Source organism: Euprymna scolopes, chromosome 12 (assembly GCF_053919585.1).
Source record: "Euprymna scolopes isolate OS-2025 chromosome 12, ASM5391958v1, whole genome shotgun sequence".
In the NCBI taxonomy this organism is placed as follows: Eukaryota; Metazoa; Mollusca; class Cephalopoda; order Sepiida; family Sepiolidae; genus Euprymna; species Euprymna scolopes.
In genome coordinates, this window is record NC_136493.1 from 32,431,319 (window position 1) to 32,488,228 (window position 56,910).

General features: G+C 32.6%; 1 protein-coding gene across 1 annotated transcript; it reads left to right on the forward strand.

The window, feature by feature from the left end:
- The first annotated feature begins 5,905 nt into the window (after positions 1-5,905).
- Positions 5,906-55,642, forward strand: LOC145291245 (4-trimethylaminobutyraldehyde dehydrogenase-like). Its single transcript, XM_080136852.1, has 11 exons — positions 5,906-6,013; positions 28,100-28,277; positions 32,948-33,093; positions 36,417-36,546; positions 41,038-41,282; positions 43,066-43,173; positions 44,568-44,687; positions 47,441-47,629; positions 50,062-50,291; positions 52,431-52,651; positions 55,497-55,642. Exons 1-10 carry the CDS (start codon positions 6,005-6,007, stop codon positions 52,639-52,641), a joined length of 1,566 nt encoding a protein of 521 aa, XP_079992978.1. The 5' UTR covers positions 5,906-6,004; the 3' UTR covers positions 52,642-52,651; positions 55,497-55,642.
- The last annotated feature ends 1,268 nt before the right edge of the window (positions 55,643-56,910 follow it).

Here is a 56,910-nt window from a genome sequence, read left to right on the forward strand (position 1 = left end):
TTATATTTTAACTAGCGGAACCTGTGGAAATTCCACAGCGGACTCTTTCATATATAATATATTGATGTTGGCATTCTGTGGATGTTCAACATAAATGTAGACACCCTGATATCATTGTAGCTCTTTTGTTAAAACTGCAAAAGTATTTACCTAAGCAAGCAGGGACGCCCAGCGTAGCCCAGTCATAAAATACACTTGAATATGATATTTTGATTTATGCAGATTGCGTATTTATTATTATAGAGTCAATATTCTATCGATTTTATATACTATAAAATTCAAAATTTAAAAATATATCCATATGACTTGGGTGCGTCAGCTTGAATCGAAACCGAAACGCGTGAAGAGAAAAGAAAAAAAAGAAATATATATATCTTTTTAATTGGGTTTTGGACAGAAATTTGGCTACCAACGGGTCAAAATTCAACGATTTGACTTTTGAAAACTCTACCAAACTCCTCTGCCAATTTTGGGTCAACACATTTGAAATTTTAAATGTAGGTTACTTGAACATGTATCAAACTTTTTGATTTGAGCCCAAAAAATAAATGTTAAGAGGTCAAAATTTGGGTCAAAGTTTAAAAACAATTGACCTCTGTGGTCTCTACCAAATTACTCTCTAATTTACAATCTAATTACATCTAATTACAGTCTAAACATTTGAAATTTTAAATAAAGAGTATTCAGAGATAGGGCAAACTTTTCCATTAGTTTTGAGTCGAAAATTTGAGCTGCCAAGGGGTCAAAGTTCAAAAGATTTTACCTTTGTGGTGTCTAGCAAACTACATAACCAATTTTGAGTCTAAACATTTGAAATTTATACATAACGGATATTCAGACATGTGGCAAGCATTTTAATCAGTTTTTGGGTGAAAATTTGGCTGTCAAAAGGTTAAAGTTGAGAGAGTTGACCTTTGCAGATTCTATCAAATTCCTCCGCCAATTTTGGGTCTAAAGATTTTAAATTTTAGATGTAGGTAACTTGGGCATGGGTAAAACTTTGTATTTTGATTTGAGACCAAAATAATAAATGTTAAGAGGTCAAAATTGGGGTCAAAGTTTTAAAAAATTGACCTCTGCGGTTTCTACAAAATTACTCAGACAAATTTTGGTCTAAACATTTGAAATCTTACATAAAGTGTATTCACACGCATGGAAAGTTATGAGCAGTACATAAGGCCCGAGCAAAGCCGGGCCAAACTGCTAATATATATATTAAAGTGAAATTGTCTGTGTGTTTACAATTCCCTACCAAACTACTCCGTCAATTTTCAGTCTTCAGACTCGAGATTTAACATAAGGAGTATTGAGATTTGGGAAAATCTTTTTAATCAGTTTTTGGCCAGAAATTTGGCTATCAAGAAGTCAAAGTTCAACAATTTGAGCTTTGAAAACTACCAAACTCCTCTGCCAATTTTGGGCCTAAACAAATAAATGTTAAGAGGTCAAAATTGAGGTTAAAGTTTTTAAAAAATTAATCTCTGCGGTCTCTACCAAATTACTCAGCCAATTTTTGGTCTAAACATTTGAAATTTTACATAAAGGGTATTCAGACGTAGGGCAAGCTTTTCAATCGGTTTTTGGCCAAAAATTTGTCTGCCAAGGGGCCAACGTTCAAAAGATTTGACCGTTGTAGTCTCTAGCAAACTATTCAGAAAATTTTGGGTTTAAACATTTGAAATTTTACATAAAAGGGTATTCAGACATGCAGCAAGCTTTTTAATCAGTTTTGGGCGAAAATTTGGCTGCCAAGAGATCAAAGTTGAAAGAATTGACCTTTGAAGACTCTACCAACTCCTCCGGCAATTTTGGGTCTAAACACTTGAAATGTTAGATGTAGGTTACCTGACATGAGTCAAACTTTTTAATATATAAATATATATATATATATATATATATATATATATATATATATATATATATATATATATATGTATATATATATATATATATATATATATGTATATATATATATATATATATATATATATATATATATATATATATATATATACATAAACATATTATATATACATATGTACATAAAGTTATGAACAATACATAGGGCCTGAGCAAAACTGCAAGTATATATATATATATATATATATATATATATATATATATATATATATATAATTTGAGTTCCTTCAGCTATAATCGAAACCGAAACCAAAACTTATGCAGAATTTTTGGTAAAATTATTTATTACAAGAAATGGAAGTCCATAACAATTAAATGACAGTCACTCGGAATTGCTTTTGATGTAAGCATGACACAAAATAAATAACATACACGCTATTCTATTAATATATAGATTTATGCAGATTTTGTATTTATTATTATAAAGCCAATTCTCTATTGGTTATTATATTGTACCCAATATATAGTAGTGATTTTAAACCTTAAAAATGTATATATCACTTGGGTGCCATCAAACAAAATCCCTCCAGCATTATTTTTGCCATATAAGGTAAATCCATATGCATATCAAAACTTTAAAAATTAGTGTAATCAAACATAGAAATATATGCTTTTAGGGATTTATTATTTGGTGCTTTTAAGGCACTCCCTAATAAAATAATTTAACACAATTTTCCGAACAAACAACAAACCACTTCTTAAACTTAACAAGGAAAAGATTTATTTAGAAAGGCATTAAACTCGAAGGAGGAAAAGAAGGAAGGAAGGTTCGGAACTTCACTGCTTACTAGGTAGTTACAGCCGGTGGCTGTCGTCTGATACCTAGTAGGAGCAGAGAAGCGAAAGGTCTAGTCCCTTTGAAAGCTGGTGGAGTAAGAGAGAGTTTTTTCTTCTCAGGACCGGAAGCTGTCAGGTCCTTGGGGGTTAAAAATATTCATGCGCTACTCCTCTGATTGGCCAGTGTATGGCCACATCACTCAATCAGGGAGGAATATGTGCAAGAAGAAAGAGGTCTATTTGCGTCTGCTACATACTTGCCCATGCATAGAAGAGATACATTTATTCGACTTGCACCTACTGAGTTCTAAAACAGCTTTTAAAAAATACTTTTCACAGAAACGACATATTTTGCTTCTAAAAGATAAACATTTTTTCCCCACAAACAGTTTTTCTTCTTCAGCAAAGAACAAAACTTCTCAACGAAAGGTAAGAACATTTTTTCATAAAAAAAAAAAAAAAATGTCTGTAAACTGAATTGTCATTTTTTATTTGGTATTTCTGTTTTTTACAACATCTACTTTTTTCTCTGTCGGATTTCTGTCGAAGCAGGGGGGTGTAACAGTAACAAATAAAGATCTATTTTCTTTCGCGAATCAATGCTCGATTATTGAGCAATTCGGCCATACACTGACCAATCAGCTGACAGGGTGCATTGATTCATCTGTCTACAAAGAAACTGTTTTAGTCCCTTTGGAAGCCTCGCTCAGTTAGCGAGCAGAGAGAACCGGACACACATTGAAAACAGACACCTATCTCCCTCTTCTCTAGTCTTTGTTCACTGGACACTCCAGCATAGACGATTTTCACTAAAGATAGCTACTGGCCATTTTGGGACTCTACAAAGGACCACTGCCTGACATCACACACTTTCTATCCCTTCTTTCTCTCAAACAGACACAGTCCAACTTTCTGCTGCCCAATAAAATCCTTTCGTTGTTTTATAAAAGGTGTTGTTGTTTATTCCATGCTTTGTGTTTAACAAATCAATTATTTTATTAGGGATGCAAACAAGCATTACCGCTAAAGGACCTTTGTTTTGATAAGGTGCAGCAAACTAAATATTATGATATCTGTTCGATGTATAGTAAGAGATCAATAGAGATAAATATTTAATACAACAATGAGCACAAATTCAACCATGTTCAGCTATCAATTTGGCATAAAGCACTCATTCTTAGTCAATGGGCTATAACTTTTGCCCATTTTTAACGAATTAAAAAGTCTAATCTATAAATATTACCTCAGCAATATTTTATAAATATTAATATTAAATTTAAAATTATTATCTTAACAATAATTTTATAAATATTAATATTAAAATGTTACTTTAATCCATACTGGATCCAACTCTCTTCCTGATCTTTATCAATGATCTCCAAAATCACATTCTTAGATCATTTGTTGACATCCTTTGGGACAAGATCAAATCCGTTGCTTTATTTTCTCCCACCTCCATTAAGGCGACTTCCCCAACCCCCATTAGGGATGCTCTGCTTGTTTTCGGTTCCCCGGAAAACAGTGGGGGATCTAGCCACATAGAATAGTACAGGGGGGATCTTACTAACAACACATTAGTAGTTTTTTCCTTATTTTTGAAATGAACATTTTCATTAGTTTTTTCCCACTCCACGAACATTTTATGCCAATTAATTCAAGAACTCTTTCTAATGAAATCGCACTTTATTTTCTCACACATACACACACACACACACACACACACACACACACACACACACGCACACACAAAAAAATGCACACACAACATACAGAAATGAATATACAAATTGTACATAGTTAAATTTTACATTGAACGCTGGGGTTATTAGTTAGATTAGGATCCACAGAGTGATTGAGGTATTTTGATAAATGTTGCCAGTCAAGAGTAAGACTTCAAAGTCTCATCTGTTACATAGTCAAAAAGACCCTGTACCCTCCCCCTCCCAATTTCTTGTAGGGCCTTGTGCCTAATTTTGTTGAATTGAATTTTTTGTACGTTTTTTATGTTCAATTTTTTCTTTCTCAATAAAATATATAAACAAGATCAAAGTGTAGTATCTGTTCTTCAGATGCTGCAAGCTATGACTAGCTATGACTAGCTATGACTAGCAAAGACCAGATGTGGGGGCAACCCCACATGCCTGACCTTTAACCAGCTCCCATTTCCCACCTCTCGGGAGCTGGTCCCCTTTTTCCCTTCCCCCACCCTTCACTCCTCACATTAAAAATTGGCCTTGTGCCTAATTTGCTCGGTGGGGGAGTAAATAAATACCATCTGTTCTTCAGATGCTGCACTTCTATTTCTTGTTCTCTTTCGGTGGAGGAGAAATCCTTCATGACTGAGACAATTTTTATTTTTGTACCTTTTCTCCACGTTAAAAAACGACCCTGGTGTCTAACTCTGTCCCATGGGGAGGCATAGTAAATAGGTACAATCTATGGCAACACGGAAATGGTCAAGATCTCTCTAATTCTCTCTCCTCTGATCTTGGGCATGTGGTGCAATGGAGGAAAGGGTGGCTGGTTAATTTTAATTCATCTAAAACCAAGCTTCTTTCTTAACATCATCAACACTTTGACTCACATCAGGCCCCGATTAAAATGAACGGCACTTGCCTTGAGGACGCTCCATGTTTAGACAAGCTTCTTAGTCTAACCTTCATTCCTGATCTGAAATGGAGCACATACATCAAACCCGTCAATCTTTCACAAAAAACATTCGTCTAGCCTTATGAATAAATTCCCCCACTCTCTATCAGTGCTTAAACCTAAACGTGGACTCCATCAACAAAGCTTCTTTCCTGGAACTGGCCACCTGCGGAACTCTGTTCCGCTCCTGCTCTGCTTTTCAGTTGACAACAATATTATCGTCTTCAAGTTCAACGTAAACAAATTGAACCGTCCTCGTAAATAATCTAATCATACCAAATTTCCACCACAAACAATTACTACGCTACTGTTCAAAATGGCTACAATGCACACGTTAAAGCTTATCCTCCAGTGGCCTCCGGGCCTTGATTTGTGTTAACCCCTTAAATTTTTTTTTTTTTTTTTTTTTTAATTAGTGAGAATTTGATATGACAATTCGGTTCAATTAATAATTTAATGATAAAATGATGCAGTACTAATTAAATCTAGCTATCAAAATCCTATTATATAAAAAAAAGAGATTAAAAAAAAAAATGCGTTAAACAAAACTAGAAGTAAAGTACAACCGAGGCAACGTTGAGTACATACATCCCAGAAGGCAATAAATTTATTAGTAAGATAGAGTTATCTCCCGTGTTTAAACGAAAGCGTGCAAAACATGGAGAAGGTAACGTTAACATGATTTTTTTAATTTTTTTTTTTAATGTTTTATGTTTATTTGCAAATTACATTGGTTGTTCTTGTTGAACCAATGCTTTCTTATTTTTGGTTGGGATAACGAATCTTAAGTTTGGTACTTCTGCAGTTTATTAATCGTGCTATTTTTTGATAGGATTTTCTAGTTAAATTCAATTTTTATCATCTTTTTATTTGTTAAATTATTGTGGAAAAGTACAGAATAGTTAACAAAAAAGGTTAAGAATGGGTTTCTAAATAACAACGTTATTATTTTAGCACGGTTCGTAAACTGTGCAGAAAATGCCTTAAGGTTCTTCAACTTTATTACTATAAATGAGATTAGTGGTTAAGAAAACAACAACAGCAAAAAGAAAAAAAAATTTTGTAAAGGCAAATTAATTTTTTGTGTGCGACTATTATTTGTTGTCACAAATGGTGCCGAGATCGAAAATATTGTTTTCCTCGTGTTTTGAGAACACACGTGAAGCAATAATACTTGTGTCCCTAAACGTTAATGGCAAACGCTACTAGTGAGGGAGGACAAATCAATTTTAAGGAAATAGAGTTTGGAAAGGCTATTCAGAAGTATAGGCGACCCTAAATGCGACAGTACCGGTATCAGATGAAAACCTGCCATCGATGTGAAAATGTTCCTATTATCAAACCGGACATTTTGTTTTAGTTTAAAATAAATCTGTAAAATATATTTTTGAAAAGGAATAATAATAATAATAATAATAATAATAATAAAAAAAGTGTTTAAAAGTTTCACATATTTTTTTCACGCCAATTTGCTTATTTATTTAAACTAAAAGCACGAACTCCGGTTTGGTAATGGAAATGAGAACATTTTCACATCGAGGTAGGTTTTCACCTGACACCGATATGGTCGCACTTAGAGTCGCCTATACTTCTGAAACGCCGTTGGAAAATTATTCAAAAACAATTTATTTTGGTTACTTACTCATTTGTGATCTATTTGCGTAGTCGACAGATCGATTTTTTAAATATGTTGTTTTAAGCAAAAACAACAGTACTTACGTAATTGGTTTGTCGAAAATAGTAATATATCCAAAAATTACGAAAATTCATCGAGTAGAAAATTATTTATAGTTAAAAGTAATTTGGGTAAAACTTGCGGAGAATGCTCTGTTTTACGGTTGTTGCAAAATGAAACGGAAATTTAAATTTCGTTCCGTTTTACTCTTTTTTTTTTTTTTTTTTTTTTTTTTTTTTTTAATTGTGCCTCTCCGATCGAAAGAATAACATTCAACAATAGTACTTTTTATATCTAAAAAAAAATCTTTTTTATAAAAATGTACTTCTTGGGCGTTGAGTTCCATGGCAGCCAGCATATTTAATAGTCACTCCCTTAGAAAAGAACTATGCGTATGTAACATTTTTTATTTATTTATTTACTTACGTTGGCTCAACTTTTTTCATGAATATTAAAAAGAAAAGTAACTAACCCATTTATTAATAATTTCTCACTTTTACAAACATTTTTAACTTACATGCGCGGATAACTTTTTGGTAAATATTTACATTTAGGTTCACCTTCACAATTTTCTTTAAAATGACGACTTTTACTGGTTTTCAGAAAATCTCCGTGCGATAAATAAATCTACTTCTCTGCAACCGACATTGAACTCCCTTTTTTAATAGTATTTGTGGGTGGGTATGCTAACAACGAATATCAGTTAAATTTGGCCAATAAGCCCCCCCCCCAATGGTGTTCATTCCGAAAGCCGTTCTTAACATGAGGGGGGGGAATCTGAAAGCCGTTCTTAACATTTGTGGAGGTGGACCATAAAAATACCAATTTTTTATGAATCTGTAAAAGTGAAAGTGTCTGTCTGTTTGTCTTTCTGTCTGTGTACATTTCCCTATGCAATAACTCTGTCAATTTTCAGTCTACAGACTCGAAATTTGATATACAGGGTACTGAGATTTGGAAAAATCTTTGTAATCCATTTTAGGCCAGAAATTTTGCTGTTAAAGGGGCCAAAGTTCAACGATTTGATCTTTGAGAACTCTACCAAACTCCTCCGCCAATTTTTGGTATAAACAATTGAAATTTTAGATGTAGGTTCCTTGGATATGGATCTAACTTAATAACTTGATTTGAGCCCAAAACAATAAATGTTAAGGGGCCATAATAGGGGTTAAAGTTTTAAAAAATTGACCGCTTTTTTTTTTTTTCTTCTTTTTTTTATGCTCAAAATACACCTCCAAACACCCGGGCAACGCTGGGCTGAAATGCGAGTATTTAAAAAAAGCAACTAAACCATTTAATGATAATTTCTCACTTTTACAAATATTTTAAATTTATATTCGCGGTTGAACAACATTGTTGAATGGTGCAAAAACAAAGCGTTTTTGTAATGAACTTCAGGTTTGTTTTACTATACACATAGATTCGGAAAAGATGATCAAAAACAAAAATATAACAAATAAATGTTATCAAAGGCAAGATAAGTTACTTTTCTATCTAACTGGATAAGTTTTTTTTTTTTTTTTTTTTGTGTGTGTGTTTTTAATATTCATGAAAAGAGTAAAGCCAACGTAAGTAAATAAATAAATCACAGATGTTTGTAAAAGTGAGAAATTATCAATAAATGGTTTAGATACTGAGCCAACATATGCAAATAAATAAATAAAAAAATGTTATGTGCGCATGCGTTAGCTTTTTTCTAAGGGAGCGACTAATAAATAAATACGCCGGCCGCCATGGAATTCAACGCCAAAGGAGTACCAAATAAAATTTTATTAACAAAAATGAAATAATTTAGTTTTTAAACGAAAAAAGTCAATTTGGTATAATTTTTTTTTACATAAATCCAACTCACTGTTCACACTGGAAATGTCGACTTTTATGAGTTTTCGGGTATGCTTACAACGAATAAACACCCCCAACTTCCCCATGTTAAGAACGGCCTTCGGAATAGACACTCCCCAACCTCCCCATGTTAAGAACAGCTTTCGGAATAGACACCCCAACCTTGTCAGCATACCCGAAAACCTATAAAATTTGACATGTCGAATGTGAACGTGAGTTGGACGTAATGTTAAAACGTACCGAATTTAAGATGGAACGCAATTTAAATTTTCATTCCATTTTTACAATGACCGTAAAACGGCATTCTCTGCAAGTTTTACCGTAATTTGGTTTTGTTATTTAAAAATAAAACTACTTGATACATTTACTTGATTTTTGGAATACGATATTTTCTTTCCATGTGTACATCATACAGATTTTTTTTTTTATGCTTTCTGTCGAACTCTGGAATCTTCACGGAATTTCAAACAGAACCATTGACAGTCTTATGGAGATTGAGGGTTCAATCCTCATAGCAGGCAATACTTTTACGCTGCCATTGCTGGTGGAACGAGAGCATTTAATCTTCATGGATTAAAAAAAAAAAAGCAATGTTCGAAATTCTGTACAGATTCTTGAGTTTGACAAGGAACACCTAATGAAAGTCAGCGTTACATCGACTGAAATGTGAGAATAACATTCATTATGAGAACAATAGTCCATCTAATATGACTTATCAATCCTCATCTCAAAAAAATCAAACTTTTTTTTTTTAATTTATTTATTTTTTTTTAATGAAAATCGGTCCACACAAGGCATGGCGCCACTTGATGTAAGAAACTAAAAGAAAAAAAGGTCAACAACTGACGAACAATAAGTATAAAATGATTAGATTCTGACTCAGAAAATAGCAAATTTTCCCCCTTTGTCAGAAATATCGCTCATGGAATGTAAGAACTAAAGAACAAGATGAGGAAAGTGAGTTTCAAGACTTAATTAATTCCAGTTAGATCACGTGAAGTTTATGAGTTATGAATCTTCCTTTGTGTATAATACATGGTTTAAACATAACGCTACTGCTAAGACTAGAGTACAACAAGCACTCATTAAGTTCCAAACTATTAAATGCTTACTATAAATCTGGCCATAGTCATGGTAGGCCCATGCAACCTATTTTTGAAACTCTCGTTCACCCCAAACCAGACATATCGCCACTTGGATGTAAGGGACTATGACTTGAGATCATGCCTAGGAAAGATTAACAAGATGTTGATTTACTTTACATTTAAACTTCTGCATATCAGTACAGTTAGGGAAGCAGGTAGCAGAAAGGGAATTCCAAAGTCTAGCTGTCTGAGGGAAGAAACTATTAGAGTAGAAAGCTTTCTGACATTTAGGTACCTCAGCTGAAGGGGTGTGATTTTGTTGCTAAGCGGAAGCAATATGCTTTGTTTGGGAGTGAATAAAAGTTTTTAAAAATATATAGTTGATAAGCATGGTAATGAAAAAAAATTACAATTTGTCCAGTCTGTTAAATCCAAGGTAGCTGATCAGCGGCTTGGTTCCCACCAGTTTTGGCAAATAACAAAGAGGATCCTGAACAGAAGTGTGCGTTCTATCCCAACCATTATCAATGGACTAGAGGTTATCTCGTCAGCGTCAGACAAGGCCAAACTATTTGCAAAGAACTTTGCAGCTAATTCTACCCTATGCGACGAAGGCCATCAACTCCCCATATTTCCTCCTATAACACAGAACAAGCTAGGTAATATACAAATATCCGTGCATGAGGTCGCCAAGCTAATAAAAAACCTAGATTCCAGTAAAGCAACTGGCCCTGATGGCATCCCAATTATAGTGTTAAAAAAGCTTCAACCAGAACTTGCTCCCATACTTACGAAACTATTTAAGCGCTGCCTTAAGGAGAAGTGCTTTCCGACCCCCTGGAAGACCTCATCAGTTTGCCCTGTATTTAAGAATTCAGGTGATAAGTCATCTCCCTCTCAATACAGACCAATAAGTCTTCTCTGTGTTATGAGTAAGTTACTGGAATCAATATTAAATAGAGAAATAGTCAACCACCTCAGCAGAAACAACCTTCTTAGTGACACACAATATGGTTTCCGCTCTGCAAGATCTACCGCAGATGTGCTGACGGTTATATCCCACAGGATTAGTGAATCTCTTGACAAAGGCTTCCTTTCTAGGGCAATTGCTCTCGACATATCAAAGGCCTTTGACAAAGTATGGCATAAGGGTCTACTTCACAAGATTTCCAGCTACGGTATAACTGGAAATGTTTTCTCAATCATTAAATCATTTCTCTCCGATAGGCTCATAAGAGTAGTGGTAGATGGACAAAAATCGGAGGCCTGCAATATAAATGCTGGAGTCCCTCAGGGGTCAATCCTCGGCCCAACTCTCTTCCTGATCTACATCAATGACCTCCCTAAACACATACTTAAATCATTCGTTGACATCTATGCTGATGACACGACCATCTACGGCAACACATCAAAGGCTGTAAATGACGAAGTTCTCTCGGATTCTCTCTCCTCTGATCTCGAGCGCGTGGTTCAGTGGGGGAAGATGTGGCTAGTTACCTTTAATGCATCTAAAACCAAACTCCTATCCTTACATCATCAACGCTCTGATCCCCAGCTGGCATCAATTGTGATGGATGACTCTCGTCTTGGTGAGGCCCCGTGTTTTGACAAGCTTCTGGGTTTGACCTTTACTCCTGATCTGAAATGGAACACGTACATCAAGTCTGTTGCCAAGGTCGCAGGAAAGATGGTGGGATCCTTCTACCGCTCCAGAAGATATCTCACTACTGATTCAATTCTCTATCTATATAAAAGCCAAGTACGCCCAAGGATGGAATACTGTTGCCATATCTGGGCAGGAGCTGCCAAAAACAGCCTATCATGCCTTGACAGAGTACAAAATAGACTTCGTGGTTTAGTGGGGGATGCCCTTTTCTCTACCCTGCAACCCCTCTCCCACAGAAGAGACGTTGCGAGCCTATCCTTGTTTTATCGTTATTTTCATGGCAGTTGCTCGTCTGAACTCCAATCCCTGGTCCCCCCTCGCCAAACTTTCACGAAAATCACCCGTCTAGCTGAATCCACTGTGAAAAATTTCCCCCACTCTATATCTGTGCCTAAATCAAAACGCGGATTTCATGAGCAAAGCTTCTTTCTTAGAACTGCACGCCTGTGGAACTCTGTTCCGTCTGCCTGCTTCCCTCCGGACTACAACTTGGATGTCTTCAAGTCTAATGTTAACAAATTCCTAATGAACCGCTTCATAAAATCTCGTCACTAACGTAATGTACTTGCAATAACCCTTATCCCTGAGTGGCTTCCGGGCCTTGATAAGTGGTGATCACTGTGTAAAAAAAAAAAAAAAATAAATAAATAAATCAAGTCCATTTCATAAAAATAAACTGCATCTTGCTTAGTTAGCTTTGTTGACCCGCTATTACTAAATTACATATATGCAAATAGATTCCAAAACGTGTCTCTGAATTTATATAATCTGTCCTGTGTAATGATGTTAAGTTTTTTTAATGTGGTCAGTTTATAGGTGACACCAATTTTGCCCTGATTAAAATGAATCGTTTGCTCCTTGAGGAAGCCTTTTGTTTTGATAAGCTATTGGTGCAAACTAGAATTTGTGTGCGTTCACTACACAGGTTGTGGATGTTCATTTGTTGTTTTTGTCTGAATTCAGTGCTTGATTTCAATGCTGGCCGTACTGTCAATCCAACGTATTATTCTTCCACATAAATTTACAAGTCTGAGTTTTAAAACCAGTAACAATGTTTAATTTTGAGAAGTTAAAAATGATAGTCGACTTCTCTACCAAACGACTGACTTGCAATAGGAACAGTCTTTTTCAACTGAAGGCAAACCATCTGCTTAAAATCCTGACTGTAGTCCGATCCCTTTTTTCTTTTTTATAAGCTAGTCACCATTTATCAAGGCCTGAAGGCCACTCGAAGATAAGGATTAATGAGTATCAGGTAGTCAGTGAAAACTCTGTAGAGAGCAATAATGGCTGATATTAATATGAATTAAGTGCAAATCTAAAAAGATACAACCCTGTAGTATTTTTCTCGATTCCGATACAATTACTGATTCCGATTCTTTATAGATCTCTTATTTTTATATCCAATTACCATAAAATATGTTAAATGTGCAGATATTTTCTCAGACGTAAAAATACTCTTGTGGAATGGGAGGTGGGGGATGGGGGTGATCAATTGATTTTAGTTTTACTCGTAATTTAAAATCAATGTTTATTTTATTATTACTACCAGCAATGGAAGATTTTGCTTTAAACAAAATCAAATAAAAAAACAAAAAGAATCGTTTTGGTATCAGAAAATCGGCACAAATTTTTCCGATTCTAATACCCGTTAAATTTCCGATTCCCGAATCATCCCAGCACTATGCTGCAGATAGAGGGAAAGATAGAAGAGAGGGCAAAGAGGGTTACTTAGCTTAATTCAAAGTCAGGAGGTTAGGAGTATTGCTTTCAATCTTCAAAGGTGGTCAAAACGTTATATACAAGGTCCTATTATATAGGTTGTTGTGGAGTGGAGACTCTTGACTGAACTTTTACAAATCCACCTGAACATGAATGTCAGTTTAAGCCTAGAGATTTACTTGTCTCTGAAACTAGAAAGCGTCACCTACATGTTTTGCTTGAATATATATATGCATTATATATAAAGACCCTATGACAGTAGGTAAGTATTATGTTAACTAATATAAATATCGAAGTTTCACATTAAGTACATGTTGAGATGACCTGGCGGTGAACGGAGATAGACCCAGCGCATCCAGGGTAATTGATGCAAAGATTTGGAGGTCGGCTCTCAAGACAAAGCACACTGGAAGCAGGTATTAATGATTACATCAGAAATGATCATGTGCTCGAGGATTGGAATATGGTTTTGAGCAGTTTGCGGCAAGGAAGCAGATGGACAAAACAATATAGAAATCTAAGAGAAATTTCATCAAGAGCTGTCCATTTGTCAACTATTTCTTTAAAGGCTAATTAAGAAAATTAAGTGAGAAGGAATTAATTTTAGCTCTTCTTCTATAAGGAGTTAATTTTGGTCTCTCCCCTTGTGAACAACCTTTCTCGCACCAATAAAACCTTTAAAGCCACAATAAATCTCCTTGTGTTTCCATTAATGATGGGACGATCCCAATATTTTTGTTGATTCTAATACTATTAACTATTTTGATTCTTTATAAATCTCTAAATATGTAACTATAAAGTTAATAATTTTTCCCGATTACCGTAAAGACATGTTAAATGTGCAAATATTTTCTCAAACGTAAAAGCACATGGGAGGGGGGCGGAATCTATAAGTTTTAGTTTTACTGCTCATTTATAATCATTAAATCTTTGTTATTATTACTACAAGCAGTGGAAGATTTTGTTTAAAAAAATCAAATAAAAAAATAATTAAGGAATCGTTTTTAACATTGGAAAATAGGCACAAATTTTTTTGATACTGTTCCAATACTGCCAAAAGTCCAGATTTTTCAGATTCCACTTAATTGTCCCAACACTTGTTTCCATACATGAGTTTATTTGCCTGAGTTAACTCTAACCCACCACGAGATGATGCAACAATGCAGATCAATGGCCGCACACACACATAGGAAGCGATGATCAGGGAATAAAAACCACACATACGTAAATAAAGACTTTACTTGATTGCTCACCAGTGATAACCCACAAGTGTAACGAATTTGTGTTTGTGTGAAAAGATTATCTGCGTCCCTTTGTTGTTCGTTCTGTTTATTGAAATGTTACATATGTAGATATCCTGTCATTCAGGATAGGTTACACAACAAGTCCACTTGAGTTATCAGCTATTTAATCACTGGACATAAAAAAAAAAACTGGCTGAGTAGGAGGGTCTGTCAGCTGAGTCGTCTCAAGTGGCTTATTTTCTCGACCGAACCTTAAAAAGTGATCACTTTCTTCAAAATGGCATTCCATTTTCTGGGTGGTTGAATCCATAATCAGATATCTTTCCCATCACCTTACATGGGCACTGATATCGCTCCGGATCTAAAATCGATCTACATCCAACCTGTTGCCAAAAAATGGTAGAATCATTCTCTCATTCCAGAAAGTACCTGATTTCTGAAGCAATCCGCTGCTTATATAAGAATTAGATATGTCCTGACATGAACTCTTGGTTTACCACATTTGGGGGAGGGGGGGGGGTATTGGACTTTCTAAAAGTGCATATGAATTGTTATCAATTCATGGTGCAACGGATAAAGTGCTAAGTATATCAGTTTTAAGTGACAGAGTTTTCTGGGTGAGTCTACAGAAAACACAAATGTGCTTAGTTCAATATAATTCAGAATTATTTGAGACTTCTACCTGGTCATGGCTGGTAGGATGAGAACAATCCACCTTATGGGTTAAATGAAGGGTTTAGTTTGGGATTCTGTATAGATTCCAGAGTTCAACAAGATGCACCCAAAGAAGGTTGGAAATAACATCGGCGAAAATGTTATTAGAATAACATCCAAGATGAGAATAGTAGTTTAATAATACAAATGACACAGGCATCTCAAAAATTCCGATACATGAATTTATACTCCCCACCCCCACCCCCAAGTCTATCCTAAGATTTTGTATGCAGATATAAGAAAGATAAACATTGAAAGTATAATACAGGCCAAGTATAAAACTTGGGTAAAAATAATTGGAACCTGTTGTAATTTTTATTACTTTTTAGAAATTGTTTTTTTTTGTTTTGTTTTATTTTGCTTTGTTTTTTTAAACTCAAAAACCAACGTTGATTGCTAAATAAATATGAAAACCTTCAAAATATTTAAAGATTATATATTTTAGTGAAAAGAAAAATGTTGATATTGGCTTGCGAATTTACCAGCTGTTTTCTTATCAAGATAATTTAAAATAAATATAGCATATTATATATATATATATATATTTTAGGGTTGGGACAATTAATTGGAATTGGGAATCAGAAAAATCGGAATATTTGAGGGTATTAGAATCGGAAAAATTTGTACCGATTTTCCAATGCCAAAACGATTTTTTTAATTGTCTTATTTTATTAGATTCTGTTTAAACCAAAGTCTTTCATTGCTGGTAATATTGATAAAATAATAAATATTTATTGATATTTATTTACCAGTAAAGCCAAAATCGATAGATCGTCCCCTACAATTATATTTTTACATTCAGTAAAATATTTTTACAGTAATCAGAGAAAAAATACAAGATAGTTAAAGATTTACAGATTTATAAAGAATCAGAATTGGTAATTGTATTTGGATCGGGAAAAATATTGGAATAGTCCCATCACTAATATATATATATATATATATATATATATATATACAGTGATGATCATATTTATTGGCACGGTAAAATAAAAGTTAAATTTTGTCTAATAAATTCTAAAAAAGGGATTAAATTAAAGAAAATAACAAAGTATATTATGTATTTTTAACTGGACTTTCCGATGCAGCAATCGGATTTTAGAAAAAATAAATAACAAAGGAACAACAAACATAATTGCAAAAAACCCTTGTTCAAAATTATTGGCACGATTTATTTAATAATCAATTGTATAGCCTTTGGCCTTGATTACCTTCCTCAGTCGCTTTTCATAGTTTACAACCAAGTTGTTGCACTCTTCAGTAGTAATTTTAGCCCACTCTTCCTGACAATAATCCTCCAATTGAATAAGATTCTTAGGCTTCCTTTGCATTACCCTCAATTTTAATGTTCTCCATAAATTTTCAATTGGATTAAGGTCTGGGCTTTGTGATGGCCACTCCAAAACATTAATATGATTGTCCTCAAGCCATTTCTTAGTCAGTTTAGCCGAATGCTTTGGGTCATTATCTTGCATGAACCACCAACGACGACCAAGTGAGAGCTCTTTAGCAGAGTCTTTCAGGTTTTCATCCAATATTTTAACATAATCTTCCTTTTTTATGCTACCTGTGACCTTAACAAGTCGCCCTGGTCCAGAGGCAGCAAAGGATCCCCAAAACATCAAACTGCCTCCACCGTGCTTCACTGTGGGTATGGTGTTCTTAGGCAGGAAAGCTTCGCCAGATTTTCTGTAAATATAAGACACTTTATTATGGCCAAATAACTCTATTTTCGTTTCGTCAGTCCATAGAACACGTTTCCAGAATGCAACATCTTTATCAATATGACGTTTTGCAAAGGCTAGCCTTGCTTTCAGGTGCATAGGCTTCAATAAGGGAGTCTTTCTCGGACGACATGCTTTTAAACCAGCTCTCTTCAAAACTCTACCAACTGTATGTCGAGATACATTCACTCCAGAGGTGCTCTGTTCATCAACAATCTCCCCAACAGAGATCCTTGGGTTTTGTTTTACTTGTCGAACAATTTTCCGTTCATCTCTTGGGGAAAGAATCCTTTTTCTCCCTCTACCCTCTAAACTCATAACGTGGCCTTGCAATTTGAACTTGTTTATTATGGCTCTAACAGTGGATTTGGGAAGGTTTAGCTTCTTTGAAATCTTATCATAGCCCTCCCCATTGGTATGGCATGCTACAACAAGCTTCCTGACGTCTTCGCTGTGTTCCTTAGTTTTAACCATGGCGATTGAAAATTATAATTTAGTCACTTATAATAGTTTAAATAAATCGCTATCTAAAAATTATCTGAAAAAAATTATTCACTGAATTAGCGTTAAACAAGCATAATATGGCTATAAAAAAGTTCAGAAAGCACGTAAACCGGAAATTGATTGATATTTTACTGATACTAAAAGAAAAACAAAGCCGTGCCAATAATTTTGAACAAGGGTTTTTTGCAATTATGTTTGTTGTTCCTTTGTTATTTATTTTTTCTAAAATCCGATTGCTGCATCGGAAAGGCCAGTTAAAAATACATAATATACTTTGTTATTTTCTTTAATTTAATCCCTTTTTTAGAATTTATTAGACAAAATTTAACTTTTATTTTACCGTGCCAATAAATATGATCATCACTGTATATATATATATATATATATATATATATATATATAATTTATAGTTTTTTTTATTTAAATTTCATTCAGAAAAATATAATTTTTTAACATGGAAATTTATTATTTGGACAAAGAATTCAAATTCAAAGTTTTTTTCCTTAATCCATGGATCTTTGATGTAGACTCATCTCCTCAGAGGAAAAGTCATTAGCAAATATAAGATCTAATTCAAAATAATTTTGCTATTCAGCACATACAAAGAAAATATATTAAAAATTATACCTTTTTAAGGGACATAGATAAAAAAATAAAATCTTTTTAAGGGACATAGATAATGAAAATAAAATTAAAATCTTTTTAAGGGACATAAATAAAAAAATAAAATCTTTTTAAGGGACATAGATGAAAAAATAAAATCTTTTTAATGGACATATATAACAAAAATAAAATCTTTTTAAGGGACATAGATATAAAAATAAAATCTTTTTAATGGACATAGATAAAAAAAAAAATCTTTTTAAGGGACATAGATATAAAAATAAAATCTTTTTAATGGACATAGATAAAAAAAATAAAATCTTTTTAAGGGACATAGATATAAAAATAAAATCTTTTTAATGGACATATATAACAAAAATAAAATCTTTTTAAGGGACATAGATATAAAAATAAAATCTTTTTAATGGACATAGATAAAAAAAATAAAATCTTTTTAAGGGACATAGATATAAAAATAAAATCTTTTTAAGGGACATAGATATAAAAATAAAATCTTTTTAAGGGACATATATAAAAAAATAAAATCTTTTTAGGGGACATAGATAAAAAAAATAAAATCTTTTCAAGGAACATAGATAATGAAAATAATAGAAGGAGCAAAGAAAGGATATGAAATCATGATATCCAGGTGTCGTGGTAATCCTTGTATACAGTGGGATGATGTTGTCAGAGTCCGAGTTTGTTGAATAAATCCATATTGTAGGTAAATTCCAATTTATTATAAAGTACTATTGGTCCTTATATAATATTACCCCCTAAAATATTTTGTAAGACTGGATATCACAGGATTCAATAATCTGTGTTCCTATTCACCTCAGGATTCTGATATATATATATATATATATATATATATATATATATATATATATATATACTCGGGTTTTTTTTATATTCAAAAGTAATGGACTAATGAATTCAACGAGGTTGTTAGATAGTGCTCAATAAAAAGAGCTGATAATACTTGTTTATTGTTATATAAACATGCTCACATCCCGCTGCTACAAATAGCCACTTGTTTCAATCAAACAACAGATATCATCAGGCAGCGACTTGACTATTCAAAAGTTCAATGAATAATGGATTTTTATTTTAGGTAGGAACTCTTTAGAAGTTGGAGTTAAAAAACTTAAAACACAGGACTTTAATTAAATAAAAAAGTAAAAAGGGAGAGGCAATTTAAATAAAGTTAAAAGATTACAATGGGGAGAGAATGATTGAGAAGAGAAAAAAGGAATAGAGACAGAAATAGAGAAAGAAAATATATAGAAAACAAAATAGAGAGAAAAAGAAGAGAGAATATATATATATATATATATATATATATATATATATATATATATATGGAGAAGAAAAGAAAAAAGAAATAAATGGTTATAATAAAGAGAATAAGAACTAGAAGGAAAAGGAAAGAATAATGAGATCTAGTCAAATAGAGAAAGAGAGAAAGTAAGAATTTGACAGTATATAGAAAAAGAAAAAGAAAAAATCTGCGTGTCAACCAATTTATGAACAATTATACAATTCAGTAATGAAACATATTATTACAAATACAAACAGAAGATACAATCCAAGCGTCAGAAATGAACGTGTCAAAAAAGGCAGTGAATGTATTCGGCTAGCATATTTATCCTCTTACATACGTCCACGAGTAAAATCAACGCAATTCAAACATACGTCTACCATTAATTAGGCCCTTTATGCTAAATGATATAAGTTTAAAGTTTTCGCGTTTTTATTAGATAAATATATGAATAAAAGAAGAAAATAATGATAAAACAATATTAAAATTATTATTAATAACAATAAACATAATAGTAATGATAATAATAATAATAATAATAATAATAATAATAATAATAATAATAAAAACAGAATAAAATTAATATTTATTATCTTTTTAATATAACATATTTAGCCATAAGAGGGGATTAAATAAATTAAATAGGTCCAATAATTATAAATAGAAAACTACTAATATTTATGTATATAAAAAGAATACAATACAAATATATATATATACACACACACACACATATATATACCCAAATATACACACACATACACACACACATATATATATATATATACATATACATGCACATAAGTAAAGGTGTAACTATACTATTAAGTTGGAAGTTTAAGCTATTTAAGTATAGATATAAAGTCATATTAAATCACAAAATAATACATTCAATACCAGATTACTAATAACACAGATACAAGTACACTTACCTATAAATATATTCAGGCAAAAGAAGTAATTAAATCAACGAAATACTCAAAAATAGCGACGCACAGGTAGATAGTACCCAAATTAAAAATAATAAGATACATATGTATATACTCACAGAGAACCAACCGACATACTAATAAGCATATATATACATATATATATATACATATATATATATATACATATATATATAATCTTATGTATACACATACATACAAAAAATACACAAATATATGCACACAATCATATACTAATAAACAACAACGCACACACACATATATATACTCACACATAAATATGTATAATTTACATAAATTATATATATAGAAATACATAAGAATACAAATAATTTGGCAAGGGTACAGATAGATGCATACACACATAGAAACATACAAATGGATTGAATAAACATGGGAGGGTATACCAAATAATATAGAAATATATAGATCTAAGTACACACGGTCATAAAATAAATACATAGACACATACATATACACATAGACACACAGGTATATAAGATAGGAGAAGTAAAGAATGAAATCAGGAGAGGAGAAAGTATATTAATAGAATATTAATAAATTATAGAAATCAGTGACAATTTTTAATTTATTTAAATTTTATATCTAAACTAAATTACTTAAAAGATGGGTTTTATAATGTTTGCAATTAATTGAATTTTCGTGCTTCTTATTTAATAATTTATCTCTTTCTCTAAAAGTAAGTATAAATAATTTCTCATAAAGACATAGGTAGCAAGGCGAGTTTAAAGATGAACAGGTTTTCGCTTTCTTTAAAATTTTCCAATTTACTATTGGGGAGTAACCTTGCTCTACTAGTTCATTGTAATATTTAGACAAGGAAGTTCTATTTTTGTACTCATTATTTTCAAAAGAGCACTTGTGACCGGTAAATCTTTCTTTAAAATTGTTATTTGTCATTCCTATGTAATATTTTTTTTCATTCGGATTTTCCTTAGTAGAAATAGTTGCTTGGTACACTACAGAAGTAATTTGACAATTTCCTTTAAGAGGGCATTTTGATTTAATTCTACAGTTACAACTTTCGGTAGCAATGGGTGTGCTATTTTTGTTTAATATTTTGTTATTATGTTTTTTAATGTTTTTTCTGTGAGTATATACATATGTATCTTATTATTTTTAATTTGGGTACTATCTACCTGTGCGTCGCTATTTTTGAGTATTTCGTTGATTTAATTACTTCTTTTGCCTGAATATATTTATAGGTAAGTGTACTTGTATCTGTGTTATTAGTAATCTGGTATTGAATGTATTATTTTGTGATTTAATATGACTTTATATCTATACTTAAATAGCTTAAACTTCCAACTTAATAGTATAGTTACACCTTTACTTATGTGCATGTATATGTATATATATATATATATATATATATGTGTGTGTATGTGTGTGTATATTTGGGTATATATATGTGTGTGTGTGTATATATATATTTGTATTGTATTCTTTTTATATACATAAATATTAGTAGTTTTCTATTTATAATTATTGGACCTATTTAATTTATTTAATCCCCTCTTATGGCTAAATATGTTATATTAAAAAGATAATAAATATTAATTTTATTCTGTTTTTATTATTATTATTATTATTATTATTATCATTACTATTATGTTTATTGTTATTAATAATAATTTTAATATTGTTTTATCATTATTTTCTTCTTTTATTCATATATTTATCTAATAAAAACGCGAAAACTTTAAACTTATATCATTTAGCATAAAGGGCCTAATTAATGGTAGACGTATGTTTGAATTGCGTTGATTTTACTCGTGGACGTATGTAAGAGGATAAATATGCTAGCCGAATACATTCACTGCCTTTTTTGACACGTTCATTTCTGACGCTTGGATTGTATCTTCTGTTTGTATTTGTAATAATATGTTTCATTACTGAATTGTATAATTGTTCATAAATTGGTTGACACGCAGATTTTTTCTTTTTCTTTTTCTATATACTGTCAAATTCTTACTTTCTCTCTTTCTCTATTTAACTAGATCTCATTATTCTTTCCTTTTCCTTCTAGTTCTTATTCTCTTTATTATAACCATTTATTTCTTTTTTCTTTTCTTCTCCATATCATATATATATATATATATATATATATATATATATATATATATATATATATATATATATTTTCTCTCTTCTTTTTCTCTCTATTTTGTTTTCTATATATTTTCTTTCTCTATTTCTGTCTCTATTCCTTTTTTCTCTTCTCAATCACTCTCTCCCCATTGTAATCTTTTAACTTTATTTAAATTGCCTCTCCCTTTTTACTTTTTTATTTAATTAAAGTCCTGTGTTTTAAGTTTTTTAACTCCAACTTATTAAGAGTTCCTACCTAAAATAAAAATCCATTATTCATTGAACTTTTGAATAGTCAAGTCGCTGCCTGATGATATCTGTTGTTTGATTGAAACAAGTGGCTATTTGTAGCAGCGGGATGTGAGCATGTTTATATAACAATAAACAAGTATATATATATATATATATATATATATATATATATGAACATAAGAGATATAAGAAATAACAATTCTCTGAATACATTATTCTCTTATTCATTGCAGCATAATCATACGTTTCACTTCAAACAAGCAAAAATAGTGAAATTTATTTCAAATAAATTGCAACAGAGACTTCTTGAATCAGCGTTTATTGCAAATTCAAGCACGATTAAATAACGTTGAGGTTTCTATATTGTATCACCATTAATAAGTAAACTCCTATTAAAAGTACATAAGTTAACTCTCACACCATAGAAAACACTGCCTATAATAATAAATACATATGATCAGTCAATAAATTACATAACAAAAATGAACTCATTTCATTTCAGTTACACATCCATATTTGAATTATAATGGACATATTTGTTCCAAAAAGAATATGAATTGCATCATATCTTTTTAAATATATTAATGGCCATATGACGTTTTAAAAAAAAATTGTACTCTTTCACTACGCTATACCTTTTTGAATTTCCAACGACTGTTTTTGTTCTGAAATAGAACAAAGCCATACATTTCATTACATCCAAAATATATTTTGAAATATTGTACTGGTATTTTATTTTCTTAATTTCATTCATTCAGAAGAAGTCTTACAATAAAGACAAAACGTTGATGAACACATAACTTGGTCTGTTCCTTTGATTTATCTCTCTATCTCATCGGAATACTATTTCCAGCATTCTCATATATATATATATATATATATATATATATATATATGAATTAAAGATGGAAATGTTGAAGACTGAAAAGGCTTTATCAAGAAAGAAAAGTGCTAATTGAAAAGATATGTGATTTTGGGGAATATATGAGGATTGTTTCAAAAGTAAAATCTTTTTTTTTTTTTTTTTCAACTTAAAACGTATAAGGCCTATAAAGATGGGAATTGTAGCATTAAAACGAGTGACCTTTTGTGGTCCAGAGTTTTTCTACGTAGTCACCACCATTCTCAATGCACTTTTGTCAGGAATTCAATGACACATTTCTGCTTCTGACACACATCTATGACAGGAGTTGCTTTCTTAGAATAGTACACTTTCAATATCGGCAACAGAGATGAAACTTTGAGGTCTTGGATGCGTAAGTTCAGTCATCATAACACTGCAATTTTCAATCTCCTTTGATTCATTCAGGCAGAACGAAAAATAAAAGACATTACATTTAGAACACTCCTGGTATCTAGTGATAGAGTATAATAGATTCAGATTTATGTAGAGAGGGAAGACGTACAGGTAAACACACTTGCATATATATGCATACACACACACACACACACACACACACACATATATATATCTTATTATAAATTTTCCGTGTGTGTGTGTGATGTGGCTTATCTCAGTCTATAGGCAACCCACCCAAGTAAGTTAGGTACCAAAATGAAGCTTATGACCCAGCGGATGTTTTAGTGATATTTATATCCATGTTTGGTGTATGGAAATTCAAAAAAATGCAAAAAAAAATAATGATTTACTAAACAACGTTTTATTTACTGGACATTTTTCCGGTACAAGAAAAAAGATGAGGACTAAAAGTTGCATATAACGTTATATCATCAGATCAATAAGGAAAGATGATAAAATAGAGAGAAAAATCGTTTTAGGCCATGGCATTTTGAAGGTAAATACTTCTCATCAAGAGAAAATAAGAGCTAGCATTATACAAAATATAGAATACTAGCAGGCCGCCCGGTCATAAAATATGCTTAAATATATTTTAATTTCAGCAGGTTCCTTATTGATTATTACATTGTACCTAATATATATAATGGTTTACAAAGTTGAAAAAAAAAAATGACTTCAGTGCCGTCATCTGGAATCGAAACCAAAACAGTCAGCACTCCAGCCTTACTTGTTATTTAATGCTTCAGCGACTGTTATTACCATTTGAGCTATTACCGAATGGATAAAAACAAGCTAAAAATCAAACGACTTCAAGCTAAACTATGTATGCATGCTCTGAAGTTAGTTGATTTACTCTTACCAAGGTCAACTGTTTTTTTCATTTTGACCCCTTAGCAGCTATTTATACAGACTAAAAAGCAAGTTGAAAGTGAGCCAGATGTCCAAATACCCTATATATCAAATTTCATTCTGTAGATCAAATATTCTGAGAAGAGTTTGGTAGAGATTTTTCGCACACACACACACACACACACTGACAACGTCACTTTGTATATATATATATATATATGAACAAATGATTAATAAAATATGTTAAAAGACATCTTGAAAAAGAGTTAAAAATATATTTAATTTTAAAAAAGGAAGCACAAGATAAGTGGATAGTCCTTAATCCGCGGAGTTTCGAAGAAATACTCTCCTTCTCATCAGAGGGCAGGAATTAGCAAAATGCAGGATCGGATTTTGCATATAAAAGTATTTAATGAAACTACAAGTAAGTCAAAAGATCTTACTTGGATAAAAAAGGATGAGGTAAGGGGAACAGGAGGCAAAAGAAAAATAATAAAAAGATTTCACATGAATGGATAGTCCGGTGAAGGGTAAAAATCCAAAAATGGTAAAATCCAAAACGGTCGAATTTAAAATTTCAATCCACTGGGTAAATTCCAAATGGTCCAAAATCATCCAAAAGGCAGAGTTCCTTGGATATATATATATATATACTAGCCTGTGTGCCCGGGTGTTTGGAGGTGTGTGTTGAGCAAAAGAAAATTTTTTTTTAATTAAAAAAAAAAAAGTGGTATTAGGCAGCAGGCTTGAACCCATGACGCAAAGACGAAAAAGAAAGTGAAAGAAAATCTGACGTCTTAGCCGATGTTTCCATGACGCAACCAGAAGTCAAAAGCGTTGAAATTAACCAAAGTCAATCCAACGGTGACGATGACTTGCTAAAATGTCGGTGAAAAAAGTCGACCCTTCCTTATACACAACGGTCAAGTTAAGAGTGAAGGAATTAATGTTTTTGGCCAATTTTTCGATATTTGTTGTCCGAGACATCGAGCTTCAAAATGATACCGATCTTGTCAAGATCTGTCACCTCTGTCGAAAGGTTCTGCGAGACATACAAACATTTAAACAGACAGGTGAGATTTATATTATAGATGAATTAAGGATGTACTGGTTATCAAATTGACCGATTAATCGGCCTTTGATAATTGGCTGATTACCAGATTTTCTAATGCCAATTTATCAGCAAATCTATAAATATAAAAGCGAAAATGTATGTTTGTATGTGTGTTCGCTTTTTCTGTATGTCTACAAAAAGCTTTTTTCAGAGAAGCGGTCGGTCGCCTAAAAACTTTTAAAAACTTTTTATATCACATGTAAATCGTAATATCTCAGAGTTAACAACGAAGCTCGCTTGTCTATTTAATTTGCTCGACTTCGGGAAGATAAATATTCAACATTTGTCGCTCGCCGCATGTGGGTTAGTCTTTTTCCTATAACATCTTGGGAAAATAAAAATTTAAAAAAAGCGTTCCCGCAGTAAATGAAATACTATCCCGCAGTCAAACTTGACCTCATTAAGTCATTAAAACGTGAACCTGCCAAATCCAAGTAATTAAATGAATTCAAATGTGTTTCCGTTAGCATCTCGCGGTGGCCCAATGGTTAAAACCGTTGCACTCTTTTTTTTTTTTCACACTTTAATTTCCAACTTTGCCTCAACGGTTCAGGTTCGATCCTCATACTTACTTACCAAAACATTTTTTTTTTTAATTTTAAACCCCCCTCCCCCCGGAGTTTTCACACACACCTCCAAACACCCGGGCAACGCCGGGTACCCCTCACTAGTTTTGTCATAAATGATACTAACATTAATTATATTGTTAAGTTAACTCCCTTTTTTGCTTGCTAGTAAACCAAAAGGACATGCATCGTCTATACCATATTATCAAATAACAGACACGACATGCTGTTAACATGTAGACATTTACAACTGCATTGAATTTGAGGAAAACAGATTCGTTCATTTTTTTCATAGGAGAATATGGGATGCTATAAGATTCCTACCTTGATAATTTACCAGTGGGAATGTGTTAAAAAAATTGTTCAGTTACTAAGTCCATTTGAAGAAATCACCAAAGAAGCGAGTCACAGAACTTCAACCATATCGATATTAATAACTAAAATTTTAGTTTGAGGTTATTGCTTTCAAAAGGGTCCTTGATATAACCTTAAACTATATCGGATGGTGAAGCCCCAGCTTGCGGGCTTTGGGGAGTGTGGAGCGACCCTTTAATTTCCATTGCTCCCAGATACACTCTGACCCGGAGTGGTAATACCTGTTAGGGTCTCAACTATGGGTTAAATAGAAACAGACTTAAAAAAACAAATATATTCTATTAAAAAATTATTCTTCAAAATCACTGGATTCGGCATTAAATAATATGAAAAGGGTTGATATGCCGTAAAACAAAGACAAACAAAACAAACAAACAAATCTTTCAAAAGTTCAATCTAATTCTGATATTTGTGACTTTAGTGGAATCCTTACAACTGTTAAACAATTCAATGAATCAATAGAAATAATATTTTCATCCTATGTAAATGATAAAAACTTGTGTCTACTTTCCTAGATTCAAGATTCAAATTTAAATTTCAAAAGAATGACATGGAAAATAATTGGATTCTCCATCTATTTTCTACTGATGATAATGAAGCAGAATCTTTTAAGCTCTGTTGAGGATCATAGTGAGTTTTATCAATTAAACTAGTCTGGGTGCCCGGCATTGCCCGGAGGTGTGTGTTGAGCAAAAACAAAAAAAAGAGAGATAGTAGGAAGGCCGGCTTGAACCTGTACTGCGAAGGAGGAAAAGAATGTGAAAAAAAAAAAAATGTGACATCTTTGCTGTTGCGCCCATTGCTAAACCAGAAGTGGTGAAGGTTTAAATCAAGGATAGTCAATTGAAAAAAGGGGATGACTTTTGAAAATATCAGTGAAAAAAGCAACCCCTCCCTGTAGAAAAGTGCCCAATTGAGGGTGAATGAATTAATGTTTTTTTTAGCCAATTTTTCGATAATTGTCAGCCGAAGGGTTGAGCTTCAAAACAATACTGATCTTGTGAAAATTCTTCGTCGCTGTCAAAAGTTTTAGGCAGACATGCAAACATTTGAACAGACAGGTGAGATTTATATTATAGATAAGATATCTTTTGTTTTCTGAGTTGAATATTTTTATATTTACTAATCTTTCTAGATGTGGATGCTGAGGAGAACCGGATGTTTACGATTATGGCGTGTGTCTCGTCGGAGATACAGCAGTCAACCCATAGAGAAATCACCTTCCATTCATGAACCATTGAATTATGTGAAAGGTGTCCGGGTCACTCCACAAAATACTAAAGAAATGATACCTTTAACCTATCCTGCTACAGGTAAGTAAGATTTGATTTTTTTTTTAACTTTGTTTTGCTTTGTTTTGCTCTAACAAACATAACATATTTCATCGTTTTAATTTTCTCATTTGGCTTTTCATGAGGAGGAGGCATTCACCCACAATTTCAGTCGCTCCAACCGAGAGATCTTTATAAGATTCTAATCGTTCCTTTGAGTGCAATTGTTTGTATTTCTCTTTGTATTGGTTCACAAAGTCTGTACTGTCACCGGAACAAACAAAAAAAAATGTGTGAAAATCTGACTCAGACTTTTTTTTTTTTAATGCAAAAAAATGTATTTTTTTTTTTTATTAAAAAATTTTTATTACAAAGGAGTCACCACTTATCAAGGCCCAGAGGCCAGTCGAGGATAAGGGTTAATGAGTGTACGGTAGTCGATAGGAAATTTCGTAGTAATCGTTAGGAATGGAAATTTGGTAAATTGGATTACTTAAGGGTCTGGCTCATCAAGAACTTGTTCACGTTGGACTTGAAGACGATCATTTTGTAGTCAGTTGGAAAGCACGAAAAAAGAAGAGAGTTCCACAAGTGTGCAGTTCTAAGAAAGAAGCTTTGTTCATAGGATCTATGTTTAGGTTTAGGCACAGATAAAGAGTGGAGGAAAATTATTGATAGTGGTTTCAAGTAGACGAGTGTTTTTTGTGAAAGTTTGGCCACACGGGTTTTTTAAGTCTTTCTCTTCTCTACCTCATTCTGTCCTTTATCCAGCACTTTCTCGTCCTCGTATTCACACACCTATTTTGCTCAGCGCACAATTTTATTCTCCAGTCGCTGTGGTGTATTTTTCTCTCCTTTTTTTGTGATGCAAGTTCATGCACACTTGCTAATTTGCATACATGTTTTAATGGCTGCTGTTGCTGCTAATATCTTTGCAAGCCAGCTATCCTTCAGCTGATGCTGATTTTCTCACAATTGCTTGTATGCACTCTGTTACATACCTTCCTTTCCCCCAAAAATGTTACAAGTCCAGTTGCTGCTATAATTAATGGAATGATGGAAATCTTATGATTCAAGTTTCTTTTCATATCGTACATAAGGCCTTGGTATTTTGTTATCTTCTTCCTCTTAGCTCTGTTAAAACCAGCATTGCTAGGGACACTTACTTCAACTAGGGTTGCTACTTTCTCTCTTTTATCCTAAATCACTATATCAGGTATAACATTTACGTTTTCTAGGTACGTAGCTGTACAAATTTAAGAGTCATAATGGATGGTATATGTTCCCATGATTTGTTACTACACTGGATGTTTGACTTTTTACAATTTTTCCAGTGGAGATATTTGCATTGTGAAAAACACTCCGCTGGCAGAACTTTACGATTAGATGGAAGATAACTCTCTACTTCTGTGTCAACACCAAAGTGCACCTGGATGTGTGGAAGAGTGTAATATTGCCCTGGTGCATTCAGGGAGCCGCTGAGTGTGGCAGCAGGACGTGGTGCCAGCCCACAGATCTAAAGAGATACAGGTTTTGCTTCAGAAGGAGTGCAACAACTACAATCAAAGCTAATGGGCCAAGAACACCTAAGAATAATATTAAAACTCTTTTAATTGTAAAGAAACATGAGAAATGGCAGATAAGTAAAGTACCGGAAAACCCTAAAAACCCGATAGGTCCGCGTATGTGAAAATTTTCAAATTTTTCAATGTTCTTATTTTGTTATAATTTTATGCCTAAATCAAAGAAAATCGGCCAAAAATACCTAAGAATAACATTAAAACTCTTGTAATTGTAAAGAAACATGAGAAATGGCAGATAATTCAAGAAACGGAAAACCCTAAAAACTCGACAGGTCCGCGTACATTAAAATTTTCAAATTGTTCAATATTCCTATTTTGTTATAATTTTATGCCTAAATCAAAGAAAATCGGACAAAATTAACTTAGAATAACATTACTCTTGTAATTGTAAAGAAACATTAAAAATCGCAGATAATTAAAGTAACGGAAAACCCTAAAAACCCGACAGGTCCGCGTACATGAAAATTTTCAAATTTTTCAATGTTCTTATTTTGTTATAATTTTATGCCTAAATCAAAGAAAATCGGACAAAAATACCCAAGAATAACATTAAAACTCTTGTATTTGTAAAGAAACATGAGAAATGGCAGATAATTAAAGTAACGGAAAACCTTAAAAACCCGACAGGTCCGCGTACATGAAAATTAAAAACTTTTTCAATGTTCTTATTTTATTATAATTTTATGCCTAAATCAGAGAAAATCGGCCAAAAATACCTAAGAATAACATTAAAACTCTTGTAATTGTAAAAATACATGAGAAATGACAGATAATTAAAGTAACGGAAAACCCCAAAAATCCGACAGGTCCGCGTACATGAAAATTTTCAAATTTGTCAATGTTCCTATTTTGTTATTATTTTATGCCTAAATCAAAGAAAATCGGACAAAAATACCCAAGAATAACATTAAAACTCTTGTAATTGTAAAGGATCATGTGAAATTGCAGATAATTCAAGTAACGGAAAATCCTAATACCCCGACAGGTCCGCGTACATAAAAATTTTCAAATTTTTCAATGTTCTTATTTTGTTATAATTTTATGCCTAAATCAAAGAAAATCGGACAAAAATACCTAAGAATAACATTAAAACTCTTGTAATTGTAAAGAAACATGAGAAATGGCAGATAATTAAAATAACGGAAAACTCTAAAAACCCGACAGGTCTGCGTACATGAAAATTCAATGTTCCTATTTTGTTATAATTTTATGCCTAAATCACAGCAAATCGGCCCAAAAGACCTAAGAATAACATTAAAACTCTTGTAATTGTAAAAAAACATGAGAAATGGCAGATAATTCAAGTAACGGCAAATCCTTAAACCCCGACAGGTCCACGTACATGAAAATTTTCAAATTTTTCAATGTTCTTACTTTGTTATAATTTTATGCCTAAATCAAAGAAATTGGGCCAAAAATACCTAAGAATAACATTAAAACTCTTGTAATTGTAAAGAAACATGAGAAATGGCAGATAATTAAAGTAACGGAAAACCCTAAAAACCCGACAGGTCCGCGTACATGAAAATTTTCAAATTTTTCAATGTTCTTATTTTGTTATAATTTTCTGTCTAAATGTTAAGAGGATGTGATTTGCCTGTGCGCTACACAAGCTGAATGTTTATTTACACTTTTAATATATGTGAAACACCTTCGACCTTAGAAGAACATTTTAACCACTGGATAGCATACTAAAAGATAAAGATTCAGTTTAATAGACTGTTTGTATACAATCGCTCCCTATGCAAGACTAACTTATATACAGGTGTTTATACAAGACTTTATATTAATGATGGAATGATTCCAATACTTTTCCAGATTCCAATACAATGACCGATTCCATACTAAATTCCTGAGTCAGATACGATTATCAATTTTAATTCTTTATAAATCTGTAAATATTTTACTATAAAATGTCATTTTGTCCCGATTACTGTAAAAACACATATTTTATGTTCATATGTATTCTCAAACGTAAAAGCACACATTTTATGTTCATATGTATTCTCAAACGTAAAAACACACTTGTGAAGGGGTAATCTTGAGAAATTATTCTTACTGGAATTTAAATCAGTAAATATTTATCATTTTATTATTACTATGAGCAGCTGGAGATGTTTCTTAAACCAAAATCAAATAAAAAAGATAATTTAAGGAATCGGTTTTGGCATTAGAAAATAGGCTCAAATTTTTCTGATTCCGATAACGATTCCAATACTACAAAAAGCTTGGATTTTTCTAATTTCCAATTCCGATTAATCGGCTCAACACTAATATATATAATGTATGAACAAATGATTAATAAAACATGTTAAAAGACATCTTGAAAAAGAGTTAAAAACATATTTAATTTTAAAAAAGGAAATACAAGATAAATGGATAGTCCTTAATCCGCGGAGTTTCAAAGAAACACTCTCCTTCTCATCAGAGGGCAGGAATTAGCAAAATGCAGGATCGGATTTTGCATATAAAAGTATTTAATAGAACTACAAGTAAGTCACAGATCTTACTTGGTTAAAAAAAAAGGTGAGGTAAGGGGAACAGGAGGCAAATAAAAATGATAAAAAGATTTCACATGAATGGACAATCCGGTGAAGGGTAAAAATCCAAAAATGGTAAAATCCAAAACGGTCGAATTTAAAATTTCAATCCAATGGGTAAATTCCAAATGGTCCAAAATAATCCAAAAGGCAGGATTCCTTGGAAAAAAGCGCAAATGGAATGAATTCCAAATCATTAAAAGAAAAGTACTGGAGAGAATATTTAAAAACACGTCTGTCAAGGCTGGATGAATCAAAAAAATGTACCATATGTATGTATATATATATATATATATATATATATATATATATATATATATATAGTATGGTGTCCATATATTTATATGCAATATGTTTAGAATAGAAATGGAACCTCGTGTTTAATTTTGGCAACCTCGTAAATCTTCTTTACCATTTTCTTTTTTTTTGTTCTTTAGTCCGAATCCAGCAATTATCATTGGCTAGTTTTTCACCTCAAAGTATTTTCTCCGTTTTAGCTTTATACATGCCTTATTAGATAGGATGAATTAAAAAGCTTTTCTTTTGATGGTCTGATAATTTTGAATGTTTTCACTTTCTTATTTTCTAGGAGAAGTCCTTCGCACATTTCCAGCATCCGGTCCAGATGATGTTGACAAAGCTGTCAAATGCGCACGAGATGCTTACCAAGAATGGTCGCAGTTGTCAGGATTCCAAAGAGGAAAACTCTTGCAAAAAGCTGGACAGGTTCTGCGGGTTGGTAACCATTTTTTCAAAAGATAATTTAATCTTTGTTTAACATCTTTTTCACATTATATGTGAGTTGCATATTAACCATGAACGCTATGAAGTGATTTTTTGCATTTGTTAGTTTTGAATGAGATCCTCTTTGACTGAGTCATTTCAAGCCTTTCTTAGCCTGCTTTTTCCCCTAATTATCCGCGGTTCAGATATCTGTACATCTGTTCATGTATCAACAGCTTCGTTCAACATATCCATACCATCATAGGTGGTTGCATATATATATTTCTGTGGAAATCTACTTTATTTTCTTATGATATATACCAATACTTATTTATAAGCTCAATGTAATTACAGAGCAATATACTGAATGAATGACAAAAAAGTATATTCCAAAGTTCATGATGTTGACCATCTTATAATTTATTCCTTTAATTCAGTTGACATTTACAATTCTTGACAGTATCTGTGTCGTAGCACAAAATCAATCACTTATTATATCAATTAGAGAATCTATTTTGCCCTTAACTCATCAGAAAAAATAGCAACAATCAATGCATCAAAAGGAAATAAAGTGTGTTTTGACATGATTAAAATCCGAAAATTGGAAGAGAAGCTGTAAATACCTTATAATATGTTTCCATTACACCATTTTGAATCTCTCTCTCTCTCTCTCTCTCTCTCTCTCTCTCTCTCTCTATATATATATATATATATATATATATATATATATATATATATATACATATACTAGCATTTCGGCCCGGCATTTGCCGGGGTGTTTGGGGGTGTATGCTAAGCAAAAAAAAAAGTTTTTATATCTCCTCTATTTACACCTACCAATTTTTAAATCCTTAATAGAAGGCAATTTAATAATTCTTAATATAAAATGGAGATAGTATTTTACTTCTATAGAATACGGAGCGTTGTCGAATACTATTAGAATAATATACAATCATTGTTATAATATGCAAGTGACCTCCCTTTAATGTAGCTTCATTGTCGAATACCATTAGAATAATATACAATCATTGTTATAATATGCAAGTGACCTCACTTGGATGTAGCTTCATTGTCAAATACCATTAGAATAATATACAAACCCGCCGAATATATGTCAAGCTATGTCACGGTAACATATATTGAGCGAGTTTTTAACAGTATTTTATCCAGTTTTTTATTTATAACACCTTTTCCCAAACTTACCGTATTAAAGAGGGGGTCAGACGCCATCTTGAATTTTCCAATACATCGGTAAACACTGTATGTTTTTCGAGCTGAATAAACATGTTACATTGAATAAAAATACGAAAAATATATCCAGTTTGGCAGAAAAGTAACTTATCTTGCCTTTGATAACATTTATTTGTTATATATTTGTTTTTTGACAACTTTTTCGAATCTATATGTACAGTTATACAAACCCAACATTCATTTTGATTTTAAAAAAATTCATTTTGATTAAAAAATAGTTTAGTTTTAATATTTGTTTATTGTCTTAACTCATATCAAATGTTTTGCTTGTGTTCTGCTTCAAATATTCATAATCTTACATGCATAATTTTCATTTAATTATATTAAATAAACTTCAAGTTTACTACAAATCAAATCGTGTTCCTTCACTTTTTTAAAATGTAATTTATAAGTAATTAAAGAACGCATTCTAATCTTTAAAATCTATAATACAACGAAATATTCATTTGCTTATAATATACTTAAACAAACAACTTGTGTTTTTTATTATTTTTTTATTATTAATATTAGATGAGTTTCAGTATAAATCATCGTGTTCTTTATTTCAATCCAATTTTGAAGTTTTGTAAAGCTGTCTGTAAAAATTACTGTTCATTATTGACATTTTAAGAGTTCCACATATCTTGCTTGTTGGGACCTCGGCGATGACGTCATTTTTTCAGCTGGCCGGCCATCTTTATAACGAAGGCCATGCCACCATCCCCCCCACCAAAAGGGGAAGCCTGGCATTTTCTCACCCGAAAGGGGGGAGCTTGGCAGTTTCTCCCCCCAAAGGAGGGAGCCGGTGTCCCCCCCAAGGGTGGGGGGGGCGAAGAGGCCAGGAGGAGGTGACTTTTTTCTTTGGGGGGGGGGGCGGAGAAGCCTCCAGGCACCCTCCTCTCTGAAGGTGGGGTTGGGGATTATCTCTCCCTGAAGGGGGGAGGCCGGCACCAAGCATGTAAATCCAGAGGGGTGACTTTTTTTGTTACCCCTCGGAGTGGGAAGGGGGCCGATCACCCAGGCAACGCCGGGTAACCCCTGCTAGTATGTATTTAAATTACCCATGTTAGTGTAGGTAAAATTATTTTAAGTATGTTTTGTATATTCACTGTCCTTGCAAAGGTAAAATTATTTAAATATGTGTTGTACATTCACCGTCCTTGCAAAGGTAAAATTATTTCATATACATGCTGTAAATTATCTACCCTAGGTAAGATACAATTATTTCATACGTCTAATACCCGTCCTAGCTAGGTAAAATATTCTTTTGCTCGAAATAGCAAATGATACATAGACATTAAAAATTCCTCTCTCCTAAGAATAACAAATATATTCAAAATCAAATTCAATTTTCTCATTGTTTATATGGTCCCCAGCAACGCAGGGTAGCCCACTAGTCTAGAATATAAATCTCACCTGTCTTTTTAAATGTATGTATGTATGTATGTTTGCTTAAAACTTTCGACAGATGCAACGGATTTTCACGAGACTGATATCGTTTTGAAGCTCGACCCTTCGGACGACAAATATCGAAAAATTGGCCAAAAACATTAATTCCTTCACCCTCAACTGGGCACTTTTCTATAAGGAGGAGTCACTTTTACTATTTTCAAAAGTTATCCCCTTTTTTTGATTGACTAGCCTTAATTTAAACCTTTGCCACTTACGTTTTGGCGATAGATTCATGTTCTTTTTATCCTCATTTGCAGTACAGGTTCGCGCTTGCCTGCCTACCACCATTTTTTTTTTTTTTTTTTTTTTTTTTGCTCAACGCACATGTAAAAAAAAAATGTAATTCATCCAATACTTTTGTGTGGCACTGTATATATGTTTAAAGTTGGCTACAGATCTGACTCGCTTATCTCATTTGATAACGCATGCACTTGGTGGAACTAGATTTATAATGAGATTGAGCTAAGTTTGAATATTTTTCTTTTAATCCTTATGTATGCTTTGTTCCACATTGAACTCTCATACTTGAGATTTCCGACCTGATTCTTTTAGGACCCCCCTTTCTCTCTCTCTCTCTCTATATATATATATATATATATATATATAAAATGATAAAATCACAATTTTTACATGTTTTGTAAATTATATTTCAGAGCAGAGCTGAAGAATTTTCTCAGATTGAAGTTTTGGATTCTGGCAAACCGATTTGGGAAGCTCGTTGTGATATTGATGGCTGTGCAGATGCATTAGAATATTTTGGTGGCTTAGCTGCAAATCTAATAGGTAACAAATTTTATTGCACGACTTGTAAAAAATGTTGGCGTCTCAGTTTTATTAAATGAGAAAAAATAATCCGTTAGTTCAACCTGTTATTTTATGTGCAATCAATTATTTAAATTAAATTCGATTTTTTTTTTGTTGTTTTTTTGTAAAGAGTAAATATTTCTCTTTTCTTTTTTTTTCTCTGAATTTTTTGTTTTTCTCTTTTTTTTTTTTTTTTTTTTCATGAAAATATTTAGTTTTGCCTATTATGTTTTGGAATCTTTTGAGATGAGGATTGATAATTTATACTTGAATAATTCGGATTGCTGTTCACATCTTGAATGCTTATCCTCATATTTTGGCCGATTTAACCTTAACCGAAAACTCTTACCATCTTCAAGTGCATCTTGCCGAACTCTGAAAGCTATATGGAATTTCAAGCTAAACCTTTTATTTAATCCACGGGAGTAGAGTATTCTTATTCCATCAGCCATTTTTTTTTTTCTTTTTTTTTGCTGTTTATTCATCCCAAACAAGGCATAGTACCACTAAGTCATAAGGGGCTACTAATAGAGACCAAATTTGCCGAGATACTATGTAGAGAGTTGGGCAGCGAGATGTCTGTTCACATTACATTTGAACTTCTAAATGTCAGTACAGTCAGGGAAGCAATTTTAAAGTCTAGAGATCTTTTACAGTGTATGGGTGGGATTTTGCTGCTTGTGTGATTCGTTTGGAGTATTGTCATCAAGGGAGTATGAGTGCTTTGAGTTTGTCTGAGCATTTACCATTAAAGTAGTAGTCAAACAGGCACAGGGATGCCAGATTTTGGTGATGGGACATTTTTTTATTTTGATGTTAGTTATATACAGGCCACCTGGCATTGCCCAGTCATAAAATACGCATAAATATTATATTTTAATTCATGCAGATTTCTTCTTTTTTATAGTGATTATTTAAAAAGTTATAAAAAAAAGTATGACTTTGGTACGAACCGATAGAATCAAAACCAGAACGTTTAGCACTCTAGTCTTAGTTGTTATTTATCTCTCCAACGTTATTACTGTCTGAGCTAATGACACATGGATACAAAAGAAATTTAAAAATTAATGAATGTTTAATTTTGCACATGCACAAAAGTAACAGCTTGAGTAATGTTTTATTTGACTTTACCCTGCCAAAGGTCAACTGTTTTGTTTTCAATTTTGACCACTTAGCAGCAATTTCTGCCAGCTAAAAACCAAATTGAAAGTGTGCTACAGGTTGTCCAGATACCCTATATATCAAATTTCAACTCTGTAGACTAAATATTCAGAGAGAAGTTTGGTAGAGATTTTTCACACACGCACCGACAAGGTCACTTTTATATATATATATTAAAATATTTTTTGTGTGCTAGTACGTTTTCATCTTAAATTCTATGCAATTATGCACATTGTAGAAACTATGCCTAAACAGAATTAAGCATAATAGTGAAATGAATCCAATAATCTAATAAGAAACCATAAATTATGAATAAGTAATTAATAAATGCTCGTTTTTCAAAGAAATATGCAAATTAGTTAACATTCATGTAGTTACTTGCATATCTATGATTGAGTATATTAAAAAAGTTCATTTTAATAATTTTTTAAAAACTCAATTTTTAGACAAATAAAATATTTTTGGTGACTATGCACTTATATTATCATGCTATTTTTTTAATTTTTCAAGATAAATTCAAGTTTCACAATATCTTTTTTATGAAATTGTTAGGTGGAAGTACAGAATAGTTACAAAACACCTTGCCTTTCCCATGTTAAGAATGGCTTTCAAAATAATAACATTATTATTTCAGCATGGTAACATGAGTGCATAAGTACCAAAATATATATGTTAATCTACAAAAAAAAAAAAATTGTCATGTTATATAATGATACCCTATGTTAGCAAGCTAGCAATTTTAGCTAGTATATAGATTTAGAAACCGGTTCCATTTTAGTTTGAGAAATTATTTAGTCCAAAATCTGTTGCGAACACAGTCACAGATGGCTGGTTTAACAATAAGTGGTTGTGGGGTCACATCAGAAACGTTAACGGGTGCAGACATCTGCAGCAGTTCCCCAGTTTGTGAGAATGAGAATTGGCGAGAGTTTGACGGGATCACATTTCTGAGGTGAGTTGTTCTTGGAGCGAGAAGAACCTGCACATGTTTTTAAGATGTAGCCATCAACCAACCAACCAACCAACCAACCAACCAACCATCCCCCTGAGATAAGGGGCTAGCGAGAATAACTTGGCAGCACATTTCCAAAATACTATGTTGAAGTTCAATAAACTAACTGTATCAAAAAAACAAAGTGGATGACCCCCGATCCTCATTCTCACCTTTCCCCTTTGGTTTCAATCCACATTGTTTTCCAGAACCCCTCTAATTCTTTATAAAATATTTTTAATAAAGTGTTGTATAAAAAAAATGGGGGGGGGGGTCCTTAGCAATAAATAAATAAATAAACTGTATCAAAAAAACATAGACTTAACCCTAACCATCGTCAAGTTGATTTTGCCAAACTAAGGAAGTTATATGGAATTTTAAACTGACCCCTTTATTTAATTCATGGTAGTAGGCTGTTCTCATCCCATCAGCCAGTTCTATTTCATTTTTAGTTTTATATATAAATAAAATATTACTGGGACTACTAGATCAGGCTGTCTGAAGATATTGGCTTCCTGACTCAAATGTGTTTTGCTTTTGTCTTTCAACACTTTGCAAAACTCAATCATGTTCTGCAAAGCTCAAAACAAAAACAGTCCTCCTTTCATCCCCCCCTTTTCTTTTTCTTCTTGCTTTACTTCCCTACTGGTTTCCTGACTTAAAATGCACAAAACAATATTATTATTTGTCTTTCCTAAGCTATTCCATGGTTTGTAGGGTCAGAAACAAAAACTATAGAATCCACAACAAGACAACCAAACTATGAATTGATGATGGAAGGTATAAACGATTGGAAGCATAAAAACTTTCTGCAAAATTATTGGATTGAGCATGAATAACCTAAAATATCTATATATATATATATATATATATATATATATAAAAGCAAAAATGTATGTATGTGTGTTTGCTTTTTCTGTATGTCTACAAAAGGCTTTTTTCAGAGAAGCGGTCGGTCGTTTCACAACTTTTAAAAACTTTTTATATCACATATAAATCGTAATATCTCACGGTTAACAACGAAGCTCGCCCGTCTATTTAATTTGCTCGATTTCGGGAAGATAAATATTCAACATTTGTCACTCGCCGCATGTGGGTTAGTCTTTTTCCTATAACATCTTTGGGGAAAAAAAAAAAGCGTTCAGCAATAAATACTATTCCGCAGTCAAACTTGACCTCATTAACTCATTAAAACGGGCACCTGCCAAATCCAAGTAATTAAATAAATTCAAACATGTTTCCGTTAGCTTCTCGCAGTGGGGCAATGGTTAACGGTGCACTTTTTTTTTTTTTTTTTTCCACACTTTAATTTACAACTTTGCCTCAACGGTTTGGGTTCGATCCTCATACTTACTTTTTTTTTTTTTTTTTTTTTTAACCCCCCCCCCCCACACACACCTCCAAACACCCGGGCAACGCCAGGTACCCCTCGCTAGTACTTTCATGAATCAGAGTTCATTTTCTGTAAGCTGTTTTTGAACCCGGTCAACGACGGGTACTTTTGCTAGTTTTATATAAATAAGATATAACTGCTGCAGGTCATTAACCTTTCTGATATAACCCTGCAACCACTTATTATTACATCAGCTATCTGTGACTGTGTTCGCAACAGATTTTGAACTAAACGACTCCTCAACCTAAAATGGAACCTGTTTCTAAATCTATATACTAGCAAAAATTGCTATCCTGTTTTTTTTTTTTTTTTTTTTTGCTAACATGTGGACAATTCTTGTTTTTTTTGTTTTTGTTTTTTTGTCGATTAACATATATATTTTGGTACTTATGCACTTATGTTACCATGTGTGAATAATAATGATATATGATAAATAAAATATTTGATATGCTGTAAAACAAAATAACTAACTAATAATTCACAAAAAAAAAAAAAAATAAAAACAAGAATTGTCAACATATGCTATATAATGAGGTCCTACATTGATGAAAACAGTAGTCCAAATAATACAAATAATCAATCCTCATCTCAAAAATTCTTAATAAAAATATATATATATATATATATATATATATACACACACCAGTAGTTATCAGTCCAAATGCCAAAAGATTGAATCAATTCATGCTCATAATTTTTTTTTTTTTTTTCAGGCCTAAATTTTCAAATTTTCGTTATATTACTTCTTGCACATGTTTCGTTGAATAGCAAAAGATCACTAAACAACTCTTCAGAGACGTATGGATATTCCTCAAAAACTGCTAAAAAGTTTAATATATATTTTATATGATACAAGTTTAATGTATATATTTTTTTTTAATTTACTCTTTTGTTAGATGAAATGTATTTCATTAAATCTTTCTAGGCGAACACCTGACTCTCCCGGGCGGGAGTTTTAATTACACCCGGCGTGAACCTCTTGGTGTTGTTGGTGCCATTGGAGCTTGGAATTATCCTTTGCAAATGGCGTCTTGGAAATCGGCTCCAGCTCTTGCTTGTGGTAATGCAATGGTGTTCAAGCCTTCACCTTTTACGCCAATATCGGCTGTTATGTTGGCAGAGATCTACACACAAGTCGGAATACCTGCTGGATGCTTTAATGTGATTCAAGTGAGTGATTAAAAATAAAAAGTTGTTTGATGTGAAAATTGCAATTAAACTAAATTTGTTTTTCCTCTAGATATTCATATTGGAAGTGAAAATAAAAAAGTAGATTTAAAGTCATCCAAATTGCTTTTCTTTTCACTTTCAAAACAAGCGAAAACTGGCTTGCAGCCGCGTCATGTTTCAAGGTCAAACATCACACGACTTAAGGTTCTCGCACCTGTTAATTTCATTTTATAAACGTTAAATTAAGAGGTTTTTCATTCCTCTTCTCTCGTGGCCGAGATGGCTATGTCCCAGGGTTTTTTTCCCATTTCGTTTCCATCTCCACGTCAAAGGTTCAGGGTTCAAGCCTACTTTCCTATTAAAACGTTTTTTTTTCTTTTATACCTCCAAACACCTGACCAACGCTTTTTTTTTTAAAACAAGGGTTGGTTTGATCATCCACCCCCACCTCTCCCCAACACCCGGGCCACGCCGGGTACCCCCCGCTAGTATATATATAAAAGGCAAAAAAGTGCGCGCATTTTTGTATGTCCAGCAAAGGTTTTTTTTGGAGGGGGGGGGCGTCTCGGGGGAGGGGTACTATTTCTTAGAACTGTTTATATACCCCTAGATCATAATATGTACGATTTGCGAATGGACGTGGTGTCTAGATTTATTTTAATCAACTTTTATAAAAATCGCGCTATTCCGTTCTGTCACGTGTTTGTTCGACTTTTTAGTAAAAATAAAGTGAAACTGATGGAACGAAGGTAGTTCCTCGGCTTCTCCGCCAGGGACGTCCAAAAAGCAATCAGTTTTGATCAATGCTGTGAAAATCGTCATATAAGACAATTGCTATTCATGTGGACACTCCCTCTTTTTATGGGGAGTTGGTTTTTCCCCAACGTCTTAGGGAAACAAATCAAAACAAACAAAAAAACTGCCTCGCAGCCAAAGTTAAGTGCGGGATTTCATTCCCCTATGGCGTGATGTTTGACCTCATTAAATTTACACACCTGTCACGTAACTTTGTAATCGTTTAATTTCAACCATTCTCATATCTTTACCTTCTTGGTGTCGTGGTAAGTTGTCAGGCTTTTTTTTTTCGTTTTTGCCTCAAGGATTCGGGTTTGAGCCTGCCTACCAAAACTTTTTTTTTTCTTTTACACCTTATAAACACCTGGGCAATGCCGGGCACCCCTGCTATAAATCACATCTGTCTGTTTAAATGTATGTACATATGCATGTCTGCCTAAAACTTTTGACAGAGGCAATGGATTTTCACGGGATTTGTATCATTTTGAAGTGCGGCCCTTCGAAATTTCAAATATCGAAAAATTGGCTAAAAACATTAATTTCTTCACCCTCAACTGGGCACTTTTTTACAGGGAGGGGTTACTTTTTTCGCCGATATTTTTTAAAGTTATCCCTGTTTTTTGATTGACTAGCCTTAATTTAAATCTTCGTCACTTCTGGTTTGGCAATGGATGCAACAGCAAAGATGTCACACTTTTTTTTTTTCTTTTCACATTCTTTTCCTCTTTCGCGGTACAGGTTCAAACCTGCCTGCCTACTACCACTTTTTTTTTTTTTTTGCTCAACATACACCTCCAAATACTCGGGCAATGCCAGGCACCCAGACCCAGGCTAGTGATATATATTTTCAGGCTTGAGTTGAGAAGATAGTTAAAACAGGATATCCCCAAAGAGGTTTTCTGTGATAATGAATCTTATTTCAAAGTTTTTTTTTTGCTTTTGTTACTTCAGATTTAATGATTATTTTATGCTATTTTATTTTCTTAAGGGAGGTGCAGAAACGGGTCAGTTACTGTGTGTTCATGATGGGATCAATAAAATGAGTTTTACTGGAAGTGTTCCAACAGGCTCTAAAATTATGGGAGCTTGTAGTAAGGTAAGTTTTTAAAAAAAAAATTGTTTGATATCTGTTCTTATATTAAACTTTTTTTTTATTCAAATGAAGTCGCAATAAAAAATTATAAAAAGACAAATTATTCTTTTCTCAATTTCTATATGCATTGGGAGGTGGGGGTTCCGGTTGTAAAATACTCTTAAATATGATATTTTAATTCGTCCAGATTTTGTATATATTATTATAGCCGTGATTTCAAAAGTTAAATAAAAAAGTATTTGGGTGCCATCAGCTAGAATTGAAACTGAAAGCAAAACTGTAACATTCAAAGCTGGTGACGTTACCACTGTACCAACATGACATGCATAGGAATTGATTAAAAATTAAAAATAAAATAAGATGACTGTACAAAATGTATAACCACTTTTTGGCCTCTTAAAAACTATTTTAACCGGTTAAAGACCCATAAAATAATGGGCCATAAAAATCCAATTATTTGAGGCCCCTAGTACTGCTCTGGGAGTTCTAGTTTCAAAAGAGAGTTGAAAATACGGAGACAGACAGACAGACATAGTGAGTTTTATAAATTAGATTTATTTTGACGATTTAAATCCTTTTTAATATAAAGTTCAAAGTAAAGATTGTACATGGAGACATTATTGTTGTTTGCAGCTGTTTCAAGACAGTGTTTATTTTAAGTCTTACAATGAACCATAAGTTTTTTAAAAAATACAAGACTATCTTCAGAACAGCATTTTTGCTCTTTTCTCTTCTCTGAAACCTCTTCCCCACAGAAGAGACGTTGCAAGCCTGTCTCTGCTCTATCATTATTTTCATCGTAAGTGCTTGACTGAACTCCAATCTATGGTCTCCCCTTGTCAAACTTTCACAAAGAAACACTCGACTAGCTACAACCACTATATACAATTTCCCTCACTCTCTATCTGTGCCTAAATCTACATGCAGATTCCATGAACAAGGCTGATTTCCCAGAACGACCTGCCCATGGAACACTGTTCTGGTGGCCTGCTTCCTGGTTGAATACAACACAGTAGTCCTCAAATTCAATGTAAATAAGTTCTTGTTGAGCTGTCCGTATAAATAATTAAATTTTACCTAATTTACACTATTAATGATTGCTATACTTATATATACCTTAGATTCATGAACCCTTATCCTTGAGTAGACATCGGGCCTTGATAAGTGGTGACTCCCAAGTAAAAAAAAAAAAAAGAGGATCCTTATATAAAACCAACACGAATCAACATTACAAATTCAACGAGAAATATATATTTTACCTTAAAAGTTTGAATGATATATTAACACTAATCAATTTGTTTTAATTGCAAGTTTTGGATGCATATTCTAAAAAATTTAAATTAAAAAAAGCATAAGTATAGTTTCATGATTAAAGTTTTCTTTTTTTTATTTCTCAGGACATCAAACCTGTGACTCTTGAATTAGGTGGAAAGTCTCCATTAATCATCTTCTCAGACAGTAATCTGGACAATGCAGTGAATGGAGCCATCTTGGCCAACTTTCTCAATGCTGGACAGGTGAGAATACAACTTGTTCATGAATATGTGGAAATTATGGTGCTTATTCAGATTGACACTTATGGCGATAAACAAAAATGAAGAAAAACATTTTATTGTGTACCTACTTGTCATGGAATGAAGATGGTATATTCCAAAAATCACAAAAATTGATCAAGTAGTTTTAATTTTATTTTTGAAAAAAACGTTTGCTGTTTTTATCAGTAAATGACAGCTGAAGCCATTTTAATATTCTTCAAATTTTATTTTTAACTTATATAAAATGACCGTTCTTAAATAAATGTTCTTATAATTTGAAAATGTTGATTTCTAGAGAGAAAAAAATACACATCATTATGTTAATAAATTTTGGTTTTGGTTCAAATTGTGTGTTTCAGTTGTCTTTAAAACATTATAAAAAAAAAAAAAATTGAAATGAAAATCGGTTGTCTGCTCTTGATCCTTTTATGGCTGCTGTTTTTCCTCCCACATTGGCACAAAGTAAAATATGATTTTCTTGAATAAAAAAAATACTTTATCAAATTTCGTGATTTTTGGAATGTGTCATTTTTGTTCTGTGACTGGTATATACATTTTTTTTTTTTTTTTACACAGTGGTCACCACTTATCAAGGCCCGGAAGCCACTCAGGGATAAGGGTTATTGCAAGTACATTACATTAGTGTGGAGATTTGATGAAGTGTTTCTTAAGGGGGCGGTTCATTAGGAATTTGTTAACATTGGGCATAGCTATTCAACTTTTTGAGTAAAATAAAAAAAAATAGGCTTTTCTTTTGAAACTACTCTCATATAATGGTAAAAATTTTTTTTTTTTAACTTAAAAATAGCTCTACATTGAATTTTGAGTCATGATATGCAATAAAAATTTTGACTGGACTAGTATGTATATGTATTGTAAACTCTTAAACTATATACTTATGTAGGCACATTATTAAAAAAATAATTTTGGGGGGTAAACTTTGTGACCTGATTGACCTAAGGGAGTGTTTTGCTCCCCATTCAGGAGGATCAGACTTCCCAGGGGCCGAGGAGAACCGGATAACTATGCTGAGATAGCTTTAATAGGTCCCGGGCAATGGCGGATATCCCAAGACTTGAGCTTGAAATATATAGATATAAATTGTTTTTATGTTTGAAAATTGGAGGTATATTTGTTATTTGACACAACAGGAAATGTGAGAATGTTAGAATAATCAACTGTACTTGTCGACCTAGGAAATCCTTCAGTCTATGACTGTCTGAATGATTTGATGTGACCTTTTAGGTCATGAGAATTGAATGTTGATTTTGGCCCCAGATTTCAAAAATATCGACTATAAGTCGAGCTGCACACACGCAATCTGCACTGCATGTCGTAATTTGATTGACTTAGGAGATTTTCCTCGTCTGACCTCCTCCCCCACTCGCTCGAAGATTAAGTAGATTCCCATTTGACTCCAAGGAGCACAGATCATGTGGAAACCTGCCGTTCCCTGAAGACGTGACCCCTCCTCGAATCCGTCTGATGCTATCTGTGAAGAGAAGAGAGATTTGAGACTTTTAAAAACTTACTAAGAACTGAACCATATATTTGTAAAAAGACCTGTAATATATTTTGTGAAGTAGAATAGAGTTCAAGCGTCTGTTGTCCTTCTTGCCTGTGTGAGTTTTGTTCGTTTTCAGCATACCAGATTTCATGTGATGGCCTCCAGAAGTACGAAGACGACATGAGCCAAGTTTTCGACAATCGAGGGGTCCTTACGTAACTTCATAAGAGGGGGTGTTATACTTTACAATGAAACAGTAGTGTCTGTAGGTATTAAAATAATTATAGTAATTATATATATATATATATATATATATATATAAATGCTTATAGCAATACTTTTTGAATGAATTAAATTATTTACACAAAAGTGCATTTTAACCTAAATGCGAGTTGAGAATAAAGATTCAGCCACTCTGATGAATCATGGATGGCGGAACACATCAGTGGATAATTATATATATATATATATATATATATATATACTTTGAGGATTAGAACAAGAGTCTAAAGAGCAGAGTATATTTTAATGTATTAGTGCATTCATTAATACAATTAAAATAAAAGAAAAGAAAACAGTGCTCATTGTAATGTAGATATATAAGCTCAATAGGCATTTATATCCTTAGAGCATTGATGATGATACGTACGAATTTTAGAAGGGCGGACCATTGCAAGATACATCTGCCTTACTTAAAAATACTAGGTTTATTTTGGTGGCTTTAGTTAAAAACCCACCACCCAATATTTTTGCTGATGAGGAGACCTTGTTTTCAAAAACGATATGATAAAATTATTGTCCAAGACTCAATGTCTATCACAATAAAAACATTGTTTCCGAAACGATCGTACAATTTATTGATTTTGTTTGTTCTTCCTTATGAAATCGATTTTTAATTTTAATTATAAATTATCAATCATCTTACTTAATATATATGCGCACACACACACACACACATAATGTATATATATATATATATGTTTAAAGAAAAAATAGAAAAAACCGAATGAAATTATTAAAAAATCAACGTTTCGTCCTTGTTTCAGAGGACATCTTCAGGATAATTGAAATAAAAATGTGATAAAAGAAAAAGTCATAGATCGTGCGAAAAATATATATATATATACATTAAGAAAAAAACTAAAATTCAGTGTATTAAAAAAAACATCTTTTTTCTAATTGATTTCTGGAGGATGAAATGAAGAAAGAACTAATTTTATCTTTGTAGGTTTGTTCCAATGGCACCCGTGTATTTGTTGAACATTCTGTAATGGAGGCTTTTGTCAAAAAATTGGTCAGCAAGACAGAAAAACTGATTGCAGGTGATCCGATGTTGGATAGCACAACGATTGGTGCAATGATTAGTCCTGAACAAGCTGAGAAAACTTTGAAATACATTCAAATCGCAAAGAATGAAGTAAGAAAATTATTTTGCTGAAAATGTTTTTTTTTTTGTTTTACTTTTGTGCTTTATTTAAATTTCTCCCATGAATTATTACTTTTTTTTTTTTTTTTTTAAATCTAAATTCCAATTTTTATCTATTTATTCATTTTGTTCATACTCCAAACAAGGAATATTACAACTGAAGCATAAGGGGATACTGTCATAGGGGCCAGATAGTAAGAGAGGCAATTAGATATTTATTCACATTACATTTAAATTTCTACATGTTGATACAAGCAGGGAGAGAATTTCAAAGGCAAGCAGCCCAAGGGAAGAAACTATTGAAGTATAAACCTTCCAGCATCTATCGACCTCTACAGAGAAGGGGTGCAATTTTGCTGCAAAGCCAAAAACAAAAACAATTTTTCTCTACAAAACAACCAAACCAAACACCATGAATAAATTATTTGAAGATATAAAGAACTTAAAGCATAACATTTTTTTTCCCCAAATTACTAGATTCAGCATTAAAAACCTCAAAAGGGGTTTTTAATGCTGTAAAACAAAAATCTTGCATGAAGATTTGTTAATCTCAATAGTAATCAAATTGCGTGACCATTTCTTGTATGTCTGTGTTTCTCACCTCTATGTGACTTGCACATTATCTTTTTTATTTACTATTAATCGATCAATTATTGAAACCAAAAACGTAATGCTGTAAATTATATTAAAAATGAAAAAATAATAATAATATTATTTGAATTCTTTGGACTACTGTTTTCCTCTTGGGTGTTATTTTTCACAATGTTTCGGTTGATATAACCTCCGACCTTCTTCAGGTGTATCTTATTGAACCTGAAAAACTTTTTGTCAAACTCTGGAATTTGCACGGAATTTCGAACAGAACTCTTATTTAATCCGTTCCATCAATGATGACTGTGTATAAATATATATATATACATATACACACACACTGTGTATATATATATATATATATATATACATATACACACACACATAGTAATGAATAGTGATATTTACATCTATAAACAAAAATAGGTTTAAGGCTCTTAAAATTAAAACTAGAATTGTTTACAAGGACGTGTGGCGCAGTGGATAGAGTACTTGGTAAAATTTAGTTGTAAAAGTTACATTCCTGAAAATTGAAGGTTCAATCCTAAGTGTGGGTGATCCAAAAAATACAACTGCGAATTACTTAGATCTCTGATGGAACAAGAGCATGTTATCCTAACAGATTAAATAAATGGTTCCATTGGAAATTCTGTGCAGATTTCCAACTTTGACACAATACACTTGAAAAAGATTGGCGGTTATATTGGAAGATGAAAATAGTAGTTCGAAGAATCCAAATAATATTAATAATCAATCGTCATCTAAAAAATTCAGAATTGTAAAAAAAAAAAAAAATTATGCAAATAAATCCGAAGTAATGCATCTCAGTTTCTTCATAAATTTTAATCAATGTTTTCTTGATTTAAAAAAAAAAAAAAGAATATCTAATTATATTGGAAAAAAAAAATCTAATCATATTGAAATAAAATAAGATACTTAAATAACACGTTTCAGGCCATTGTTTGCTGCAAGACTGTTAGTGTTTGCTGAAGCACGTTTGAACTAAAGTCGAACACATATCTGATGAAGAGATCTTTCACGAAATATTATAGAATACGGATATTTCATCAGACTATCTGACGCAGGTAATCACAGTTCAAATATAAATATAATTGTGTGTATGAAATCTATTAATAAAACTTTTTCATCTGCTTCAGTTTGTGTCTTTCCGTTACCTCTGCATTGTACTGACTTCTACAAATTACATTTAAAAAATATGTATATATATTTCATGACTCTTTGACATTTGAAAAAAATTTGAAAGTATTTAAACTATTGAATGACTTTAAAATTCTTAGCAAATCCTCATGCACTAAAAGTTTTGAAAGTTTTTTGAATGGAGCTATCGTGGATTCTTTAGACTTTCATTATTTTCAATACGTTAAAAAAAGAGAAATGAGCAGGTAGAAGAGTAAGAGAGGCAAATGGAGATAATCGGGTCAAGATCAAAGTGTAGTATCTGTTCCGATGCTACTCGTAAGATAATTTGTCTCGCTCAATGGAGGGGAAACTCTCTATACTGAGATAATTATTATTTTTGGTCTCAACCAGAGTGCCCCTTTTGCCATATTTTCGGAGAGCTGGTTTAACCCCACATTAAAAATGACCTTGTGTCACATTCTGCTTTTGTGGAGAAGCAAATAAATACAAAGAGAGATGATTTTAAAATAAAGATGTCACACATACTTTTTAATCTTCCTCTATTTTGTTTTGTTTTTTTATGGACCCAGACAATGCTGAGTCGTCTTGTGTTTACTTTCATATTCAACATCAAAACCCAACACTCAAAAATGTCAATTTTTCATTGAATTTTTTATTCTTTCACTATCCAGGGTGCCAAAGTTGTATTTGGTGGTGAGCGCCTGGCGCTGAAAGATAGTCGATTTCAAGGAGGTTATTTCTTGAGTCCATGTATCCTGTCAGATTGCCAAGATGGCATGACTGTGGTCAAAGATGAGGTTTTTGGTTCTGTGATGTCACTGCTGAGCTTTGACTCTGAGGAAGAAGTCATCAATAGAGCCAATGACACGTCTTTTGGTTTGGCAGGCGGAATATTTACAAGGTAAGCATCTTCTGCTCGTTTGAAATTAATAAAAGATGGTTTAAACTAATATCAGAATAAAGAAAATGTGTATATTTTATACACGTACCTACACAAAGACATAACATAAAACTGCATATTTGAGCTGTAAAAGATTATCATGGATATAGGTTCCCTGTTTAAAGAGAAAGAATTACACTCTCTCTGTATTATGAACATAACCTGTTGCCGTTTTAATATGTCAAAGTGTAACTGTTTTTCTGTCTCCTAGTTAAGGCATAATCAAAAGTCTGTACTGCCTTTCTTTTTACTGGTTTTTCGGCGCTTCTACACTATTGGGACAAAATTTCGGAAATCGTAATACTGAATTTCACATCGTATTTTTAAGATGATTATATCCAAAAATTACGAAAAATTGATAAGATAGAAAATTATTTATTAAAGAAAATAAATAATAGAATTTGATGAAAACGATCATAAAACACACGAGAGTTCAAAAGGGAGGTCATTTTCAGTTTTGATTTAAACAAGATAGCGGCAATTTTTCATCTGCTACCATGATTAAAGTTTTTTTTTTTTTTTTTTTTTTTTAAATAATTCAGTAATATTCAGGTAATTCGCAATTCCTTCTGATCCATTCGGTCAGAATAAAAAAAAATAGGAGGCATTATTTTTGGAACGTCCCTCGTGTGTCTGTGTGTGTGTGTGTTGCAGCAGATCAGGATAACATCAGTACCCTTGGCTTCAAATCCAAACAAATGGAACCTATACTTGGTCTTCTATGACAGACTCTCTTCAACCTCTGTTAATGTCTGTCTCCTATTTTCAAATTAAATTCAGCTTTTATGGCTTCTTCTATTTCTTAAATTGTTACCTGAAAGTACATCATACTTACCCTTTCTCCCAATATTAAAAAGATCTTTCTAAATCATGATCCATAAACTGTATTAGTACCCATTTTTTTTTTAAACGTTTGACCCCATTTTAAATTTTTATTTATGAAGATTTCTTTTTATACCAACAATTGGAACCTATGAATTTGATGCCTTTATTCAGTCTCAAGACAAAGGATACCCCCCTCCTGTAGGGGCAGCTGCACATGTAATTATGTGGAAAGGTTTGCACAATCTCCAACCACACCTCTCCTGAATTGGCACTGGTTGAATCCAGTGGCGAGAAGTTCAGAACGACTGGAAACAATGCTGAGATAAGCAGAGAGCACATTCAGCACCTGGCAGTCCCAAATGGTCATTGATCTGGTAGTGGCAAGGCTCAATGTTGCTTAACTTTGATGATCTGACGGGAACCAGTGTGTCAAATGTGATTATGCCTATGAATAAACCCAATTTATTTTATAAAAACAAAACTACTGGATGGAATACTGTTGCCATATCTGGGCAGGAGCTGCTAAAAACAGCCTATCCTGCCTTGACAGAGTACAAAATAGACTTCGTGGCTTAGTGGGGGATGCCCTTTTCTCTACCCTGCAACCTCTCTCCCACAGAAGAGATGTTGCGAGCCTATCCTTGTTTTATCGTTATTTCCATGGCAGGTGCTCGTCTGAACTCCAATCTCTGGTCCCCCCTCGCTAATCTTTAACGAAAAACACCCGTCTAGCTGAATCCACTGTGAAAAATTTCCCCCACTCTATATCTGTGCCTAAATCAAAACGCGGATTCCATGAACAAAGCTTCTTTCTTAGATCTGCACGCCTGTGGAACTCTGTTCCGTCTGCCTGCTTCCCTCCGGACTACAACTTGGATGTCTTCAAGTCCAATGTTAACAAATTCCTAATGAACCGCCCCCTTAAGTAAACACTGCATCAAATCTCCACACTAACGTAATGTACTTGCAATAACCCTTATCCCTGAGTGGCTTCCGGGCCTTGATAAGTGGTGATCACTGTGTAAAAAAAAAAAAAAAAAAAAAAAAGTTTATGTAAATTTTGGTGAACAGTATTTTTCCTCTCAGTACATTATGCATGTTTTTTTTTTTTGTTCAACAGTCATATTTCGTTAGGTATGATATCAGAGGAGCACTAGAAATTCTTATTTTGCTTTTATTTCTAAAATAAAATCTTTTTATCAGCCCAACAAGTAAATTGCTACATGGAAAACAAAAAGTCCTATAATTCTGCATAAATTTTGAATTCTTTTTCAGAGATCTGCAACGTGCTCATCAAGTGGCAGCTCAAATGGAAGCAGGCAGCATTTATGTGAACAACTATAATGTCTACATTGCCGGCATGCCATTTGGTGGTTTTAAAAAATCTGGTATTGGTCATGAAAATGCAATGGTCACGTTAAATTATTATTCTCAACTGAAATCCGTTTACGTAGAGATGGCCGACAATATTGAGGGACCCGTCTAAAAATGAAATGGTAAGATTATTTTATGTTTATATTTAAGTTATATCCAGCCATCATTATCACTTGTATTGAGACTCTTCCATTATAGTGAAAAGAAAACAATTATCTAAGAAACCATGAAAATGAATAATTAACGCTCATTTTTCAAACAAATATGCAAATTAGTTAAACTTCATGTAGTCGCTCGCATATCCATGACTGAGTATATTAAGAAGTCTGCTTTCATAATTTTCAAATTTGGCAAAATCTTTTTAATCGGTTTTCGGCCAGAAATTTGCCTGTCAAGGGGTCAAAGTTCAACGATTTGACCTTTGAAAACTCTACAAAACTCCTCTGCTAATTTTGGGTCTAAACACTTGAAATTTTAGATGTAGGTTACTTGGACATGGATCAAACATTTTAATTTGATTTGAGCCCAAAACAATAAATGTTAAGGGATCAAAATTGGGATCAAAGTTAAAAAAAATTTGACCTCTGCAGTCTCTAGCATACTATTCAGTCAATTTTGGGTCTAAACATTTGAAATTTAACATAAAGTGTATTCAGACATAGAGGAAGCTTTTTAATCAGTTTTTGGGTGAAAATTCGTCTGCCAAGAGGTCAAAGTTGAAAGAGTTGACCTTTGTAGATTCTACCAAACTCCTCCACCAATTTTTGGTCTAAACACGTGAAATTTTAGATGTAGATTACTTGGACATGAGTCAAACTTTTTAATATATATATATATACATATGCACATAAAGTTATGGACTGTATATAGGGTCCGAGAAAAGCCGGGCTGAATTTCTAGTAAAATATAAATAGTATATTATTCTTATATACCAGTTTCAGTTGTTCATGGTGTGTATAAACTATTAAACAGAAATGAACACTTTAAAGCAACAGGTTGATTGTGTGTGTTATTTTTTTTTTTTTTTATTGCAATTTCACCCCAAACAAGGCACATTGCCACTTTGCTGTAGGGGGCTACTATCAGGGACATAAGCTACAAGGGTACTATGTGGGGAGTTGGGCAGCAAGATGTCGGTTCACGTTACACTTGAACTTCTGCATGTCAGTACAGTTGGGGAAGCAGGAACTCGGAAGGAAATTCCAAAGTCCAGCGGTTCTGGGGAAGAAACTACTGGAGTAGAAGGCTCTCTTACATCTAGGGATCTCAACTGTGAAGGGGTGGGATTTTTCTGCTTGTCGGGTTTTCGGGGGTATTTACGTCGAGGAGGTACAAGTGCTTGCAGTTCGTCGGAGCATTCACCATTGAAATACTTGTAGAACAGGCAGAGGGATGCTACATTACGTCGATGGGACGTATGTGACAGACAGACGGTATTTGCTTCCCGGGTGCTATCAGCTAATATAGAAACCGAAACATTTAATTCTCTACCAGTATTTGCTACAATATGATGTAAAGAGATGGAAATCAAAACTTGAAAAATTAATGCAGTTTAACATATACGAAATGTATGTCAAGAGTGTGAGTTCCATATAGAAACGTATGTAGTATGTTGTTTTCTTTCTTTTTCTTTTCTTCTTTCTTGCCTTGTTTTAAAGTTGTCTCTCAGCAGTTGTATTTTGAAATGTATGAACAGTGCGTAGGCAATGCGAGAATAACATCAAGGGTGTGAGTTCGATATAGAAACGTAGATTTAATTTGAATAAAATAAAATTAAATCAACATTTTGCTACTTGTACAGTTTAATCAAGACATTAAAAAAGGAAAATATCGAAAAGAAGGTTATATTGTACGTATCTGTTATGGAACGAAGTTCTACGAAAAAAAAAAATTTCACTTAATTTCATCAAGTAGTTTTTTTTTTTTTTTTGTACAGCGAAAAACAATTTGTTGTATCGAGCAAAAGGTTCGATTTAAGTGTTTTGATCCAAAATTGGCAGAGGAGTTTGGTAGAGTTCTCAAAGGTTAAATCGTTGAACTTTGACCCCTTAACAGCCAAATTTCTGGCCGAAAACTGATCACATAGATTTTTCCAAATGTCAGTACCCTGTATATCAAATTTTGAGTCTGTAGACAAAAATTGACAGTTATTGCATAGGGAAATGTACACAGACAGACACATTCACTTTTATATATATATATATATATATATATATATAAAGAGAGAGAGAGGGAGGGAAAGAGTAATCAAATATTTATTAACTTCTACTTAAAAAAATCTTTGTCATCTAAGTGAGATAATAAAATGCAATAACAACAATATTCAAAAAAAAAAAAAATTGTGACAAATTCTATCCAAGTTTTTCCAAAAAGATTGATTAGAAAATTTATTTATTTATTTGTAGACTGTTATCCTCATCTTTATTGTTGTTGTTTCACCACGTTTCGGCCAACTTGTCCTCTGGCCTTCTTCAGTTGATTTATCACGACAGGATAGAAATACTGAGCCTTGTATTCCCAGTAATTACTGCCTTCCATGGTTATCGTTGTTTCGCCACGTTTTGACTAACTAATCCTTTTGGTGGGAATCTTCAGACAGTGCTCATCTGGAACCATAGATTCAACGTCTCTATCCACTGTGCCACAGGCCACGAAATGTGATCAAAGTTGGATTTTTTGGTCTTATAAATTCTACCCAAAGCAGACCAAAGAATTAGTTGGCCAAAACGTGGTGCGACAACAACTATGGAAGGCAGTAATTACTGGGGATACAGTTAAGAGACTCAGCATCCCTATCCCATTACGGTTAATCACCTTGAGAAGGCCAGAGGATTAGTTAGCCGAAACATGGTGAAACAACAACAATTATGAAGATGAGGATAACAGTTTGCAAATAAATAAATAAAATGTACAAATTACACACCTCAAAGGATTCCAATAAAATATAACTTTTTTTTTCTTTTGCAGGTGATGAAAAACGGTTTAATCACGGAGATTGTTAAACATGCAGACTTAAATTCCATCTTTTCCAATCAAAGAAATTCCCCAAGAATGATAATCAATCATCTATGAAAGATCTATTAAAAACACTGGATATGATTTCAAAAAGAAAAGTCTAGTCTGAAATCAATACATTTTAAATAACATCATGATTTTTTTTTTTTAGTATAAAATTTAAAAAAATATATATATTAATAAAGATAGATTAGCTGGGTTTGTATTACTGTGCACATAGATTCAAAAAAGTTGTCAAAAAATAAATATGTAACAAATAAATGTTATCAAAGGCAAAATAAGTTACTTTTCTACCTAACTGGATAAGTTTCTAGTGTTTTTATTTAGTGTAACATGTTTATTTAGCTTGAAAAATATAGTGTTTACCGAAGTATTGGAAAATTTATAATAGTGCCCAACTCTCTATTGAACACACTAAGTTTGGGAAAATGAGTTAAAAATAAAAATATACAAAATACTGTTAGAAATTCACTCAATATATGTTACAATGACATAGGCTAACATATATTTGGTGGGTTTTTAATAGTATTTTGTATATTTTTTATTTTTAACCCATTTTCAACAGCGTTGGGCGCCATTTTAAATTTTCAAATATATCGGTAAACACTGAATGGTTTTTTGAGCTGAATAAACATGGTACATTGAATAAAAACACAAAAAAATTATCCAGTTAGGTAGAAAAGTAACTTATCTTGCCTTTGATAACATTTATTTGTTATATATTTGTTTTTTGACAACTTTTTCGAATCTATGTGTACAGTAATACAAACTCGATTAGCTTTATAATTAACAAAATGTCTTTTTTTAAAAACCAATACAAAAAAAAAAAAAAAAATCAATAAGTTTAATCAGATGTCCTCAAGGCTTCCTGATATTTGCATATTGGTTTTGAAAAAGGATGTTTGCTTAATGATAAAATTGATCTTTATTTCTATAATTAATAAAATTTAAATCTTATTTTAAAAATTGCTTTTTTTTTTTTATGGAATAACACTTATAATCCAAGACAGGTAGATATTACAGTGATTAATAACCCTATAAAAAATTCTAAGTTCTGTCTATTACAATTTAATTTTTAAGTCATAGACGTTTGCACAACTGTTCGTATAGTATTGTAAAACTATGGGAAAAAAACAAACAAAGATATTGTGCTGTGAATATAAATAATTATTTTTTTTTTTTAAATATTTGCATATGATGTTTTACAGTTTGCTCGTTGAAATACGGACCGACTTTTGAAAGTAAACCTTTGAAGTTTTGTAATTTGGTTAGAGATATTCTCTTATTCTTATAGATATACTACCTGGCTTTGCCTGGGATTATAAAAAAAACTAAATAGAAGTTGTGAAATAGTGTTACCGTATAT

Excerpts from the sequence above, each read along its gene's own strand:
- LOC145291245 (XM_080136852.1), top strand. Across the intron at positions 28,278-32,947 it reads TTTAACCTATCCTGCTACAG|GAGAAGTCCTTCGCACATTT; the intron begins GTAAGTAAGATT and ends CTTATTTTCTAG. Across the intron at positions 47,630-50,061 it reads TTCAAATCGCAAAGAATGAA|GGTGCCAAAGTTGTATTTGG; the intron begins GTAAGAAAATTA and ends TTCACTATCCAG.